General features: G+C 39.2%; 2 protein-coding genes across 6 annotated transcripts; one reads left to right on the top strand and one right to left on the bottom strand.

Moving 5' to 3' along the window:
• Nucleotides 1-5281: 5281 nt before the first annotated feature.
• Nucleotides 5282-40362, bottom strand: LOC140075257 (lecithin retinol acyltransferase-like). Of its 5 annotated transcripts, none has more exons than XM_072120901.1 (3): nt 17234-17531; nt 8537-8869; nt 5282-6840 (listed from the first exon to the last, which is right to left on the bottom strand). In XM_072120901.1, exons 1-3 carry the CDS (start codon nt 17429-17431, stop codon nt 6688-6690), a joined length of 684 nt encoding a protein of 227 aa, XP_071977002.1. In that variant the 5' UTR covers nt 17432-17531; the 3' UTR covers nt 5282-6687. The 5 variants fall into 5 exon arrangements, 3 of the variants coding, with proteins under 3 accessions (XP_071977002.1, XP_071976995.1, XP_071976989.1); XR_011849378.1 differs by lacking the exons at nt 8537-8869; nt 17234-17531 and adding exons at nt 17700-17725; nt 40305-40362 and having other exon boundaries at nt 6708-6840; XM_072120894.1 differs by lacking the exon at nt 8537-8869 and having other exon boundaries at nt 16901-17502.
• A 2109-nt stretch (nt 40363-42471) lies between these two features.
• On the top strand, nt 42472-56135 carry RBM46 (RNA binding motif protein 46). Its single transcript, XM_072120875.1, has 5 exons — nt 42472-42625; nt 46449-46613; nt 50358-50825; nt 51595-52374; nt 55184-56135. Exons 1-5 carry the CDS (start codon nt 42607-42609, stop codon nt 55354-55356), a joined length of 1605 nt encoding a protein of 534 aa, XP_071976976.1. The 5' UTR covers nt 42472-42606; the 3' UTR covers nt 55357-56135.
• The last annotated feature ends 9575 nt before the right edge of the window (nt 56136-65710 follow it).

Genomic DNA, 65710 nt, shown 5'->3' with positions numbered 1-65710 from the left:
ATATTTGATGATGATGCAGTAAGATTATCTCATTAATTCACTTGTTCACACTGTCCTATTTCGCATCTGCCCTCAAAAGGGCAATTGTAAAATTATTACAGCTCTTCTCTTTCTGGCACTGTCCCTCCAGATGCAGCCTGTCTTTTTCTCCCTCCTAGCAGTAAACCAGCTTTCCCGAAGTTGAATCCATACGTCTGGCTGAACTTTGGTTTCAGGGTTGTGGGTGCCAAATCCACCAGATCCATTGTACGGGTCGCTCAACAGTATTCATAACCAAAAACTCTTTTCTTTATTCAAAGTGTTCAAGTGAGATAAATAATGTGATAAACTTATAGCTGGGTCATTATGGACATGGCAAATATGTCATTTTTTATGGTTTCTAATCTCAGAAAATAAGTTATTTTCAATAATAAATTTTTATTGTATGTTTATTATATGTATATTATATGTATATTACTTTTCTTTAGTTCTTATTGATGAAGCAATCCTTTGATGACCTTTATAATATTATGTATACTATGGCTCTATAATTATCTCTAACATAATAGAAAGTTAAAATTGGCAGACCCAGGTCTTGGTGAGGGCCTTGAAAAACACATCAGTCCCCAAGGTATGACGCGATATAACCCTTAAGGGGTTAAATGGCTAAGGTCAGGGGTTAAATCACTGTCAACATTGTTGACAATCCCTCCCAGCCAGATAGTCTGTCAGACATAAAATCAAATAAATTATTCAAATGTTAAATACTCTATACAAAAATCAAAACCTTGTTGCATTTTGCATTTCAGGGATTGCTATAATATAAAGCGCTGAATCCTAACAGATGTGTTGACCTGTCTGTAATGGTGACAGACCTGCTCATCCTGGTGGGGTATACATTTCAAAGATCTTGCTGCCCTTTAGGGAATTGATCACAAGAAGTGGATGATGACAGCTTTCCTCCAAATTCTAGGAGTCAGCATTGATTAGGAAAAGACAGGGATTAGCTGACCCCGAGGTTAACTGCACTCAATGAGTAAAGAGCCTCCAAGGCATGTGGTATAAGTCCTTATGGCTGGAAAGGCCAAGTGAAAATGAAATCAGACAAATAGAGAAAGTGATCAGAAGACTTCAGGAATTATAGAACTTGGTTACAATAATCTGAGATTTAGATCCAGGACATGATTGTAAATGAACAAAACAAAATGCAAATATAAGCTGAGAGTGAGATTGGGTACATGACTGTAAGTGAATACTTGCGGTGACAGCTGACACAATACCTATTGAGCCGACGTTCAGATGGGGTTGAATGTTTATGGGTGGTCACAGTGAACAGGGTGCACTCACAAAACACGTATAGAAATCAGTATCTCTGCTGAAAGATGATGATTTGCTTAGTGAATGATGTCACCATGTGAATGTGCACGGCTGCCCTATAAATGTATAGCGGGGCTGAACCAGTAGCTAGAGAAAATGGTAGGTAGTAAAGTCAGGTAGTAAAGAAAATCAAGCATCATAATCCAGCATAATCCACTCATCTAACTCATAGATCCAGACACTGTGACTGGGGTAATCTTATATTTGTTATCCATGGACTCCTTCCTTTTAAAAGTATGCTAATGAGTGGGAAGGCACACAGTGGGAAGTGTTCCTCACAGTATAACAGCCTGTGAAGCTACATCACTGAGGGTTTCTGGTAACAACCTGGGATCATTAGCATAATTTTAAAGTTGATTGTAGAAGGAAGAAGATTATGTATAACAGCTATAAGACAATTTGCACAGTCAAAATTGAGTGCCTCTGGTTTATTACTCTTGATTTTGAGGCAGATTTCCTTTAATGTTTGTAACTCACACTTAGGGTCATGTTTTGGGGAGAAAAAACCCCCACTTTTTTTAAAACACTGGGTAACACTTAAAATGTTATTAAACTGAATACTAACAGCAAAACTCAGAACTACCTATGGTCTGCTTTCGGAGCGCATGTAGTGGACTTGAACTGCTAGAGCCACCTGCCAGGACAATAAAAAGTTCAATAGCTTTTGTAAACCCGAAAAGGGAAAACACAGTATGAGGCATTTCAGTTTCTCTGCACAAGACAACATTTGACTTTGACAAATAGTAGCCGCCATAATCAATTAAAACATAATCATTCTTCGGTGCATACACATAAATGCTTGAAGTTAAACTTTAACCAAACTTTTACTTAGAAAATCCCCGTCCTATAGATTTAAGAAGGACAATGTCCATATTCAGGCTGAAGGAATATAGAAAACAGATGTTTTTGCTTTACATTCCAGGATAAAAAAAATAAGTGAGACCACCTAATATGTTCAGGATTGCCTTGTTCTGTGCTACTCTCCATTCCAACAATGAGGTGACAGCGGAGGACTTGTTACCGTCACAGTAATCCAGAAGAAAGTGTTTCTTCTATATACTAATGTCCTAATGTAATATACAGATCATAACTAGTATAAACGACAACAAGTCAAAGGAAAGTTGGACAAAGGAAAATGTAAATGGCATTATGTTGGTACCTGCAGGAACCAAGTTAAATTTGAAATACGCAGGTTTCGGTGTTGGCTCTGTTTATAGTATGTAGCATAACTAGTCAGGCTGGTCATTAACAGTAAAGTTCATTTTAATGACCAGTGTGACTAGTTATGCTGCATACTATCAGCATAACCGCCACTAGAATCCACAATCTTTCTGTTGTAATTAGATTTTATTAAGTAGCATTCTACACATGTTATTCATCAGTGACTTGGGTTTCCATATTCTTTTGCCAAAAGATGCTTAATGTGATTACTTACATTATGGGGCATGTATCTATGTGCTGCTGATTTTTTGGGGGATTTTCTTCTGGGCAGATGTATCTTAGTAGTTTTTCACTATTGACACATCTGATGTTTGAGGAGTTAAGTTTTTTTTAGTGAATTTGCGACTTCTTTTTAACAAAAGTCACATTTCCTATTATATCCAGGCAAACACAGATTAACCAACTTTTTGAGATGGCTGTATATTTTTCCAATTGTATCAGGTTCTGTGCAGCTGACTTGTGATCACTCTCATGCTGCTGTTGTGCTGTCCATCAGCCATTGACTACTGTTCTGTAGAGAGGTCATGCCCCTGTCAGTAAGAGCAGTTGCTATAGATAAAGTAAAACTTTTTTTTGCTATTTTATAGATCTGACTATTTTATAGTCAAATGTATCACTTGCACATAGCTGATGCACATCTTTTTGCTAATATGTATGTAATTTATCAACTCTATGGATAGTTAATAAATGTTTTCACTTCAAACTTGCATTGTAAATGACCAGGATTCAATTATGACAAGAAGCCACATAGTTTTGGTTTTCTATAGGTAATGTAGGGGTCTCCTACTTTCCAAAAACAGACCAGAGCTTTGTAGGTCAAAATTGCCTTAGATTAGCCTGCAGAAAATCATGCACTTACCCTGCTCGGACAACCTTCAACAAAAAGTGCTGGTTTTAGATCTAGAGAATGTTAATCATGCTTTGGGTTCTAAAGGTAGAAAACTTGGGCAGCCCTCAGACGAACCCACAGGTGGTCGGTGGCCATAATTGTTTTAGTTCAGCACTGACTAGAACATGCTCTGCTTTTTACTTTCCAATTATTTAATTAAAGAACGCCAAAAATAAGCTGTACAATCCCCACAACTACAATATCCCCACGCAGAGGGTCAAATTTATATAGCTACACGGGATGTTGCATGCTCTGCTTTTTAATGGGTGTGTCGGATGCATCGGTGGCCACTGATCCATTAAAAGTACAGGCAGACCCTGGGTTACATACAAGATAGGTTCTGCAGTTTTGTTCTTGTGTCAATCAGCAATTGACCTTATAAACCACTACCAGAATATTGTCCAGCATTTTAACACCTTTTAGTTATTCTTTCATGGCCCTGTGTGGTGGCATCATACAGAAAATCATCTTTGAAGTGAGCTTTAAATTGGTTGTGTAAAGTCAAGGAGGAGGGGACTCAACAGTGAAGTCAAGGTGCGGAGTTCTGGATGCCTCCTCCTCTGTGACTGACATCATGCATCAGACTTCAGGAGATCTGGTTAGTGATGTCTCCGGATGCAGGACCATCAGTTACAGTGAATGGGGCTTTCTAAAGAAGAAAGAGCTTGACTTCAGTGTTAAAATCTCTGCCGCCTTGAATTTATACAACCAATTTACATCTCAAGGATTCCACCACACTGAGTCGTGAAAGAAACATGATCTAGAAGGCGTTCAGCTGCTTGACAACATACTGGTAGTGGTTTATTAGATCAATTTCTGCTGATAGGTTCCCTTTAAGTTGAATTTGTATGTAAGTCAGAACAGGTACAGTATATTTACTAAATGTAACCCCAGCCAAATAATTTTTTGGTCCCTTTGATAATAAGATTTAAAAAAATTTTGTGTTGACAAAGGAAGAAGGAATAAAACTCCAATACAGACATATTACAGCTAATCATTGCAGGCTTGGACTAAAGTTCAGTAACTATAATCATCCATAGAGATTCATCAGAGATCACAGTGGTCAGAGAGGTCTCTCTGTAACTAGGGGTTGTCTTTAAGTCAGGGATCACCTTTATTGAAAGAACATATCATAGGAAAATCCAAACATCACAAGATATTATAGTTGTTAGTCACTCATAGGCTTTTTATTTCACATTGTAGCAGATGCGATGTGATAAAACATTCACTGGATACGATTCAAGGTAAAAACATGTAACACTTGTAATAAATCTTACTGAGGGGAATTTTGGGTTTTCCACTCATATGAATTAAAACTAACAATTGTTTTGGTTGGTACTCTTAAATCTAGTCTAGTCCCCCATTTTTACTTTTTTGATCTCCTTCTTTAAAAATCCATGGGCTCTGTGTTTACAGCTCTCTCCAAATGACATGTCACTTTTGTTCTTGGAGTCAGTATGGTCATGGAGATATTAAATTGATGTAGGTTTTATTATGTTTTCATAAATACACTGTATAAAAAATGTAATCTTTTGTACAAATCGCTTCTTTAGTTTTTCCATATTCTGAGGCTTTTTCATACTTCAATGTAAATTATTCCTATGTAAAATTTTCCCTTGTAAACAGGTGAAAAAGTGGCAATTTGGACATTATTTTCTGTTCGAGGGTTCACTAACGGGAATTACCTTTTTATATTTTGAATGACTGGCCATTTTGGGAAGCAGAGACACTTAAGATGTTTATGCTTTATTATTTTTTTTATTTCTGATCAAGTCATAGGGTTGGGGGGGGGGGGGGTTAACTAATGGCAAACACCCGCTATCAGTGTCAGCAATGATGGTGGTTATCGGCGGTGGGTACATAATGCAGAAAACACCTGCTATGCATGAAGATGACTGAGCCCATGAGCCCTCATCATACATCCTTAATGGCATTATTACTGCTATTTCACTTGTGGTTAAAGGGTTGACATAAACAGTCTTTACTCTGTTTTACCTTCACTTGTAGGGTATTCACGGGCAAACACAACACATATGGAGCTGTGGAAACGATAGCCATGTGTATGATCCAATAAAAATGAATATGTCCATGTGCTATCCATTGAATCAGCACATATATAATAACAATGTTATGCATGAGAACTGTGTTACAATGTTAGAGACTATACATGACTGTGTGACTGTCCAACACAGTGTTAATTTGAATGACCTAGCTTTACAGCTATATTGATATTCCTTGATAACCCATTATAAGTTTATAGTAGAAATTTAGCATTTCCACAAATTAGTTATCCTAAATTAGTAGAAATATATACATATACATATATATATATGATTACAATTACAATAAAAAATTTACTTTATACACTTTTGTTATTGATTTCCATAGTTCAAGCAAAATTGTGTTCCTCTACCTAAAACAGTCCAGTTGGTAAAAATGTGATATAATTGTGGATGTACTTCAAATTCTTCATGTGTTATTTTTAGTGAACAGCAAAATAAATATATTGTAAATGAAAACTCAACAAATACGACTTGTACTCACAACTGCTTCCCAAATAATGTTTTAGATGTATAACCTACCCTTGAAGGCACCTCTGAGGATAGGATCTGTGTAGACCTCTCCATCAAGGCAATAACTAGAATATACAACTGCAAGATACTTCACGTACCACCCAGGTCAATAAACCAAAATTCTCTGCATTAGGCTACGTGGACACAGTCATGTGCAGTAACAGGATGCATACAGAGTAATGGTTGCGTTACATTTCAGCCAGGTAGAGATGGAAAAGGAATTGGGGGGGCCTGCTGTATCTTTTGCAGCACGGCCACCCGGCTCCTCTGCAGTGCAGAGCGCTAAAACCACAGTGATCATACAATAGATATCTGTATAGCCAGATCACAGCCCCATACACAGTTGTGGGTACAAGGCATAACCTTAATGGAACATATTGCTATCCCTTAAATATAATGGGGACATTTTGTCTCACTTTGTCATAAATGTTAACTCTATCTTTTGAAGAAAAATAATAATAGTAACAACTTGAACATTTTAGTCTTCCCCAAAGTATACTACAGTACTCAATAGCTAGTGATCAGCAGTGTTTTCACTTGCAGGTTCGGCTGATACTTCCCATTCCTATGAAAGTTACCCAAAGTGCATGCAGCACATTTTCAGGGCACATTGCAGATTTGGTCATTTGTTATCACACATGTCCCGGCTCAGCTAGCCATCCAGAGGGTGAAGGTAATGAGAAAACTTGGAAGAGTGGTAAATGGACCCACTCCCAAACAAAGTGTCAATGCCATTCCTATAGCAGCCGAGATCAGAAGACTTCTTTGATCCCGAATAATCTTCTTTATTGTGTCACAAAACTAAAACAAAAAAAGAAAAAGAATATTAATAATATTATAAGTAATACACTACAGCATCAATGTCATAATGATATATCTACAACATTTATGTTTGAAATGTATGAAAAAGTCTTTATGGGTCATTTATCTTTTTCTCTTATAGCTGTGATTTTTTGGGAACATTAACAGATTTTTCACGCAGCAAAGTTTGCCCCAAACAGTTTTTCCGTGTTGTGTCTAATTCATCTTTGAAATGAACATTTAAAAAAGTTGATAATATTTAAAGCATAAAAAAATCGTACTCCACTGCAGGAGTACTAAAAAGTTTAGAAGCAGATGCTCCATAACTTAAAAAGTTGCCAAAACAACAACAATAGAATCAGATTCCAGATTTATCACCCTCTAAAATAAAACAAGCCCAACCCTCAACCCCCCAAAAAAGACAGCAATAAAGTCCTGAGCTAAAGATAAGTGATTCCCATCGTGGTTTAACCTTCTCTATATGAAAAATTTTATATGGAACACCAATATTAACACATATACACAGGGCAATTAAACTATTCTGTGTGGCTTTTGTAGAGTAATTTACGCCAGCATTTACTAGACTTCTACTAATAGGGTAAATCATATTGTATACAATGTACGCAGGGATCAGACAGAATTTACTATTTCCAATGTGCCAGACGTGTCCAGAAAAAAGGATTCTCTAAGTGGATTCTGAACATATATCAAATTCATTAATGGAATGCACTAGTTTTTGGCACAAAAACTTAAGTTTTCCTAAAGTAGAGAAAGTATCTTAACTTCATGTAAGATGTAAGCCAAATCTATTGCACTGCATACACTACATCTACTATCAGTGATTGCGCTTTCTGAATGTGTTCTATACATGATGTATATTCAGTATACAAAGCTAAAACAATACCATAAAAGCTAATAACAAAAATATATCAAAAATTGTTATAGTTGTGAAAATATTAAACGAAAATGACTGAATAGATGTGTGATGTCTATTCCATGCAGGACATCTCACTGGTTATTCTATCAGTCCTGTGATAGACACAGCATAGGCATTTGTTCCACATAATAAAGCAAAGAAGAAAATCCCAGTAATCGTTTTATTGGACAATTATGTGGAAGTAACACCTTCACAGACTCCTAGCAGATAGAACAAGGCCCAGACAGGGTTTTATGTTTGCTGTTACTACAGGAACTATTTAACTATTAGTGAGGTTAAAGGTTATTAACAATTAAAGTGAATTGTTCCAGGCCCGTCTACAATACCAGGTATACGTCACCAAGCAATAAAGGGAATAAAATTCAGCTTTAAAAGAAGAAGTTACTTTGTACTTTATACTTCCACCCGTTTTATGTGTAAATGAAACTGCGGCACTGAAGGGGTTGTAATTACAGAGAGTAATTATACGGGACAAACACAGACATAAAAGCTCATAAAGAAGAAATGCTAACCATGAATGTACAAGAAAGGGTTACACACACAATTCTGTAACATATAAGCATCTTAATATTCTGTGCTATTTGATAGATTTCTTAGTTCAAAGAGCAAACAAAACAAATAACATTGTAGATTAAGTGATGAATACAGTAATACAAAGAAATGGAAATAAAATGATATTTCCATTGATAATATGAAACATCATCCACTTGTATAAAGCACAGACATTAGTGTGCATGAATCCTCTGAAGCTGAGGTTACCTTATCAGTCTGAGAGCTCACCGGAAACCCGTATCTGCAATAAGTGACAAAGTGCTCGCAGTTGTCCCACAGCAGGCTATATGATGTGGCCCCCACCAGTCTCTCAGCCCTCTGAGCCACGTCTTCATTAGAAAGAGGTTTAGTCTTGAAACTTTTGTCCATGTGATTAACTATTATTCTTCCACCATAGGCAAAGTCCTGCACAGTGTCCACCCTTATACTAGCCACTTTAGCCAAGACGCCCAGGATCAGTCTTTTGTTGGTGACAACTTTCCCAGTCAGATACTTGTCATCTGAAATAGCAGGAAGGATATCAGGCATCAGATGGGCAACCTTGTTATTTCCCAAGTAGATCCCAAAGTGAACAAACAGAGTCCTGGGGACCTCCAGTAAGTCTCCTCTCTTCAGTGTGCAAATCTTAATATCACTTCTTCCTCCGACTTTCCTCTTTGCCAGGTTAAACTTTTTCAAGTTAGCAAAAATGAAGATTTTCTCAAAGATGAAGACCAGCATTCCTACCAGAAGGGATTTCATGATGCTCACCTTGAGCTCTGCAAGGCATGTATCAACTGCACTGTTGTCTTTCATGCTAATCTGGGTTTTTTTGTTAGACACATGGGGGAGAATCTCTTGACATCACTAAGAAAAGTCTGAGAGCATTGGTCAAATTTAATGTGGGAGTCACCCTTCATGGCATTCATTAAACATGGTAAATGCAAGACAAAATACTATAAAATCATTTCAATAAATTGTTCATTTTTTGCTTTAGTGTTGGTTTAATTTTTGGAAATTAAAATGTTCATCATTGTATCCAATAGTGTATCCATTTACATGATGAAAATATATAAAATAACACAAAGTCACAATGGCAAAAAATGCTACTTACAGCATAAACCATACTGGGAAAGTGTAAACTGTGTTATTCCATAAACTATACTACACATAGTAAAATTACATATTTAGCATTCATTATAACAATACATTTCTTGCAATTTTATAAAAAGTTCTGAGCCAAATAAACAATTTTGCATAGTTTGTTTTGAAGAGCACCATAACAAATCACAAAATCATTGTACAAGTCCTTTTAGAGTAATATTCAGATTGATACAAAAATTTGTAAAATCTTCTAAAAGATTTCGAAATATAATTGTGATATTCAAACTATATGCAGTTACAGGTTTATAACTATAGTGTTATAAATTTATTTATATATATATATATATATATATATATATATATTTATGAGTTATATTTAGGATACATATATTGTATGTTATATACAAATATTAACATGCAATGTATAAATTTCATGGAAAACTAATATTCAGTACTATTTGGGGAGTTTTATGTAATATTTCCCCAGCAACGTCTGCTTTTCAAACATACAGTACTACAGTTGTGTATCTACTCCATTGTGAGAAAGCATCTAGTAAAACGGATGATCAGTGCGTTGAGTAGATGTGACTAGAATAAGATAGTAACACTTCAGCAGTGGCTGCCTTTGTCCTTGTATGGTAGTCTTCAATCTATCTCATATAGTGTCAGTCATTCTACTGACAGTATGCAATGCAGGTTCACTTACTTACCAGCATTGGTTTACACATATTTCTAATGCTTCTTACAAATCTTATGAGTAACTCAATGTGAAAAAACAATAGTACTGTTGAAGTATAAATGTAGAAAATATGAATGAAAAGCAATTACAGGTGATAGAGGACGTAGTATTGCAGATAACAATAAAACTTTATATAGAGTCATCATAATCCGTAGCGACGTACAGATCATGGGGCACATATACAAATAAAACAAGACATCACAGAGTAATAACATAATTAGATGAGTGGAGGGCCCTGCTCACCAAAGCTTACAGTCTACAGTAAATATCATTATTACAGAATAATGCTGGGCACTCGATTTACTTACACAAAAAGAAATTCCACAGAAGTATTGTAAGAATGCAAGCATTTTATTACTCCCTAGTAAAGATGTAACAATAGAAATGTTTGGGTTAAACAGGTAACTTTTATCACTACATTAAATCCTGAGCTAGGATTAGTGAGCAACTACAGTCGTAACATCTTCTTAAGTCCATGAAAAAAGGAAGCAGGGAAAAAAAAAATGGAGCAATCCCTTAAAGTGCATTTTGATACATGCTAATCCATTATGTAAATGAATAAACCCCAGGAACAAAGCTCACAAAGGGGCAGCTCTGTCTTGTCAACAAAGCTCCTTATTCGGTAGCTAATAACATCAGCAGCCAAGTAAATGCACTAGTAACCCACAGGGCTTCAACTTCCCAGAGAGCCTGCAAGTAATGATAGATGGGAAGACACATTCATCTTACCTGAAAAATGACTGAGCCATTGAGGCCTGGAGAAAAGAGAACTTGATCCTTTATCCTGTTGTATACAGACAGTTTTTCCCTTCGAGGCTGCCAGCACGCTGTCATCAGCCATTAGCCAGGCTTTTTTGTGCTATCTTAACAAGGCATCACAAAAGATTACCTTATAACGCCTACTTGGTAAGAATTTATTCCTACTCCCAGCGTAAAATGAAGCAGAACGCATACACCTTTTACACCACTCTGTGCTTTGTGAATCGACAAGTTTATGGCCCAATTTCCTGGTTTTCCAGGTTTCTTTTTGTGAAAGTATATAATTGTTCTTACTCATCAAAGAGAAACGACGTTTAACTAGATACTTCCTTCCAGGCTATCTGGCAAAGCAAGAGGTGCAACAGGTTTAGCTATCATGATGTCTCTGAAAAACGTCACGTAATAAAATCTTAAGAATGCTTAGCTAAGTCTAAACAAAGACATGCTCTGGATAGGATGCTCTGGATTGATTTTAAGGAAACAAAGTTAATACATATATCTCACTCACTAATAGCCGTTTTATAGGATAGAATAAAGTTGCAATTTTAACCATAGCAAATCTCCATCAGGAAAAAAAGGAAGCAACGAATAGCTGTAGCAAACTTATGATGGACCATGTTTGAACTTTTTCTCCAACGTTTGAATGAAAGGTCTTTTTCTGAAGGAATAATCCAAGTAAATTCTCAGAAAGAATGTTAATTCTTCGGTTTTAACTGGACAATCAGTGGAAGGCTGTGATGTACCTGCATAAGTCATTAAAAAGAAAAAAAGTGTATACTGTATCTCGGTAGAATAGAACTGGGAGCAACTATGTTTCCTACTGTACAGGTGTCTTATAGGAATAAAACTATTAAGTATCATTCCCAAGGAATCCGCTTTACCTCAGATCAGCTGATCTCAACATTTGCTAAATAGAAGATGAAACAGGAAGACCATTCTCTGTATAGTGGACAGGACAGATTATCCTATGCATATAAATGGGAGATAAGCTGTAGTCACTCAGTTCCATTTCTACATTGGGAACTCTCTGCTACATGTGTCAAATTCTGTTTATCAACTGCAGAGAACACAGTATGGGAAGTGCTGCTGCAATTATCTGACCCTCTGTCTTTGATAATTCTCCAGCAACACAGTAACATCAGCAACCAAAAGTCATGCTGTCGCACTGCTAGAGTCCATAACTCCTTTATTCCCAAATCAACTGAACTGTTCTAAGGAAAATGGACTCTAAGGAATAATTTCCTATTAGTAAAAGGTCAGGCAGCTAGGACCCCTACAATCATGAAAATAGGACTCTCTATTTATTTGGAAAAGGGGTATCCTGTTGTCACGAATGGAGTGGCACGCTGAGCACTTATACTGCCCTCCTTTCACATCTATGAGATCAACCGGAGATGACCGAGTCAGACCGAGTCAACCCCACTCAGATAATTGAATTCTACGGTAGAGCCCAAGATATAGGCATGTAGGCTAGGCCAGTTGCACATTATTCCGTGATCAGCATGTGATTACGGACGTGACTAGTGCCACAGACTGATCATTATGCTGGGGACTGAACTCTGTCCATATTATTGATATAATGCATGGAGTTCTTGTTTCCCCAATATGAAGCAATGGCGACAGTCGACTCTGCTAAATATTGGGGAAACAATTAATATTATAATAATATTATAATATGATGCACAGAGTTCAGTCCGCAGCATGGTGATCAGTCCGTGACACAGCACTTCTCACGGACTGAGAGCGGAATGATGCGAAGCCGGCCTTAATGTTCCCCCTCCAGCCTCCGAGCCGGACTCAAATCGTGAAAAAAATGACAATTTGTTTTTAACCTCAGAGGGCTGCTAGTTTAGTGGATTAAAAGTAGATTACTATGAAATTTATGTTTGTAGCGTTAATACTGGTAATATATATATATATACATATATATATATATATATATATATATATATATATATATATATATAACCATAGGATTTCCATTCTTTTTGTAAAATACTTCCTACAAGTGTCTACATGAAAAAAACATACACAACCTATTAAAGTCTGGGATCTGGGCTTTCCTGTTTTGAGATGTCCTCAATTCGTAGATTGACTGGAGCTATTATATGGACACAATTGTTCATAAATCAATGTTCTTCATGTGTCAAAGTGTAAAGATTAAAAATCAGGCGTGCCCACACTTTACAAAGAAAACTAGATCTATATATGGCTATACATTACGTAATGGAACAACAGGTATGTGAACAGTTTGCAAAGCATTTCACAATCTGGGTGATACATGTGTTATACCTGCTAAAGGGACTGAAATTTAGGTACATGAGAGATCATCATTCAGAATATGGGATGAGTCTCTGATCTAAAGGGGTATTAATGTTGACCTGAAAATTTGATATCTGATATTGAATGCTGCAATTTCACCAAAAGGAATATCACAGGATCAGATGCACACAACTAATAGATAAAAAGTATTGAAACATTAAGAAATTGCTCTGATTAATATTAAAAAAGGGACATTTTACAAAAGGCCATTATCATCTCCACATGATACTTATTAGATCAAAGATCAGATTAAAGGAGCTTTACTTGGTTCCTGGATGGCATCAGGAACCACAAAGTTGAAAGTAACTGAACTAACTGCGTTTATTAACTCACCAAAGATACTTTAAAAGGTACAAGAAATGGAAATTTATCATAGAGAAACAATCCGCTTTTATTGCTCCTTTATAATATGACTGTTTTGAGAATGTACTGTATATGCTACATAATGTAAATGATATTTCTTATACTTCTCCATAAATGTTTATTGGCTCTAAAAGATACAAGAAATGGAATGACTAAATTTTTCAGATTTTTGGATGTCACGGCCTTATGATTTTCTATAAAAGTGACATTTCATAATTGTAATTCAGTAAAAAGGTATAAAGGCATTTTTATTTTTCTAGTTTTATTTTACTAGTCCCGCATGTCATCATTTTTTTCAATTAGAATTGAACATGTATAAGAATGTCAAAATGAATAATGAGACCTGAATACAGTGCTGATATAGAAGGGGGTTCTTTTCAGTAAGAGCTTTATTATTAATGTCATAGGACATTTAGTAAGGTAGCTCAAGAGTTTTTGAATGTGTAACAAAAAATAGTTGTTGAATAGCATTTTGAAGATGGCTTTATGGTTCAGGGTTTTTTCAGATTCTCAGATTTTGGTTAAGAATGTTTCTCTAAAAATTAGAAAAAGTTGCATTCCCAAGGCAGGATAATAGACCAAACTGCATAGATGCCTATGGGTAGTGACTTAGTTATCAAGTATCTTAAGATCTATGATTGAGCTGGTTCAGTTTTTATCTTTAACTGGAAGGTTTCCAAGTGTGTAGTGTTCCTATTCACTGAGATAAACACATGCAGGATATTGTTCATTGAAGAGTGAAAACATATATAAGAACACAAAAACCAGAGGATATGTCTTGTCCCAAAATTCACCTTTAGGCCCCTCCAAATGAGGTTTAGTGCTTAAGCAGATTAATATAAGATTTTATATTAATATGTACTGGTTTCTACCAGTTTATAATGTGTTATTTTTGCTATAATGTGATCCAGTCGAAGCCACTGTACGGTTCAATCCCTGCCAGATAGACAGGCTGAACGTGGACATAAAAGTGACCACATCTGTCCTTAGGACAGATACTGAGAGAGTGTTGAAGAGACACGCAACAGCAAAGGTTCACCACAGACAACCCCATAACTCCAGAAAGCAGCGCACATATAAATATAGAGAAATATTTATCATCACAGCCTTATGGTGAGGGCACATAAACTAGCACACGGTCCCCTGGAGGTGCCCAGTATTGAGGGCAGAAAAGGGCCTAAACTGAAGAGACTTAAGAGAAGTGAGAGGGGCCACAGATATTGCAACCAGCAGGACCTAGAGCAGTGATGGTGAGCCTTTTAGAGGCCAAGTGCTCAAACTACAGCCAAAAACCCATATACTTATCACTAGGTTTCGACACTGCAATTCAATGAGCAACTTACTGATCCCTGTTCTGCCACAGTTTCAATCATATTGGCATCTTTCGGACACCAATACTATTGAAAGAAGGAGGAGAAGTTCAGATTATCATTATAGCTTCCCTCCAGGGTCCACTTGAACAGACAAAATTCCAATGATAATCCAGCCCTTTCCACACCTGCTTGCTCCTCCCCCAGTCCCAGAAAGCCTGGGCAAGTGTTACTTTAAAATATTGCTGAACACAGCACATCCTGGGCTATCCAAGTGTGCAGGAGGAGGCCTTCAGTCACTCAACCTGTTTGGGGTGACAGCCCACAGGCATGGCTTTGAGTGTTATCTCCCATGCCATAGGTGCACCACCACTGAGAGAAAAGATTGACAGGGCTTAGACCTACTGAAAACCTGACAGGACGTCGAGAATATACACAGCACACTTCCGCAGGAACAGTCTATATGTGTATTCCAAGTGTGGCAGCTTTGGGTTTGGAACTTGAAGGTCCAATAAGATTATGTGCCACCTTTTTATGGACAATTATAACAACAAAGCTTTAAGTACACTTAGACGTGAGCTTTCCTGTTTGATTGCTTCTCTAGCCTCCTGGTCCTTATTTCTATCAAGCACAGAAACCATATGGCCTTAGAGGCTGACAATGCCATGATCCATGTGGCATCCAAGTAGGGGATCCAATGACTAAAGTCCCTGCTACAATTGCTGGCTACAGATTCATGGTTTTGACAGCAAGGGGTTTCCTGAAGAAAAAGGTTATTTTAGAAGGGGTGTAACTTGAGGCGGTGCAGAGTGTGCAGTCGCAAAGGGGCCAAGAGACTTAGGGGGCCCATAATGTGTCACTTTCCCATATGAGAAGATTGGTGCAATAATCCATACATTTTGGCACAGGACTTTGCACCAGTTACTCCACTGTTTAGTTTACTAACGTAGTAACACCTGAAAAAATCTACAGAAATTCAGTATAGCTGTAATGTGCATCTTTTAATCCTCAAGGTGAACAGTTCAAAACTTTAATTCTTTTCTATCTACCAAAAATAGTTATTTAAAGTTAAACAATTATTAGTAGCAGAGAAGAAAAGCAGCAGTACTAGGGACTTCTAATGAAAACCATGTTTGCTGAAAAAAGAAGAACTGATCCATGGTGTGCTGCTGCTCCTTTTCTCTACAGAAAATTTTTTGGGTCCTGGCAACTTGGATCATCAGCTGCGAGCTCCCACAAATGTTAGCAGACCCTGAGTGGTCACACTGAGCGCTGTTAGTAAAGATTAAATGAGATATTATTATTATATTATTATGCACTACAGCCTGCAAAAAAGACAAGTTACGTTGACTAAAAAGAGCTGAGGCACTTAGTATGCAACAATATAAAAACACAAAAATTGGCTTGGTTACCAGTTGAAAGGGCCAGTCAGGAATGGGTTAAGCCTGGCATTTTCTTCTAGCCCCATTAGGCTTAATTTACTTAGCCACAATGTTTAGTCTTTTACCAGTGCTTGTTTAGGTGCGCTTTAGCCTGAGAGCTTTGAGTATAGTGATTGGAGAAGGAAATTAGAGAATGTTTACTTTTATCTACTATTGGATTATGCGGTCATCATTAGGAAATGCCATCAGAGAACAGGTCGGAGGAAACCCTGAGAAGCTCATTGACAAAACCCAAAAAGCTTACTCACATTACAGAAAGCATCTCTGTTCAGCCCCCTGCGGTGTATGTTAGCAATGCAAACAGCCGGTGAGAGCCTTTTATGTGCATACACCGTAAGGTCTCCTCCACACACACATTTTCTAATTTTTTCTACACTTTCGTAGTCAAGTGTTTTCTTACAAGAATTTCTGTTGTCTTTTCTTTTATATTGTAACATTAAGTGACATTATGCTGATGTGACAGACCTGTCAGCAAACCCTGGCTAGAAGATACAGAGGCGCTGCTCCCAATAAAGTCAACTACACAAATATTAAAGTTTTGTTAACTATTTACCTTGTCAGTCTGTAAGCTCACAGCGGTACCATATCTGCAGTAAGTCACAAAGTGCTCACAGTTGTCCCAGAGCAAGCTATAAGATGTGGTCCCCACAAGTTTCTCAGCCCTCTCAGCAACTTCTTCATTAGACAGAGGGTTATTTTGCATATGTCGGTCCATTTCGTTTACTAATATAATTGCGCCATAAGCGAAATCCTGCACATTGTCCACTCTCACACTAGCTATTTTAGCCAGCACTCCTGCTACCAATCTCTTGTTAGTCACAACTTTCTTTACACAAGTCTTTTTGCAGGTTAAAGCTGGAACAATGTCTGGAATCAAATGTGCCACCCGATTGTTTCCAAGGTAGATGCCAAAATGGACAAAGAGAGTGCGGGGAACTTCCAGAAGATCGCCTCTTTTATACAGTGATGTCTCGTACAAGTTACCATTTTTGTCAGTTTTAGAAGTGCTGCTTGGTTTAGGTTTAGCAAAGAATAAGATCTTGTCCAAAAGAAAAGACAGTAGAGCCAAGACTGGATTTTTCATCTTCAGTTGTTGCTTGCTGGTTTGCCAGTGACTTTAATGAACTCACATGCTTAGTAAATCCTGTATTTTATCATGGCATGTGGGTTGGGACCTGTGTTTCATACAGCTTAGTAGGATTGGCTGAAATACTGGCAGCTCTTACAAGCCTAACACTAAGTACTGCATATTTAATAATGTATTCATATACACCTGCCAAGCAGGACTAGCCTACAATTAACACTTAAATACTGTATTAATTACCAGTCTTGTAGTCCATTCTGATCCTTACCTGTAGAAAGAACAATATCTTCATACCTACAGAAAAAGCAAATTTTTCATCAATATCTGGTTTTACATGAGCTCGTCAGTATGATAATACACATGTCTACTGAAGTAAGTCATTTCATACAACTACTTACTTTGTGAAAAACTTTTCATCATTTAATAACATTATCGCATCGTCCTTCAGCTAAAAACATGTTGCACTTCTTGATAAATAGATTCGACATTGTAAGAAGTGTAACACCTGTTCATATATAATGTTATGGGAAGCAGTGCCATGGAAATACAAGTTATTACAGCGCTTTACATGGCGTCATATTCTATCTTACAGCAATACAAGAGACATCATCTCAAAGTCTTGTTATATGTTGAGTTGGATTAGTCACAATCCCCCATTATATGTATTATTGGAATGAATAACATTTGCGAAGAGGATGGTGAAGTGTATATTAGACAGCACAATAAAGCCTGGGAGCTATGATAGAAACAAACTACACCACTATATTTCTAGGCTATTTCCCCCCTGGGAATTTGAATAACTAATAATATGTTAGTAGATGAAGAAAACAGTAGGCTCTAACAGAAAATAAATCATAGTATGTATTATTGTAAAAGTAAAACTCTCTCCGGCACCCCATGACACATGACATCACAGGGGCCATGTTTTACAGCCCCAGAAAATTCTGTGGTTCCTTGCGTGGCACATCTGGACACTAAAGACACATCATATTACCACTGAGCTGGCTTTGCTTCTGACCACACGGCTCTTCTTTCTGAGCACAGATTGCCTGCAGCTAGTTTATAAAGAAATATTTTGCAGTGCAATAGTTGTACTTTGCTTCATACAATAAAGCCTATCTGATACCATCATATTACATTAGGGCTATCTGCATGCAGATTGTCAGCCACATTTTAACCATGTACTTGTCAGACTATTACTGTCAAGATAAAAAACAATTCACGCAATCCTTTCAAAATGCAATATATCTTATTTAGAGACTGACAGCTATCATACAAGGAAAACAATGGGGGTCATTTAGCTTTAGTCTAGGAATTTGCTCCTGTCTTTTGTGTTTTCTTTTTGGTTTCCGGCTTGTTTAATTTGTCTTAGAGGGTGTTATATTTGGTGTTTCAGTTTGTTAGGGTTTTTTTTGTTGCAGGTTTTTTCGAAAGAAGACGCACAAAAGTCCTGGAGAATTTTTACCATGATTGTGCAAAAATGGTCCACATATGGGATTTTATGGCGCCACATTGAAATAAAGGGTGTGGTGAACTCTGCTGTGCTGGTGAATAGTGGCACATTTTTGCACAAATATTCTAATGCAACAAAAAAGGTGCAAAAAATAAGAGAAAAAAAAAGATATATGTCGCCCTATGAATTTAGGATTTCACACTTGAGCACTAATTTAATTTAATCTCATTTCATTTAACAAATAAATGCTTTTGTTTGATCTCCTGTAAATATGAATGTGATCAGCTGATACTTCACTACACCATGCGACATACTTTGCATCTTGCAAAACGGGTTCTCAGAGTGCGTAATTTGTAAAGTCTTATTTTACACTGTAACTGTATTTTACAATGTCTTATTTTATTTGTATCTGTAAAGTGCGGCAAAAAGTGATGGTGCTATATAAATAAAGATATATTATTATTGTTAGCATACGACTGCCAACTGAAACTATGACAAAGCATAACCTTATGTTATTACGTCATATTAGTGGACTTTGTGTGGGTTCCAGATACATGAATACAATAAAAAAGCTCTGCCTATTCTTTATCAGTAAAGGGAAAGTGTTTAGGATAGGTTATCAGTGATCAGTAGGGTTAACAAATTAAGAAAATACATATGGAAGTGAACCAAAATGTGAAAACTTTGTCAGCTGAAAACATAAACCAAGTCACTTTCTGAACTAGAAGCCTATGCAAACTTCATGTCCCTCTCCATAAACAACTTCTCACTCAAAAATGGAAATTGCAATCCTCTTTCTCTAATAACCCACCTGACTATAATAAATCCAGTAACACCATAAACCCCTTAAAGGTTCATTGAGTTTTCTGATGAGGAATGGTACTTCTGCAACAACTTTAGGAATATTTTTCAGCTGATATTATGTACATAGTTAAAGGGGTATTCCCATCTCAGCAAATAAATACTGTTGTTTGTATAATGAAAAGTTATAGAATTTTCCAATATAAGGTCCTTTCTGTATCAGTTTCACACAGTTTTATAGATCTCTGCTTACTGTCCTGCTATAAAAAGTTCCTGTTTACTTCTAGTGAATAGGAATCTGTCCCTGGTCATGTGATGTCACACAGGCGCACAAATCGTTATAATGCACAGCTCTGATTACTCCCTGTGATACTACTGACTCGTGCACTTGTGCTGTTAATGGAGCTCATTTGGTTAATTTTATAGCCTTTTTTCCTAAAAACATGGACATAAGAAGCTAAAAAATGGGATCGGGAAGCGGATCCTGCCAAAGGGGACACACACCAGCATGAAAGAGTGCTTGCCTTGATCCTGTGGTAGATTTCCTATAATGTTAAAGGGAACTTGTCACCAAGAATTAAATTTTTAGCTGGTGACATTTGTTCCAATAGCCTATGTTATGCTGATTTTAGAAATGCCTTAGTCAGCATCCTGAATCTGAATGCAATACTTCATAAAACTTTATTTCACATGCATGAGGAGACACAGCTGCATCTGTACCCCTACACCCCCCCCCCCCTGTGACTCATTAAATGCTGGTAAAATGAAATGAAATTTTATAAAGTACTGAAATGATTCAGAATGCTGACAAGGGCATTTTTAAAATCAGTATAGCAAAGGGTTATTGGAACCTGTGTCCATTTATGGGTTCTACCATTTAGATAATAATAATAATCTTTATTTATATAGCGCCATTATTTTCTGCAGTGCTTAAAAAAATCATAGGGGACATATACAAGTTAAAAAAAAACATTATAGAGTACAAACAGTCATATGGAACAATAGGACTGAGGGTCCTGCTTACAAGAGCTTACAGTCTATGAGTGGGTAACACAAGAAGTATAAGAGCTTGTATAATGGTCCAGACATTCTTGATAAGGGAACAGAGTAAAATAATTTAATATGTAAAGATGCTGCTGCTTGAACCAGCCATCAGCAACCATCTTCTATACAAGGTCCAATATTTTGAACCACTGGTGTCAAACACAAGGCCCACTAGTGCACTGTCACTGTATTAGTGACTACAATGCCAGCAATGCGTGCTGAGCGCCCTTGCATTCACGTTCATGCATAAGTAAGCCATGCTGCGCTACTTACACATGAACGTCACAGCCACGCCTGGACATTCCTGTGCTTTGGCTGAGCGTCACATCTTCCTTTCAACTCGGAAGTTAACTCCAGAAACAGCTGCTTCAATAAATACAGGTAGCTGCCGTACCTGCTTTATGGTGTCATGGCTACCCCTGTGAGAGATGGCTACCCCTGTGAGAGATGGCTACCTGGGCTACTTCTGTGAGAGATGGCTATTAGGCTACCAGGGCTCCTCTCTGTGAGAGATAGCTACCTGGCCTCCCCTTTGAGAGATGGCTACCTGGGCTACCCCTGTAAGAGATGGATACCTGGGCTACCCCAGTGAGAGATGGCTACCTGGGCTACCCGTTAGAGATGGCTAACTGGGCTACCTCTTGTGAGAGATGGCTACCTGGGCTACCCCTGTGGAAGATGGCTACCAGGGCTACCCCTGTGAGAGATGGCTACTTGGACTACCCCTGTGAGAGATGGCTACTTGGGCTACCGCTGTGAGAGATGGCTACCTGGGCTGCCCCTATCCGAGATGGCTACCAGGGCTACCCCTGTGAGAGATGGCTACCCCTGTGAGAGATGGCTACCTGGGCTATCCCTGTGAGAGATGGCTACCTGGGCTACCCCTGTGAGAAATAGCTACCTGGGCTACCCCTGTGAGAAATGGCTACCTGGGCTACCCCTGTGAGAGATGGCTACCTGGGCTACCCCTGTGAGAGCTGTGCTGCATTACTTACACATGAACGTCACAGCCGCGCCTGGTCATTCCCGTGCTTTGGCTGAATTGCGCGTCTTCCTCTCACCTCCACTCTAATCGTCACTGTGCTGCATCGGAAGTTAACTGCTGTGGGAGATGGCTATCTGAGCTACCCCTGTGAGAGATGGCTACCTGGTTAATTTTAATATAGCTGAACTGTGCTTGTATTTTGATGGCTTCTCTGAATTTTTAAACAATAAGTTGAGCTTTCTAGTTGCTCTCATCTAGTTGGCTCATTGTGATGGTATTGCTGTATTAATGTATAAACTAAACAGCTTGCCTAACTGTTAAGAAGTATCTACATTTTTACAGTACTAAAATGACATTTGGCCCTTTTAAGACAACCATAAAGCTGATGTGGCCCCCGGTGAAAATGAGATTGACACCCCTGTTATAAACTGTATTCAGAAGGAGAAGAGAAACCAGTGCAGTGACTCGTACAGACTGGAGGCATCCGTGTAGTGTTTGGTCTGGAAAACAAGCCTGGCTGCTGAATTGAAAATATATTGAAGAGGAGAAAGTTTAGAGAGTGGAAGACCGATTAGTAGAGAGTTACAGTCAAGGCGAAATTGATTCATAGTGACGGTTAGCATTTTAGAGGTTTCAATTGCAAGAAATGGGTGAATTGTAGAGATGTTTCTGAGACAGGACATAATGTTAGAGAAGGTATTCTGAAGTAAGGCGGGGGTGATGTTACGTACAGACGTATATAGTTGGGTATCATCAGCATAGAGATGATACAGAAAACCAAACAGGGTTTAATGGAGTTAGTGGATTGTGAAATTATTTTCTGCTGAATACAGTAAATTTTAGCTTTAACTCCATAGCGCAATATGACGTACATGTACACCAGGAAATGCGGTCAGTTACCACATCCCGAGGTACATGTACCCGGGCTCAGTAGCAGAGCTCGTGCGATCACTGCAGGAGCTCCGCTGTACGTGACAGCCGGGCTCCTGCAGTAACAGCTGCGATTGCGATACTCGCTATCCCGGATGTTTAGCCCCATAGCGTCTATAGGGCAGAGCTGGGTACTCACCAAGCGGGTCGTTATCCTCTGTGCAAGACATGGAGGTGCCGACTGCTTTCATGGCAGCCCTGGGGTCTTTTGAAGGTCCCCAGGGCTACTGGCAGTATGTGTATTGCAGTATATTACATTGAACAATTGATTAAATGATCACTTTTTCATGTCCCACCCTAGGACAAAGTAAAACAATGATAAAAAAGTTTTTAAACAAATTGTAAAGAAAAAAAATATAAAATGAATGAAGATCCCTTAATGTCCCATCACACATAAAAATCTAATTTTACATAAAAAAGGGAAAATCACCACAAAACACACATTCAGTATCACCACATCTGTAACAACCCATAGAATAAAATGAAATTCATATTGAACACGTATGGTGAACACCGTAAAAAAATTTTTAAAAAAACCTGCAAAAATAATGATATTTTCATATCCAACCTCCTAAAAAAAGGATAAAAAGTCATCAAAAAATAACATTTACCCTGACATGATACCAATAAAACGTACAGCTTGTCCCGCAAAATACAAGCCCTAAAACAGCTCCATATATTAAAAAATAAAAATGTTATGCCTTTTAGAACATGGCAATGGAAAAACAAGCACATTTCTCAACAACTGAGTTTTATATTCTGAAAGAAGACAACCATAAGAAAGCTATATAAATTGGGTATCGCTTTAATTGTGGTGACCTACAGAGTAAAATTAACATATTATTTTTATGGTACATTGAATGGCCTAAAAACCCTAAACCAAAATTCATGATTGATTCAAGAGTTAATAAAATCACATTAATTAGTTATTGAATCCCCCCCCCCTAAGTGAAAAGCAGATCTCATACTGAAAATAATAACCCTCCATATGTCCACGTTACAAAAAAATTAAACATTTTATAGCCTGTAATATGTGGTAATGAAACTCTGCTCTGAATGGCGCCTCCTTCCCTTCTATGCCCGGATCTGCGCCCATACAGCAGTCTACCAACACATATGGGTATCGGTGTACTTAGGAGAAATTGTGTATCAAACTTTATGAAGCTTTTTGTCATTTAATCCATTGTGAAATTTTAAGTTTTGGCCAAAATAAATGTATTGTCCAAAAAAATTACAAATTGTAAATTTCACCTCCATTTTGTTTCTACCCCTGTAAAACACCTAAAGAGTCAACAAACTTGGAGTTTTGGAGATTTAAAAAAAAATGTGAAAAACTGCACCCATGCTTCTAAGTCCCATAACAACCTCACAAAATGAGAGGATGCATAAAAAGTCATGCCAACGTAAAGCGGACATTCGGGAAAAGTTATTTATAAAGTTATTTGGGTGCTATGACCATCTACTTGAAAATGAAGAAGTTTTATACATTTTTGACAAATTTCTATTTTTTTTCATAACTGAACGCAAAAGATATCATCCAAATATTTCCACTAATTTGAAGTACAATGTGTGATGGGAAAACAATCTCAAAATTACCTCTATTTGTTAAAATAGTGACACAGGGCAGATTTCAAAAAGTGGCTTGGTCCTTAAGGGGTAAAACTAGGTATAAACAAAATTGTAAAACTGAAAGGTATAGGCACAATTCATACAGACATTACCATCAGCCAGTCAATAATAATCACGGTAAGCTTGAACCAAAAAAGATGTGTCTCCAAATTACAGTTAATATCAATCTTTATTAATTCATAAACAAAATCTACAAAGTAGCAAATAGTGGAACAAAACCGGTTAAAAGGTGTATGTCCAAATTTTATCCAGCAAACAATGCCATAATTCCCCCAGAAGAAATCTCATAGTGAAACACATGTCAGGGTATTCAGTGTGTGCTGAAACGTTCTGTGTTGCAGTGAGATTCCATTAGGCAGAACTAAGGAGGGATTGCTGAATGAGCAGGAGAAAGGGTGAGAAAGTGTAACAACCTGTGAATCTGCAGAATGGAGGGGCTCTGGTAAAGCCCCCCAGAGCCCATCAAGTTCATTTGCATCATTTTAAAAGTCGATTTTAGAAGGAAGGAGGCCATGGATAAATATATAAATATAAGAAGTGCTTAGATCTATGAGTAAGTGTCCCTGCTATCATGCTCGATTTTGATGGTTTAATGACCAATGCAGCAATTTTATTTCAACACCTGAGACACACACCCCAACTAGATAAAACCTTATGAAATTACATTTAAAGCAAAAGCTTTTATGATGCTTCCATTACTCATAGATTAGATAATCATCTTCCCTCTCTAGCTGGTTGATTTGATGATATAGAAGTGTTAGCAAAAGATCACTTACACAATCCTGCTAATGATTCCTGAAGTCATTTCAGTCCCTCAAGTTCAAGGTTTTATGTTTTCAAGGGAACAATCTTAAAAGGTTCCCCAGAGTAGAAACAAGACTTCTGTTATTTCTTTCATCCCATATAAACACCTAATAAATAGATAACTGCACTGCTCCAACAGAGTTCACCACTTTTTTTGGTGCACCTTTAACTTAGGGAGTGCGACACATTTCTTTTGGACTTTGCATGTTAAATCTGATGCACATTCTGACTGAGCATTTTCTGCGCCCCCTTCAGTGTAGAAAATTGTGTTGCATGAAAACTAGAGCAGCTGGGCCCTAAAACAGTTGTGTGCGACACAAATGTAGCGCAGGCGCTTCTTAAATACCTGTGCAAGCAGTTTGTACCTAAAAGAATGTGCAAAGTCCGACAGAATACTGTCTCATGGCCCCATAGATGCTATGAACTCTTGCTACCACACCAACACATTAGCACTGTTATGATGCTGATCATTAACTAGCTAACTACTCAGCGTGACATAGTACAATGCAGTCAGAGAGAATAAAGGTGCCTATATGTACGGTCTAATACCTCTTCTATCTACTGGATGAACAACATGGGTTGAAACATCAGCTGTTGGGGGAGATTTAGCACACACCCATACACATAAGATAATCTGCATATCTACCTTGATTATCAATATGTACGGTAATTAAATACTATGATAACAAAATTGAATTACAACCCATTACACACTCATAAAACAATATAAGCAGAAAGACTAAAGCTCACTATCTGTAGTCTGGTATAGTGAATTGTTTTGATCAATATTTTTTTGATCAAAGGTTGCTCAATCCTAGTATGTAGAGTAACTTCTAGTATGTACAGTAACTCCTAGTATGTATAGTAACTTCTAGTATGTATAGTAACTCCTAGTATGTACAATAACTCCTAGTATGCACAGTAACTCCTAGTATGTATAGTAACTTCTACAATGTACAATAACTCCTAGTAAGTATAGTAACTTCTAGTATGTACAGTAACTCCTAGTATGTACAGTAACTTCTACAATGTACAATAACTCCTAGTAAGTATAGTAACTTCTAGTATGTACAATGACTCCAAGTATGTACAGTAACTCCTAGTATGTATAGTAACTCCTAGTATGTATAGTAACTTCTAGTATGTATAGTAACTCCTAGTATGTACAGTAACTCCTAGTATGTATAGTAACTCCTAGTATGTATAGTAACTTCTAGTATGTATAGTAACTCCTAGTATGTATACTAACTTCTAGTATGTATAGTAACTCCTAGTATCTATAGTAACTTCTAGTATGTACAGTAACTCCTAGTATGTATACTAACTTCTAGTATGTATAGTAACTCCTAGTATGTATAGTAACTCCTAGTATGTACAGTAACTCCTAGTATGTATAGTAACTCCTAGTATGTATAGTAACTTCTAGTATGTACAGTAACTCCTAGTATGTATAGTAACTTCTAATATGTATAGTAACTCCTAGTATGTATACTAACTTCTAGTATGTATAGTAACTCCTAGTATGTATAGTAACTTCTAGTATGTACAGTAACTCCTAGTATGTATAGTAACTCCTAGTATGTACAGTAACTCCTAGTATGTATAGTAACTCCTAGTATGTATAGTAACTTCTAGTATGTACAGTAACTCCTAGTATGTATAGTAACTTCTAGTATGTACAGTAACTCCTAGTATGTATAGTAACTTCTAGTATGTACAGTAACTCCTAGTATGTAAAGTTACTTCTACTATGTAAAGTAACTGCAAGTATGCATAGTAACTTCTAGTACATATAGTAACTCCGAGTATGTTACTTTTAGTATGTATAGAAACTTCCACTTTGTATAGTTAACCCTTGTATGTATAGCACCGGTCAAGCAGTTTATATACATAACGTTCAAATTAAGTCTGCTTAGACCCCAGTTCAATAAACTAAAATATATTTGGTCACTATGTTATTTTAAGTTACTATCTTACCTCTTATATTATTAGAACCAGTAGCAATTACTTCTGGTTTCTTTTATGCATTTCCATTAGTAAAATCTGAATACTTATGGTAAATGCTTACTTTCTACAATTTATAACAAAAAAACAGCAAAGCAGCCCTTGTGTTTTTGTCTCCATTGTAATCATGGAAACATGATAGGATAAACACTCCAATTCTACGGGAACTGATGGAAAAATAAAAGCTACCTTTCACCTGCGGAATTTGGTTTCCATCATTTGATGCTCTCCTTTTCCCAATTCCTTAAAGAAGCAGGAATCTTTTTTTCTCTGTCCTCTTTGCTGCAAATGTAGTAAGTGTCTTTGAAGCCGGCAGACACAATGGTGCACATTTACTAGGGGCCATGCGCCAGTTTTCTGTTGGACTTTGCACATTCTTTTAGGTGCAAACTGCTTGCCCAAACCGCCTATATTATATTTCACTACTGCCCCCCATATCCACCATCACAGTCATGCAGCTTCAGATAGAGAACATCAAGCAATTGTCCCTTCCCACAACAGTCAAACCAGTGAACTGTCTTCTTCAACTCAATTACTTCCTCCATTATCCCTCAGAAAGGCCTCATGCACACGACTGTAATGGTCGCCATGATCCGTCCGCACCTGATCATGGCCACCATTGTGGTTTTTGGCACCAGATCACTGTGAGCACACTGTCTCACCACAAATAAAGGGCATGTACGATCTTTTGCTGGATTTGCTGCTGCCCGGTTCATAAAGAGAGAGGAGGGGGGAGGAACACTCAGCCCTCCCCTCTTCTCCACCTGGTTGTGTGAGGTTAAGGTCTAAGGGCTTGATCACACAGTCCACATAAAACAAATCCTTTTTCAGTCCTTTTCATGTCAGCATTTTATCCACGTTTGTTTATTCCATATTGCATCCAATGATCCATTTTTACACATGCAAAAAAACACTGTTTCCTCATCATCACTCAAGAAAAGCTTATGGTCATCATCCATGAGCCCTAAATTTTTGTTTTGCAGACCGGTTGGCTTCTATTGAAGTTCATGGAAATTTTCTTTTACATATTAAAGGGTACATAAAGGTTCAGTATGCTGTGGGAATCACAGATAGCACACTGAAGAAAAATCTCATTGCCATTCTGTATTATAAGCTTCTATCCAGCAGATTACTACTCCCCAGTAGTCACATAAGTCGTCTCCCCCCCACAGTCATAGGAGCACATTGTCCTCTTCCTCCAGCTAAAGGTTGTAAAGGTACACCTTGATATTAAAGCGATATAAGAATGCTAGCTTGTATATAGAGTTGGAAGTGTGGGCACAGCTGAAATATAAACTGAAGCACTTAATGAAAGGAGTGCTGCTACAGATGTAAGATTGCAAATCCAATAATTTATGATGTATAACCAACTTTATTGAGTTCTTCAGGGCTTTTCCCCTATTGAAGCCCACTCTGTGGCCACAAACTATTGTTTGGTGCTGTGTCCCCTTGTGCATTGGTAAGACTTACATCATTGTTGTTCTTTATAATATGTCTGTGTTGGTTAAACTGCTGATTATTTTTGTATCTTACTTGCACTTCATATTTGTCTGTATACCACAAGACATTGTATGATTGAGCTGACCAGGAGATAATATACACCTGTATACAGGTACTACTAGGCTTTACCACCTCTATGGTCCCCAAGTTGACATTGTGCTTTATGTACAACATTTTTAATTGATCTGTAAAGTCCTTGTTTTTGTATCACCTAGTTAATTGACTGGGATTATATTTCTAAAATATTTTTGATGACTTAACTCAATGTGGGAGATGTAAGCAGACGTCTATGCCAGGATACTGGAGTAATTTGCACCTGAAATGCCATGCACCACATCAATTGAAGGTTTAAGATCTTCCTTATAGGGCAAATACTTTCTAGTCACAGTTGAACTAGTACACATAAAGGGGAGTAATCTATTGGCAGAGGGGCCCATTGAATCAGAAAGTGGTTGAGGCCAAACTTGTGCTACTGTGCGCCAATAAATATACCGGAGTTTACAAGTGAAAATCTCTCCAGTTCATAAATAGCAGGTGTAAAGTGAGACTAAACAGTCTTCAAGTGTTTTTCTTGGCTATACTATCCTTAGGGCTCTTTAACATTGCCTCACAAAGCCATTGATTTCTTTGGGTGTTTTCATAGTGGCTTGTATTTTCTCTGATCCGTCGTCCATTGAAAAAATTACGACACGTCCAACTGCGGATCACAAAAGGCAATAGAAGTCTATGGGTCCACAAATAAGGCTGATAAGGCTGAAAAACCATTTGTGATATTTTCAAAGCAATGTTAAGCCTTCAGTTTTTTTTTTGTTTTTTTTTGCGGACACAGCGATAAAACGTATGCATCACGGAGACAAAATGCAATGGATGTGCAACTGAAAATGAGCGACAACGCAAATGTGAAAGAGCCCATAGGATAGGTCATTAGTAGTTCATTAGTGGGGGTGCACCACCCAACAAATATTCAGATTACCGTATTTTTCGGTCTATAAGGCGCACAAAAAATCCTTTGATTTCCTCAGAAATCAAAGGTGCGCCTTATAGTCCAGTGCGCTTAAATATATATGAACCGTATTTACAGACAACAGCTGCCTTGAACTGTGCACAGGTCTGCCACCTGCTGGTCATTCATCCTTATAATCAGGTGCGCCTTATATATGAACCTAAACGTTTTATCAGGCATTTATTGATGGTGCGCCTTATAGTCCGAAAAATACTGTAGCTGTCGTACACCATGGATGTCCTTTATTATGGATAAGTCATTACTGGTATCAGAGACCAGAAAAGCCCTTTAACCCTTTCCTCACCGGTCAATGTAAAATTACGGTGACCAAGTGTTTATATAGAGGGTGTAGAGAGGGAGCTCCCTCTATACACATCGGACGTTAGCTGTATTACACCGCTGATACTTGCCAATAATTACTTTTAAGTCCCTATTCTTGTGTATTGTTCTGAAATGCGTCTCAATATGTGGACAATATTCAGCATACTATATAAAAATACCTATCACTGCGAGCAATTTGACTAGATCTATTCACCTGCTACATAGAGATTCTGGCCAGATTTATCAAGGCTTGTATTCCTGAAAACTGACTGCATACAAGCCCTGAAATATGCACAATTCCTGGTACATAGCCAAGAATTGTATGAACAGTTGTGGCACTAATAGAAGGAAGCTGAGGAGGATGCCCCGGCCTGCTAAATTTACTATAGAATGTGCTGAAATCTGCACTGGAATTATCAAGAAACACTAGAGGACAAATTGCTAAGGAACACACTGGGGGAATGTATTACTCTATCTATGCCAGAATACTGGAGTTATTTACATCTGAAACGGCGGGCATGGTCTCATAAGGAAATAGCCTGTGCACCAGAAAATTCAGTCTGTGCACCAAAACAATTCAATATTCAAATATTCAATATCCCCAAGCATCAGATGCAGGAATTGATCTGGTGCGACACATTAATACATCTCCCCATTGTGCCATTCTACTCGTGTATATATATATATTCTCCCCACTGTGTGTTGAGTAATGTGAAAAGCTGATGGTCATTTTACAGATAAGAAGGGGGTCCTGAGAAACCATGTTAGAAAGACTGGGGGGGGGGGGGGGTTATGTAGAGATGTGAGTCAGAATTACATGCATAGGACACATCAAGATGCTTAGATCACAAGAAATTGTGATTATTTCAGAGCTTCTACACCAGAAATTTGGCACAGAAGCACTGATAAATGTCCCCCTTGGAGTGTATCCTGTGCAGGTTTTTACATTTTGTACACTACAATTTTTGTGCACACATGCAACTTGTGGAGTGCTGCTGTCCCATACTCATGTAAAGGTAACCTTTAAACTTTTAAAGTGTCAGCTTTCCTCTAGTCCCCTTAGGTACGCAGCATTTACCAAATATCACAACAGTTGTGTATTTGACATTTTGACAATTCTGTGCAGCATGAAGCTATACAATATGCTGGAACCCTTGAATGTTGTCTTATTTTGTGAGTTAGTTTGTATTGTGTGTGACAAGTTAAGAAATTTGGTGTAAATTAATCCTGGATTTTGTAGAAATTGACAATTTGTGCAGATGGTAATCTGAAGCATGTAAATAAGCTTCAGTGGGAACAAACTGGATTCTCATGGAGTCAGTCCTGATATCAAAATGAAGGGTGTGGTTTTAGGCCTCATGACAGACTCTATATGGGATACCATCATTCCATGTACAGGCAGTCCCGGGTTACATACAAGGTAGGTTCTGTAGGTTCGTTCCTAAGTTGAATTTGTATGTAAGTCGGAACTGTATACTTTATTATTGTAACCCCAGCCAAAATTTTTTGGTCTCTGAAACAATTGGATTTAAAAATGTTGGATTGTCATAAGAAACAGGATTAACAATAAAGCTTCATTACAGACACCTGTGATAACTGTTACAGCTGTTTATTGTAGCCTGGGGCTCAAGTACAGTAAGTTACCAACATCCAGAGGTTAGTTTGTAACTCGGTGTCGTCTGTAAGTCGGGTGTTCATAAGTAGGGGACCGCCTGTACCAGTGGCACATCATTCGTGAAGTGACACCTGTAAAAATACAACTTCCATCTGAGGGTCATCAATTTTCAATTAGATGACTTAACAAATGCGGTCTTCTAGAAGGGTTGACAAATAGTTTGCAATTAAAACAACTTTGACTTCACAAAACAATTAGCATCTTAATTGGCCCCAAGCTGAGTTTTTCTCTGAAACCAAAACAAATGGTGAGCGGTATTTGCAAATAAACTCTTCCCCGGGTGAATAAGAAAAGGCCTGGAAAGAAACAGATCCATTACTCCCCTATTGTTAAATGCTAATCCATTATGCAAATATATAATCCCAGGAAAAAAAACTCCCAAAAGACTAATTTTCAAATCAACAAAGAATCCAATCTGAAGACTGATAATGGTGAACACACAGGGGATTGACTTCCCTGTCTTATGTATGTAGTGAGCTGTTTACTCTTCATTATGCTTTAAAAGATCATTGAGCCATTATTATGTCATTTCACTATTACAAGGGTCATCAAAGGTGAATAATAGGAAGCATTCACTATAAGCCACTTGTTATAGTAATGAGCTGATAAATTTAATGGAGGTAATGGGACATTTGTAGAAGGTATGCTGCTATTTACAGATACAGTAACTGGTAATGGAGTGTCCCAGGATCTACATATTAATGGCCTGACCCCTTGATAGGCATAGGCCAGGGACATCCCATTCAAGTGTATCAGATGGGGCCTCAATATCTTACATTACATTCAGTTGATCAGCAGGGCTCCGAGAGTGATATTAATTTACTATCCTTGGAAAAGGCCAAGCCCCATGAACCACACACGCTGTAATAGTATGTGCATCATTGTTAAACCTGTATAAAGAGGGATAACGTGTTAAGCCCTCCCAATATACAGCAGATGACTGCTGTATTATAGAGCAGAAACCCAAGGCTAAGGCGCGGTCATATGTTCATAACGCTAGCGCACAGGGGGCAGGCCCCGGCCCTATCGCATATGCGTTTCCAGAGAAACACATGCGATCGGGTTATCGAACAAATATGTTTCCCTGGAAACGCATATGCGATAGGGCCGGGGCCTTCCCCCTATGCGCTAGTGTCGTGTTATGATCGCAGCGCTAGCGGAACATGTGACTGCGGCCTAGCACACATGGCTTCCACAATTAGATTTAACCACTTAAAAGCCCAAGCTCATCTTCACCTTAAGGGTGCAGCCACAAGTTCAGTTTTTGCGATGCATTTGTGCTATTCCTCCTCCATTTTCACTCCACTCCTGGTTTTGACATCAAAAACTGCATCTGAAAAACTGAACGTGTGGACACACCCTTAGGATCCAGCATGGTTTTAGAAACCTTATCTGTGTCTATATATACGATTATAACTTTAGAGCGCTTTAACTTACCAGGGTGATTTTCAGATGGTTTTTTCAAGACATGTTGTGCTTTATGATTTTTTTTTTGTTATTTTATTTTATTAGGGTGTTAGGAGGCTTACAAATCAATCCCCAATTTTCCAAATTTAAGATTCAATTATTTTAGAGGTCTATTCATATTTAAAGGGGCATTGAACCCACAAATCGCATCCTTCAAAATGTTCTAATTTTGATAATAAAATGTTTATTTAGCCTCAAAATGTACCAGTTCATGCAGGATAAAATGAGAAAACACATCTCAGATTTTGTTGTTCAGTTTCTCTTGAGTATGGCAATACCCAACTTGTGGATGTAAACCAATTTATGTGGCCATAACAGGGTGCAGAAGGAAAGGAGCGCAATCAAGCTTCTGAAGGGCAAATTTTAAGGAAACAAATTTCAGGCAGGCTTTCTTGGCCGGAATGAAAAAAAATGAATCTACCTTATACCCGAGTATAAGCCGACCCAAATATAGGCCATGGCCCTTAGATTTACCACAAAAAACTGGGAAAACCTATTAACTAGAGTAAAAGCCTAGGGTGGGAAACGCATTGATCACAGCCTCCCCCCATTATATAGCCAACCAGACCCTAGCCCCAGTATATACAGTGCCTACAAGTAGTATTCAACCCCCTGCAGATTTAGCAGGTTTGATAAGAAGCAAATAAGTTAGAGCCTTCAAAGTTCAAACAAGAGCAGGATTTATTAACAGATGCATAAATCTTACAAACCAAAAAGTTATGTTGCTCAGTTAAATTTTAATAAATTTTAAACATAAAAGTATGGGTCAATAATTATTCAACCCCTCAAACCACCAGAATTCTGTTTGGTTCCCATAAAGTATTAAGAAGTAGTTCAGGCACAAAGAACAATGAGCTTCACATGTTTGGATTAATTATCTGTTTTTCCAGCCTTTTCTGACTATTTAAGACCTTCCCCAAACTTGTGAACAGCACTCATACATGGTCAACATGGGAAAGACAAAGGAGCATTCCAAGGCCATTACAGACAAGATCGTGGAGGGTCACAAGGCTGGCCAGGGGGTACAAAACCCTTTCCAAGGAGTTGGGCCTACCTGTCTCCACTGTTGGGAGCATCATCCGGAAGTGGATGGCTTATGGAACTACTGTTAGCCTTCCACGGCCTGGACAGCCTTTGAAAGTTTCCTCCCGTGCTGAGGCCAGGCTTGTCTGAAGAGTCAAGGCTAACCCAAGGACAACAAGGAAGGAGCTCCGGGAAGATCTCATGGTAGTGGGGACATTGTTTTCAGTCAATACCATAAGTAATGTACTCCACCGTAATGGTCTCCGTTCCAGACGAGCACGTAAGGTACCTTTACTTTCAAAGCGTCATGTCAAGGCTCGTTTACAGTTTGCTCATGATCATTTGGAGGACTCTGAGACAGACTGGTTCAAGGTTCTCTGGTCTGATGAGACCAAGATCGAGATCTTTGGTGCCAACCACACACGTGACGTTTGGAGACTGGATGGCACGGAATACGACCCCAAGAATCCCATCCCTACAGTCAAGCATGGTGGTGGCAGCATCATGCTGTGGGGCTGCTTCTCAGCCAAGGGGCCTGGCCATCTGGTCCGCATCCATGGGAAGATGGATAGCACGGCCTTCTTGGAGATTTTGGCCAAGAACCTCCACTCCTACGTCAAGGATCTTAAGATGCGTCGTCATTTCATCTTCCAACAAGACAACGACCCAAAGCACACAGACAAGAAAACTAAGGCCTGGTTCAAGAGGGAAAAAAACAAGGTGTTGCAGTGGCCTAGTCAGTCTCCTGACCTTAACCCAATTGAAAACTTGTGGAAGGAGCTCAAGATTAAAGTCCACATGAGCCACCCAAAGAACCTAGATAACTTGGAGAAGATCTGCATGGAGGAGTGGGCCAAGATAACTCCAGAGACCTGTGCCGGCCTGATCAGGTCTTATAAAAGACGATTATTAGCTGTAATTGCAAACAAGGGTTATTCCACAAAATGTTAAACCTAGGGGTTGAATAATAATTGACCCACACTTTTATGTTTAAAATGTATTAAAATATAACTAAGCAACATAACTTTTTGGTTTGTAAGATTTATGCATCTGTTAATAAATCCTGCTCTTGTTTGAAGTTTGAAGGCTCTAACTTATTTGCTTCTTATCAAACCTGCTAAATCTGCAGGGGGTTGAATACTACTTGTAGGCACTGTAGCTAGCCAGCCCCTTCTCCCCAGTAAAGTCAGCTAGCGCCCTGTATAAAGCCAGCCAGATTGCCCCCAGTACATAGCCAGTCAGCCTGCCCCAGTATATAGCCAGCCCCAGTATGCCCAGCACATAAAAAGAGAAAGTCCATACTCTCTTTTCCAATGCCTCCCACAGTCCCTCTTCTTACATCTGTCAGCGGCAATTCTGTGTCAACCACTGCCTTTACCATATTGTGTGTTCCGGCAGCCACTTAACACGCGGATGTCAGCGGCGGCTGATGTCTGTGCACTGCCACGTAGCACGGACCTCCTGCTGCCAGACGTAAGAAAAGGACCTGTGGGGTGTGGGGGGGATTTGGGGCGAGTGTATTGACTTGACTTAAGTACAGGATAGGTTCCATAGGTTTGCTGAAGTTGAATTTGTATGTAAGTCGAAACTGTATATTTTATAATTGTAGTCCCAGACAACATATTTTTTTTTCCCAGTGACAACTATAGTTTCAAATTTTTTTGCTGTAATGGGACCAAGGATGATCACATGATCATTGCAGACTGGGACTACAGTAAAGCATCCAGAGAGCTTCACCAGAGGTCACAGTGGGCAGAGGGGTTTGTCTTTAACTAGGGGTTGTCTGTAAGCTTGGTGTCCTTAAGTAGGGGACCGCCTGTATTGACATTTATTTTTTTACTTGAGTATAAGCCGAGTTTGTTTTTTTGTGCTGAGATACTCGAATATATACGGTTTTTTGATACTGATTTTTCACTTTTGTTTTATACATCATATAACATATTTATCTTGTTATTTGTGTTCTATGGGTCAGAATGATTATGGCGATATCCCATTTATTTAGCTTTTTAATTTTTGAATAATTGTGCAGAATAAAAACCCATTTTGAGAGAAAAATCACATGGTTTTGCATCGCCATCTTCTAAGTGGTGTAGTATTTAGATTTTTTTGTTGACTAACCTGTATTAGGGCTTATTGTTTGTGGAATGAGTTGTACTTTTTATTGGAATCATTGTGGTCTAAATGTGACTTTTTAATCACTATTTATTGCTTGTTTGGTTGGATGAGCAAAAAACTTAATTTTTGGCATGTTTTGTATTGTTTATTTTTTTTACAATATTTAAAGTACTGGTACAGTGATGATTTTATTTTATTGTATGGGTTGTTGTTGTTGGACACAGCAATATCATATTTGTGTGGACTGTGTGGTGATGTTCAATTTTTTATTATATGTGGGAGTTTTATTATATCTGGGGCATTTAGTGAACTTTTATAAATTTTTTTATTTAATTCTTTTATTTGTAAAGATTTTTATCACATTTTTTACTGTCTCACTCTTGTTTTTTAAATGTAGGAGTTTGGTCATTTATGGGGCATTTAGGGGACTTTTACTACTTTTTATTTGTCCCATTCTGGGGCTGAGCAAAAGTAATACACTGGACCTGAGTATCAAAGTAATGCACTGCCATACTGAAATATGGCAGTGTATTACAGTAGTCAGCCTATGCAGGTGCATAGGCGAACATGCACACTGTCAGATCCTTCTGAAGGTAGCTCTGGGGTTTTTGTCCGGATCCAAGGTCTACAACTGTCAAACCGGCGTGGGGTGGGAATCAAGGCAGGGACATACTTAGAAGCCCTATAGACGCTGCGGTCAAACATTTTTGACAGCGGTGCGTAAAGGGTTTAATGACTGGAATTGCGATCCTAGCTGTTACCACTGGAGCCTGACTGTCGTATTCATCTGGGCTCCCGCACTGCTGTCACTGTTGACAGAGAATAATGATAAAATATTACTTTTATGTTATGGTGAATGGGCGAAAAAAGGGTTCAAAATACAAAACAAACTTAATGATTTTTGTCCACCTTGAAATAGTTAATAAAATCTCATGAATAAGCTATAGACCCCCAAAATGGATTAACTATGAAGTGCTTTTCATCCTGAAAATAATAAGCCCTCACATGTTTGCATTACCAAAAAAATAAACATTCTATAGCCTGTACAATGTGACAATACAAATCTCTGCTTTTATTCTATGCCCCGGCCATGTGCCCATAAAGCAGTTTATCACCACATATGGGCTATTAGTGCACTCGGGAAAAATTGGGTATCAAACTTTGCAGAGCATTTCATCATTTAATTCACTGAGAAAGTGTCATTTTTGGCTTAAATTAATGTATTTTCCTCCAAAAATTCTAAAGTTTCTAAATCGCACATCCATATTGTTTTAACCCCTGTGAAACACGTAAAAGGGTTAACAGACTTCACAAGGGTTGCTTTATACATGTTAAGGGGTGTAGTTTCTATGTGTATAGTATATTTAGGCCTCTCAATTTCACTTGGAAGCTGAGTTGTCCCTCAAAATGTGTGTCTTGGCAATTTTCATGAAAATTAGAGAAATCGCACCTAAATTTCTAAGCCTCATAACATCCTAGAAAAATTAAAAGGACGCATTAAAAACATGTCATCAGACAAGCAAACAATCCAGAAAAGTTTGTTATCAAGCTATTTGGGTGGTCTAACTGAATTGAAATATTTAAAACTTTGAAATTGCGAATTTTTCGGAATTTTTTCAAAATCTTCAATTTTTTCCTAACAAAATGCAAAACGTATCACTGAACTTGTTCGACTAACATGAAGTACAATGTATCACAAGAAAACTATTTCAAAATCACATGGATATGTTAAAGCGTTCCGAAGTTATAACCAATTTTCGTGACACATGGCAGATTCTAAAAATCGAGTCTGGTCATTAAGCTGAAAACAAGCGTCAGAGATAAGGGGTTAAACCCTGTGCAGTTTTCTTTGTGTTCTTAGGTAACCTGCCAACAGAATATTTACTCAGTTACAGGAGTTGTCTACAAATAAATGTTTATTGCTAATCTTCCGTAAACATACAGAATCAATATTGAAGTATTAGTTGAGTAGTTGCCAGGTGCTGTAGCTGCAGGCAGGGCTAAGGGTACATTCAGCCATCTGTGCGGATGTATACACGTCCCCATAGACGGCAATGGCGGCCCAGCGGCAGTATGGTGCCACACATGTTCCGCACTGTACACGGGGAAAAGATAGAGAATGTTCTATTTTCCTCATGTGTGCAGCCGTGCGCCGCTTTTCTCTATGGAGGGGTCACTACCCCCTCCTCTACAGCGCACAGTGATATGCCCGCCCAGCATACGGCTGTGTAAATGTACCCTAAGGCTGACTGTACACAAACCGTGCAGACTGTGGAAATGGACCAGTTTCCACTGACCGAACGCATTGCAACTGTAACAGTTCCCACAGAATCGGTACTATAGTTGAATTGACAGACAAGGAGTCCTGTCTGCATGATGCAAAGACTCCCATCCTGTGTAATGTGTACAGTCTGAGGGATAGGACCAAACATGGGTCAGTTTTCGTGACGTGCACCATACCATTCTGTAGACGGGGAAAGGATAGAACATGTCCTATCTTTCCCCATGTGCAGGGCCGTGCGCATTGCATCTCTATGGATAAGCAAGGGGTCACCCCTCCTCCTCTACAACACGCCAGGCTAATGGAGTGAAGGGGGGGGGGCATATAAAATAACTAATGGTGGGAGGGGGGGCATATAAAATAACTAATGGTGGGAGGGGGGGCATATAAAATAACTAATAGTGGGAGGGGGGGCATATAAAATAACTAATGGTGGGAGGGGGGGCATATAAAATAACTAATGGTGGGAGGGGGGGCACATAAAATAACTAATGGTGGGTGGGGGGCATATAAAATAACTAATAGTGGGTGGGGGCACATAAAATAACTAATGGTGGGTGGGGGGCATATAAAATAACTAATGGTGGGTGGGGGTCATATAAAATAACTAATGGTGGGTGGGGGGCACATGAAATAACTAATGGTGGGTGGGGGGCATATAAAATAACTAATGGTGGGTGGGGGGGCCATATAAAATAACTAACGGTGGGTGGGCGGGCACATAAAATAACCAATGGTGGGTGGGGGGCATATAAAATAACTAATGGTGGGTGGGGGGCATATAAAATAACTAATGGTGGGTGGGCGGGCACATAAAATAACTAATGGTGGAAGGGCAGCATAGGAAATAATAAATGGTGGAGGGGCAGCATATTTAATAATTAAATTCATTAGGCCAATATATAAAATAGTTCACAAGGGGGTGCAGCATATTAAATAATTATTTTGGGAGGGGGGGCAGTGTATTACAGATGCGGTCACATGTACCGCTTTTTATCCGGCCCTCCCCTATGTAAAAAGTTTGGGGACCCCTGATCTAGACTTTTTCTCTAGTAGTGACAATAGGATTTTCATAATTTTGTGCTGTCATGGGAACAGGAATTATCAATAAAACCTAATTACAGACACCTTACAGCTGATCATTACAGCCTGGGACTAAAGCATCCAGAGAGCTTCACCAGTGGTCACAGTGGGTAGAGAGGTCTGAGTTAAGATCTTTTATAACTGTTAGAAGGGTTTTTTTTTAGCAGGCACATAGGTAAAAACTAACGGGCGATTTGGGACACTAAATGACCGGTCCTGTGGGTGGTTTAGTGTCCCAAATCGCATTGACAGGTTCCCTTTTATTTTCAATGATTATGTTTTACTATGTTTTATTCCCAACGTACATTAGTAAACAAAACGTACACACCTCATTTTTTACATAAGGGTAGATTAGAACATTGTTGGTATGTGCAAACAGAGAAGGGTGGAGTCACTGCTTCAGTTGATCATGTGTTACGGTTACTTACGATTGGAAATAATTGTCCTTTCTTATTTTTACTCTTGTAAATTCCCAGCAGTTTAATCTGCTTTGGAAGTGAAAAAATCATGGCGTTCCTAATTTGTTTCACTTACAACACTGTTGCTATTGTTCCATTTTGACAATCTTTCTTCTCATTCCCATCTCAAATATGTACAAAATGAATCTTGTACTTTTAAATCTCTAAGGAGGATTATCAGAGGGCAGGAAGTATGGAAAAACTGTGATTATTAGTAAAAGTCTTTCAAGTTAAAGCCTACATAAATTTCCTATAATTATGCTGCATGGGGAATGGGAATGGGAACATATGATTCACCTTGTTTTCTTGATGATATTCCTTTCCTAATAACCGCCATGAATTATTATGACTGGATAAAGAGTCTATTTGGATCTTTCATAAAATCAGGTTGGCTAGTTTATATCTGTTACCAATTTGACAGAGGAATAAAAATATTAATTGTCTCATGCACACATTGGGGCACATTTACTTACCCGTCCCATCATGATCCCCGAGGTGCGTTGTCTGACGAGGATTCGGAGCTGCTGCGATTCACTAAGATCGTGCGTCCAATTTACTGCATGTGTCGCATCCCGTCTCAGGTCCCCCGGAGTTCACATTCTTCTTCCTGGTGTATGTGAGTGCTGATCTTCTTGCGACACAAATTTCCAATCAGTCGGGTTGTCTGACGGCCATGCCCCCCGATTTGTGTCACAAGAAAGCCGCAGCCGATGCGCCAAACTCCGATCGCATGCGCCAAAAATTCAGGGCAATTCAGTAAAAATTGTAAATATTCGGAAAACCTGACAAAAATGTGTCCAACGGACCCTTAGTAAATGTGCCCCATTGTCTTAAGACAGTCTACCACTTCCACTGAGTCTTATCACCTGCTGGCAGCATGTTGTAGAGAAATGCTCTGTGATTTTCAACACTACTTTTTTAGTCCATTATACCATTTCAATCCATATGCTAATGAGGCAGTTGGTGCACCAAGGTCGTGTCCTTAGCACTTGGAGCACTGCTATTTCTGCCTGGACCCCCCCCCCTACTATCTGTCAGATCAGGTGTTATAGATGGGATAAGCAGTGCCCCAGGTGCTGAGGGCATATCCAGGGTGCACCAACTGTCTCAATAGAATATGGATTAAACTGAGAATATCTTGGAAATTGCCTATTACTCGTAAGTAATAAAGGTTTGCTGGAAATCACAGGCTAATTATCTATAACATGATGTCAACAGGTTATAATTTTAATAATAATGAATATTTGTCTGGCCTGGGGTCTGTATAATTTATTTTCTGGTCAGAGATTTGGATTATTATTATTGTCTGGTCTTAGGTTTGCATTATTTTTATTTTTCTCTTCTGGGATATGCATCATTGTATTATTGTCGGACTGCAACTTTTGGTGTTTATGGGGTTATATTTGGTGCTGCACTGTGGTATTTGTATTTTCTTTGGTAGTTTTCAAGGTACCTAGTGTGACAATGTGGCCCTGGGACCAAATAAAGTTGTGCTTTCGTGCTCTAAAACATGTCAGCATATCTCAAAAGGATCATCTGGTGATTGACAAAGCTGCAAATAAAGAGTGTTACCATGTGACCCCACTCGTACATAAGGACATTGGCTTATTTGTAGGGTATTTAGCCATTAGCACTACTACTCTTCAACTCCTGCCATCAACTATTCAAGTAAAATAAAAACCAGCTAAAGATACTCATCTGCGCTCCTCTTCATCTTGATCCTGGCACTTGTCTTTGTTAGTCTTGACATTATAATTAGCAGCACGGAGCACGGGAATAAGATGTCCTGCACTACGGCCTGCTAATTATGCACTATACTAAATTTGTGGGCAACCCCTTTAAGGAGAACCAAACATAGCGCAACAGTCTATCATACAAGGATGATCTGTCATTGTAGACCTTCATGCCTGCTTAGTATTTGAGGATTTGAGAATTTGTGATCATTTTAACCCCCGGCCCATCTGTGGTGGAGCGTTAGTATTTTGGACATATAGGTCTGTGTCCTTAAAGGGGTTGCAAATATGATGTCCTAATATATTATACTTGCAGGGCATGGGGCATCACAAGAAATCCTGATACCCACAAAACCCTATCAAGGTAAGTATAACATGGTGACACTAATAGGGTACATATACTAGCCTTTACAAGTTTCCTTTAATTGGCCAACCCCTTTTATTTTACAGAGCAGGGGCGCCATGATACAGGAGTCTGCTCCCTGTCTTCCAGGTGCAGGAGTATTGGGGGAGTCCATGCTATGGAGCTGTCCTGTTCTCTCTCCTGCATTGCTCCATGGAATTCTATGGAATTGTACATCATTTAAATTTTCCTTTAGAAATAAATCCTGGACCCGCACCACAAAGTAACATTACCTGCCCGCATAGCTACAAGGTCCCTCGCTCTGTGATTGGTGGGATTCTCTCCCACGTCACTTTTAGATGGCCGCGCTGCATGCTGGGTCTGTGGCCTGCGGAGGGAAGCGGCGAGGGGGCGGAGTCACGACTGCTTGTTACTGCGCACTTTTTTTTCTTTTTTCAGTCTAAACCGCTCGGGCCGGACGTGTCCGCCATTACCGTGTGTGCGCGGAGCCGGGGCAGACGTCATGCAGAGACACACTCTAGGTCAGTGGACACTTTCCCCGGCACCACGACCTGGATATTGGTGGCGTCTTCTTCTGACCCTCTGCTTTATCCTGCAGTAGTGTAGGAGGCCCAGCTGTGAGGATGCCATAGCATGGCAGTGACCACAGCTCACCACAGTCTCCACCAGCTTTTCTATGTCTTCCTCAGCAGGAACTGTACATAATTTCTTTACCGTCCTGAATTGGTTCTTGGGGAAAGGGAAAAGTGTTCACTAGAAATATTACCCCCAATCAGGATTATACCCCCCATATAAATATTAATATAAATACCTATACTACACATCACTGTGTACCTGAGGTCTGTAGCTGCCCACCCACAGCGCACTCCTCTATATGAATTATAGATGTTATGCTAATTACATCTATGTTCCCCGAGCACCTCAGGGAGCCTTGTATTTGAATTTATACCCTGTAGTGCTAGTGGTCCGCTCTGCCCCCCACAGTGCATAGGTAGGTGATGGGTGGGACCACTAGCGCTATGGGGGGAGTGCATACATTAAAATACAAGGCTCCCTGAAGGTCTAAACCTATAACACTATATTTCTGAGATCACAGGACATAGAGTTAAAATAAAAGAAGTCCTGAGGAACTACAATTCTACCACATTGTAGTATATTGTAAATTTTCTGGATCTGTAAAAGGGTCCTCGTTAAAGGTGTTTTTGTAATGTGTGTGTCAGCCCATCCTGCTTGGGAAGGGGGAGGGCTTGGGCCCTGGAAGAGATGTCAGACCCAGCCTGTTCTGGATTGTCTGGGACCCATGTCAGCTCAAACCCTGTCTTATTACTATTACCATCTCAATTGGCTACTTAAAGAAGACCTGTCACCTGAATTTTACCACACTGACTAACAATGCCTGCTGATAAAGGGTTAAAAGTACTCCTCGTATCAACTAAACTTAGCTGCCAGTGGGGCACTGTACCTTAATTACTGTAAAGGTCACAGGACCTCTGATGACATCACCCTGGTCACATGACATGAACTGCTAAATGGTGTGGAGGCATAAGGCATGGGGAGGAGCTGGCCAAATAAGACACGCCCCTACTCATTCCAGGTAATATAAGATAAAGTTGATTTATGGGGATGTAAGGTAAACAGTTTTTAGCTAAATGAAGGGTATCAGTTAGTTAATAGAGCTCTATAGAAACCCGTCACTATCTGTATATGTGAAAATGTTGTGACGGGTTCCCTTTAAACACAGAAAACAGGGCCTGTAACGATTTTCTTGTATAAATAGACATCTATTTACACTCATTATGTCTAGGAATTATATATTTGTATTACTGAAAATTTCATACTCCACATCAGCTAAAAATACTCCTCAAAGACGTTTAGAGGAGTATTTGGGGTGCTAGTTACTGGTAAGGTCCCTGGGAGAAGAAAAGGAGCAAGGAAAGAAGAGGATTTATTTTTCTTGCTCTGGGTCTCCAGTATTTGCCTGCTCTGGGGGACAACATTATTAGTAGTTTTATGCTATGGGGGTCTCCAGTATTGTTATCTGCTATGTGGTCTCCAGTATTATTTGTCTGCTGTGGGAGTCTTCAGTATTATTGTCTGTTAATGCAGGTCTCCAGTTTTAGTTTTTGTCTGCTCTCAGGTTCTCCAGTATTGTTTATCTGCCCTGGGAGTTTTCAATATTATCTGCTCTGGGGGCTCCAGTATCTGTCTTCTTTGGGGGTTTTCAGTATTAGTAGTTTTATACTCTGTGAGTCTCCAGTATTATCTGCTCTGGGGGCTCCAGTATTTGTCTTCTTTGGGGGTTTTCAGTATTAGTAGTTTTATACTCTGTGAGTCTCCAGTATTATCTGCTCTGGGGGCTCCAGTATTTGTCTTCTTTGGGTGTTTTCAGTATTAGTAGTTTTATACTCTGTGAGTCTCCAGTACTATCTGCTCTGGGGGCTCCAGTATTTGTCTTCTTTGGGTGTTTTCAGTATTAGTAGTTTTATACTCTGTGAGTCTCCAGTATTATCTGCTCTGGGGGCTCCAGTATTTGTCTTCTTTGGGGGTTTTCAGTATTAGTAGTTTTATACTCTGTGAGTCTCCAGTACTATCTGCTCTGGGGGCTCCAGTATTTGTCTTCTTTGGATGTTTTCAGTATTAGTAGTTTTATACTCTGTGAGTCTCCAGTATTATCTGCTCTGGGGGCTCCAGTATTTGTCTTCTTTGGGGGTTTTCAGTATTAGTAGTTTTATACTCTGTGAGTCTCCAGTACTATCTGCTCTGGGGGCTCCAGTATTTGTCTTCTTTGGGGGTTTTCAGTATTAGTAGTTTTATGCTCTGTGAGTCTCCAGTACTATCTGCTCTGGGGGCTCCAGTATCTGTCTTCTTTGGGGGTATTCAGTATTAGTAGTTTTATACTCTGTGAGTCTCCAGTATTATCTGCTCTGGGGGCTCCAGTATTTGTCTTCTTTGGGTGTTTTCAGTATTAGTAGTTTTATACTCTGTGAGTCTCCAGTATTATCTGCTCTGGGGGCTCCAGTATTTGTCTTCTTTGGGGGTTTTCAGTATTAGTAGTTTTATACTCTGTGAGTCTCCAGTACTATCTGCTCTGGGGGCTCCAGTATTTGTCTTCTTTGGGGGTTTTCAGTATTAGTAGTTTTATGCTCTGTGAGTCTCCAGTACTATCTGCTCTGGGGGCTCCAGTATCTGTCTTCTTTGGGGGTTTTCAGTATTAGTAGTTTTATGCTCTGTGAGTCTCCAGTACTATCTGCTCTGGGGGCTCCAGTATTTGTCTTCTTTGGGGGTTTTCAGTATTAGTAGTTTTATGCTCTGTGAGTCTCCAGTACTATCTGCTCTGGGGGCTCCAGTATCTGTCTTCTTTGGGGGTATTCAGTATTAGGAGTTTTATGCTCTGGGAGTTTTCAATATTATCTGCTCTGGGGGCTCCAGTATCTGTCTTCTTTGGGGGTTTTCAGTATTAGGAGTTTTAGTAGCTCTGGGAGTCTCTCTTATTATTATTTGCTATGGGGTCTCCGGTATTATTATTCTCTACTTTGGGGACCTCTCTATTATTATTGTTGACTGCTCTTAAGGGTTCCAGTATTATTGTCTGCTCTGAATGCAGTATTTGGTGTCTGAGTTTGGTTTTTGGTGCATCTGGGGTGCTGGTTACTCGTGAGGTTCCTTAAAGTTAAACAGTACGACAATGGGGCCCTTTGACCACTAAATGTTGCTCACCCCTAGCCTAAATCCTTAGATCAGGAATGGAATACACATCAAAAAGAAATTAAATCATTTTTATAATTTATTTTATGTGGAGAATAGATTAATCATCAGATTAATCATCCAGCATCAGTGTGGCACAGTTACTGAAAACTGTACTATGTGCAGTAGTGTGTAGTCTGCAGGGGGCGCCAGATTCATGATTTGTGGAACATGTTCTTTATGAATCTGGCACCCCCTGCACAGCTCCGACAGAGTGCACTAACTTTTTTTGGTGCACCTTTAACATAGGGCGTACAACACATTTCTGTCAGACTTTTCATGTTAAATGTGGTGCACAGTCCTAATGAGCACCGGAACGCCCTTTGCAGAAATTTGTGTTGCATGAAGAATAGTGCAGCCGTGCCACACAAATGTAGCGCAGGCACTTTTTAAATACCTGTGAAAGCAGTTTGGACTGCAAAGAATGTGCAAAGAAAACTGCCGCAAGTGATTAATCTGTGGCAGCAGAAAACTGTCTAGTTCTACTCCGTACTGGTCTAATGTGCGACACATTGATAATTCTTTCACACCATGTCAGAATAAAAAAATTCTATACATAAGAATAAAAAAACAATGTAGTAATAGTTTTATCTTTCCTAGATGACTTTGCAGCCATGAGTGAAGAATGTACAGACATTTTGAATGGAAGTGACATATCTAACACTAGGACTCAAAATGAAGCTGCTTTGATTGCCTTAATGGAAAAGACTGGATACAATATGGTACAAGAGAATGGACAGCGCAAGTTTGGTGGTCCTCCTCCAGGTATAGATGTCTATTATGTACATTAAAACTATACATATACATAAGGGGTTGTCCACTAGTGATATGTCCCATCAGTGAGACCTCCACCAATAAGCAAGTTAGGCTGATATGCCTTTATCTCCTGACTTATTATCAGGAATCCTCGCTTTAATATGATCTGTATTGTGTTTGGATGCTTCACAGAACCAGAGATATCCACTCTTAAAGATAATCATGCAAATGAACCCTCCTAAAATAAAGGCTTCATTTAAAACTATGATTAAAAAGAATTGCTCTTATCCCTAAATCATTCATTTCCATGGCTGCAAAAAAAGCCAAGTGAGTCCTGCATAGTAAATTTTACCTGCATTGCCCTTTCTCCTTGTTCCTGATTGACTGGATATGATATTCTGCTTTATGGAGAACTCTATTACATCATTGGGCACTTAAAATCATGTGACCAGAATGACATCATTAAAGGTCCTGTTATATCTGCAATGTCTAACCCATGTATTTATCTGATCACAAGGAATCACAGCAGCCTCCATGGAGGATGGGAAGGATAAGAAGTCCATGCAGATATGATGGGATTTCATGTGATCAAATGCATACATGATGTACAGGCTAAGAAACCTGTGATGTCACCATGGTCACGTGACCGGCTTCTATCATTTTTAGGTGTTTGCATAAGTTAAAGGGGTTCTCAGGAGGTGGAAAAACATGGCTGCAGTCTTCCAAAAACAGCACCACACCTGACCATGGTTACTGCCAGTACTGCAGCTCAGCTGTATAGAAATGAATGGAGCTTAGTTGCAATACCACACACTACCTATGGTCAGGTGAGGCGCTGTTTTTGGAAGACTGCAGCCATGTTTTTCCACCTCCAGAGAACCCCTTTAACCCCTAGGCGCACCAGGACGTTATAGTACGTCCCCGGGGCTAGATGCTTAGCGCACGGGGACGTTCTATAACGTCCTGCTTCTGGCACCGGCTCACGAACGGAGCCGGTACCAGAAGCAGCGGCTGTCAGCTGTCTAGTACAGCTGACAGCCTGCGCTAACACCCGCGATCGGAGCCGGCTCCGATCGCGGGTGTTAACCCCTTACACGCCGCGGTCAAACATGACCGCGGCGTGTAAGGGTGTTTGCGCTGTGGATCGGATCCCCCGTGCCGCTTACCGGGGGATCCGATCCACTTCTGGGCAGCTCCGAGGACTGGCATGTGCCCCGGAGCTGCCCGGTCTCCATGGCAGCCAGACCCCTTCCGGGTCTGGCTGTAAACTGTCTGAGCATGCGCAAGCTTGCTCAGACAGTTTACACTGCTCTACAATAAAATAGTATTGTAGAGCAGTATATTGAACTTAAACCAGTGATCAGAGCATCACTGGTTTAAGTTCAAGTATGTAGAAGTAAAATTATGCAAAAACAGTTAACACTACACATTATAATAAATAAAAAATAAATACATAAAAATATAAGCCCCTAAAATGTCACTTTCCCATAAAAACACTTAATAAAGTATAAAAAACACAAAAACACAAAAAACCCTGCATATTTGGTATTGCCGCGTCCGTAACAATCTGTATAATAAAACAGAATCGTTACTGGACCCGCACGGTACACGCCGTAGAAAAAAAACGCAAAAACGTTCAGAAAAAATAATTTTTAATTATACCCTATCAAAAAATGCTCTAAAAAGTAATTAAAAAAATGTTATGCACTCCAAAATAAGCCGACTAAAAAGAACAACTCTTCTCGCAAAAAATAAGCCCCTAACCAGATTTGTCAGCCGAAAAATAAAAAAGTTATGCATATGAAAAGATGGTGATGCTAAAATGAACAAGATTTTCTCCAAATTGGTTTTTATTTAGTACAATTGAATAAAATACACAAAACCCCACATATTTGGTATCCCTGCGTCCGTAACAATCTGCATAATAAAACAGAATCGTTATTAGATCCGCAAAGTGAACCCCGTAAAAAACAAAACAAAAAAAAGCTCCAGAAAAAAGATCATTTTCAATTAATACCCTATAAAAATGCTCTAAAAAGGGATTTAAAAAATGTTATGCACTCTAAAATAAGACCACTAAAAAGAACAATCCTTCTCGCAAAAAATAAGCCCTTAAACAGATTTGTGAGGCAAAAAATAAAAAAGTTATGCATATGAAAGACGGTGATGCTAAAATTAACAACATTTTTGCCAAATTACTTTTTATGCAGTAAAAATGGGAAAAAAATAAAAAATCTATATAAATGAGGTCTTTTTGTAATCGTGGCGACCCATAGAATAAAAATAATATACTATTTTCATGGTATGGTAAACGGGCAAAAAAAAAAACCCATAAAAATCTTCCTGAAAAGTGATGATTTTCATTTCCTCCAAATAAAATCTCACCAATTAGCCTATAGATTCCCCCAAATTACGTACCAGAAAAGTGCATCTCATGTGGCAAAAGAAATAAGCCCCTATAGGTCCACATTAAAAAAAAGAAAAAAATTATAGCCTGTACAATGTGACATAGAAAATCTGCTCTGGATGGCGCCTCCTTCCCTTCTATGCCCGGCCGTGCGCCCATACAGCAGGTCACCACCACATATAGAGTATCCGTTTACTCGGGAGAAATTGGGTAACAAACTTTGTGGAGCCTTTATTCATTTAATCCATTGTAAATGTTTAATTTTCCACCCAAAATGGGTGTATTGTGAAAAAATATTACAATTTGCAGACTGCACCTCCATTTTGTTTTAACCCCTATAAAACACGTAAAGCGTTAACAAACTTCTTAAAAGTGGTTTTTCATACGTTGAGGTGTGTAGTTTCCACAATGGGGTAATTTACGAGTCTCACTATTATTTAGGCCTCTCAGTGTCAATTAGAAGTTGAGCAGGTCCATCTAAATACGGGTTTTGGTGATTTTACAAAAAATGTGAAAAATGATACCTAAATTCTGAGCCTCATAACATTCTAGTAAAATATGTGGAATCTTAAAAAACCATGCCAACATAAAGCAGACATTTGGGAAATGTAAGTTATGAATTTATTTGGGAGCTATGACTATCTGCCTCAAAAGTAGAGAATTTAGAACGTTGAAAATAAAGAATTTTTCCAAATTTTTTCCAAATTTTGTTTTTTTTTCATAACTAAACACAAAAGATATCATCCAAATTTTTAAACTAATTTGAAGTACAATGTGTCACGAGAAAACAATCTAAAAATCCCCTGGATATCTCATAGCGTTCCAAAACTATAACCACTTATAGTGACACAGGCCAGATTTGAAGAATGGGGCCGCGTCCTTAAGGCCAAAATAGGCTGTGTCCCCTAGGGGTTAAGGTGTTTAGGATGAACTGGTAAAAAAACAAACCTAGTGACACTTCTCTGTTTTGATCACCAGGGGGTGCTAGATAACACATTGTACTTTGGAAGGGAAAAACTCCTCTGGAAAAACTGACCAATACTTTAAAAATGATAGCAGCACTAACAAAAATTTCTGCTGCACAAACGTTTGACACCAATTTTGTTTGATTTGAACAAGGTGGGGGGGTCAACTTCACTCAGGTATGCTGTACATACGTAGAACATATTTGGGCTCCAGGTATAGATATTTTAATCTTTTTATTCATTTTCAAAACAGCAACAAGTACAAACAAATCAAATACAATAAATAGTTGACAACATCTTCCACATTCCAAAACTGCAAAAGGAAGAGTTTACACGCTGATTCTCCCTGATTTACTCCCTCCCTTATTATTAATCTTTTAGGTTGGGAAGGTCCACCACCACCACGTGGCTGTGAAGTATTTGTTGGAAAAATTCCCCGTGACATGTATGAAGATGAACTTGTCCCAGTATTTGAACAAGCTGGACGAATCTATGAGTTTAGATTGATGATGGAATTTAGTGGTGAGAATAGAGGTTATGCTTTTGTTATGTATACCAACAAAGATGATGCCTTGCTTGCTATTCGAATGCTAAATAATTATGAAATCCGTCCTGGCAAGTTTATTGGAGTCTGTGTGAGTTTAGACAACTGTCGACTCTTTATTGGTGCCATTCCAAAGGAGAAGAAGAAAGAGGAAATTTTGGATGAAATGAAGAAAGTGACAGAAGGAGTAGTGGATGTCATTGTGTACCCGAGCGCAACTGACAAAACTAAAAACCGAGGCTTTGCCTTTGTAGAATTTGAATCTCACAGAGCGGCTGCAATGGCAAGAAGGAAACTCATTCCAGGTGAATACTTTCTTCCATAGTGATGTCAAACTCTATTTCAGGTTTCTCATTAACCGACTGTGTACAGTCCCTGCGATGGTAGCTGTACTTGCTGGAAATGGAAAATACAGTTGTCACATTTAACCAGGGCAAACATTGCTGTGATTTAGAAAAGAAGGAGTAGCTGTACTTGCTCGCCCTGTATGATTCACACTTGGTTTTGTAATAAGAACTGCATCAAAAACATTATGCAAAAACACTTCTGGGATAGTTAGACTAGGGTCTAATAATCAGGAGAAAACAAATGTAAAAGCTGCTGGGCGGAGGGGAACATTATTTGGCTCAAACCACATTAGAAAATTCTGGTTCCCTGCAAGTGTAATCACACTATTATATGAGTAATTGTTACCTTTTAGCAATATAATCACGTGAAGAAACAGTCAGAATATGAAGATACTAAAAACATCGACATTTCTCAAAAGTCATTAAAATGTAACCAAAACATTACAATAGTACTCCATGATGTATTGACACAAGCATAATACACTTGACCATAGACATCCATTGTTCACGGTCATGGTGCCACAAATGATAGAGCAGGTCCTATTGCTGCCAGGATTTGCTACAAGTCAGAATTAAGATCTTCATTCGTGTTCGAATAGATTTCATCAATAGCCTTATATATTAGAGAAAATCTGGCTAGTCAAGGTGTCCCCTCTTTGGCCCATCTTATGCCCCACCCTGATTTGCCCACTTTTATTTGTAAACTTTATGTAAACTTTTTTTCCAGGTACTTTCCAGTTATGGGGTCATACGATTCAGGTTGACTGGGCAGATCCAGAGAAAGAAGTTGATGAAGAAACAATGCAAAGAGTGAAAGTGTTGTATGTAAGGAATTTGATGATATCCACAACGGAAGAAACTATTAAAGCAGAATTTAACAAATTCAAGCCTGGAACTGTGGACCGTGTAAAGAAATTGCGGGACTATGCATTTGTACATTTTTTCTCTAGAGATGATGCTATTACAGCAATGTCTGTAATGAATGGCAGATGTATTGATGGGGCCAGTATTGAGGTCACCTTGGCTAAACCTGTGAATAAGGAAGCTAACTTCAAACAACATTTGAGTGGTCATATGGGCAATGGTGAGAGCATGCTAACTTTAATGAATAATGAAGATGGGGGCCGGAGATCTGTTGGAAGATGTACAAGTTCTCCTGTAGTTCTTAGTGATCAACACAGTCCAACCTACTCAGAGCCAGAAAGATACACATACCCTTTCTATCCTGGAACAAAGCTCACGCCGACAAATATGAATTCTTTGAAGCCTCATCAGTTCCGCTCCGCTGTCATGCACTTGGAGTATTATTGCTACAAAAATAATATGGCATTTCCAGAATACCATTTGTATTCAACTAACAGCCAGGATGGAAACTTTCTTCTCATATATAAGGTTGTTCTTCCATCTCTTGCTAATAACACCAGCAGTTACTTCATGCCAGACAAATTGTGCGTGTCTTTGGAAGATGCCAAGGAATTGGCAGCACAATTTACATTGATGCATTTAGGTAAGTGGAAAATAACTCCTCCTCCAAATATATTTCCAGCAATTTTGACAATAGTTGAAAGGATTTCTTTTGTGTGATGATCAGATTGCAGCAGAGGTCGCAATAAAGCCTGTACAAGACAGTTTTAGGCTTTTTATAAATTTGCATGACTACAGTTCTGTGCTCTTGTGTGCGGTGAATAGTACAGGCAGTTGTAGAGACTAAAGAGCTTTGCTTATACTACTGAAACCTGTGCTCTTTTATTTTATGCTCTTTTTGCTATTCAATTATTTTTGTTGTTACTCAGCACTCCATTGAAGGGAACCTGTGCTTACATTAGCTTTCAGTTTTACATTATATCTGCAGTGGAAAGAGACCAGGTCAGGTAAGTTAGCAAATAATATGGTCCTGCAGCCTAGGGGACTGGGAGAAGAGGGCTAAGAGGAGCACTGAGGCAGAAGAAAAAAACAGGCCTGAAGAGTTGGCCTCAAGTGGTAAGAGGTCGGGCGGTAAGTCTCCAGGAAAGGGATACCATGACCTCAAGTAAATTGTTGATGTTGTTTTTTTTTGTTACAAAAACTGGTGGTGTAGACATCTTATATTCATTGTGTATACTAAATTATATATTATGTATTCACAATGTATATAACAAGTGTAATATTGTACTAATCAAATAATTTATGGGACCTCCCGTGTCATGTTACTCGGAAGGTGCGGTACCAGAGGTTGCATTAACGCCTGCTAGAGTGTCATATATGCTTGTACAGGCAGTTTTACTCACTGAAAAAACCTTTAGGCATATAAACATGCATAAATCCTGTGCTTGCCATATGAACGGCTCAACAGATTGATGCTGTGAGGGGAGAGGTGCGTTGTTGGCAGGAGGCTGCAGTCGGGCAGCCTTTCATCCTCACTGTCTGTGCTCCAGGCAGTGGTTAGGGTTTGAAAGAAAGACTGGAAGGTTTTTCATATGTCTTCAGACTGTAGTGCTAAAAGGCTGGGTCTGTCTCAGAGTGAGCTGTGGCCCTATAATCCCTGGAATCTAGGCGGATGGAGTAAGCTTCTATGGGCATTGAGGTGGCTGCAGGAGACATGGAGATGGCTGCACGGATCATGAGTGCGGCTCCTGGGGACAGCTTCTGGTGGCATAAGAACAGCTCCTGGGGGCCAAGGGGTGGAGTTACATAATTGTGAGAGGCTGTGGAGCTAGCAGGGTTACCTATTTAAATGCATGCTCTTTGGAGGTTTTTACTCCTCTACTATATAAGGGGCTCAGCCAATGGGACATAGCGCCTGGAATCTGTGCCAGCAAAATATGCCAATAGAAGCTCCTTCCCTTCCAAGCCCCGCAGTGCGCCCATACAGCAGTCTGTGATCACATGTGGAATATTACTGCATTCAGGAGAAACTGGGTATCACACTATGGGGTGCGTTTACTTCTTTAACCACCTTCTAAAAATAAAAATTTAGTGACCATAGCAAGGTTTTTTGGAAAAAGATTTTCACTTACACAAACCAATGTAAATACTCGCTATAAAATATCTGTGGTGGTAAAAAGTTCAATATAAACCTTGATAAATTCTCTGGGTGGAGTAGTTTCCAAAATGGGATTATTTATAGGGAAGGGTTACTGTTCTTTTAGGAACTTTTCAAATATATAATGGTACCTGAAAACAACGTCATCAAAATCTTCCCTCTAAAAGCTCAATGCCTCCTTCTGTTCTGCGCTCTGCTGTGGGCTCCTAAAGTAGTTTACATTGACATGTGGGGTATTGCTCTAATAAAATAAAATATTGAATATCTAATAAAGTATTGAATCTGAAATTTACTTTAATTTGGAAAATTGCTGTTCAAACTATAAGCCTCCTAACACCCCAATAAAATAAATGAACATATAAAAACTTATGTCGGCATAGAGCAGACGTATAGTTGATGTTTATTAGCAACTAATTTGGGCGGTAAGATTAACTGTATGGTGAGTGTAATATTTATAAAATAATCATAGAAATAGGAATTTTTTTTTATAAATTCATATCTTGACACAGGCAGATTTGAAAAATTGGGCTGTGTCCTAAGGGGGAAAATGAGCTTACTCCTTAAGGGGTTAAACTTGGGAGTGTGCTTATGACAATGATGACTCGGTCCCAGATACTTGTCTCTACACTGCTCTCTCCGTCTCTTTGCTCTTCACAACAAGCGTATTATTGCAGGAGCGAGACTAATGTCAGAAGCATGTGACTGATCATATATTTCCTGCATCACTGCCATGTCCTAAAACCCTTTCATACTGCCAATAAAAGGTTACAACGGAGCCAGGGGATGGGGCCAGAAAAGAAGTTGGGACTGGGTGTGGTGAAGAATTATATGTGTGTGAGTGAATGCATATAGCACTACAAGTGCTACTCTAGTGCAACTATTCTATGGGTCATTGATTACGGCGCTACCCCATTTATTTAGCTTTTTTATGGTTAACTTGTTTTGCAGAATATGGAACTCATATTGTGAGAAATTTGCTTCACCATATATTAATGGGCATAACATTTATATTTTTTGGTTTACAGAGCTGTTTTAGAGCTTACTTTTTGTGGGACAAGGTGTACTTTTGCTTGGTATCATGTTGGGGTAAATGTTACCTTTTGATCACTTTTTATGCGCCTTTTATGAAGTCAGATGTGAAAATTGTATACCTTTTGTGAGGTTTTAGGGGGCAGGATAATAGGTAACTTACCAATATACATCTATTAATAGTCCTGCTGTATCTCGAACATTTCGTGTAGAAGCCATATTGTTAATATTGCAGTCATTACTTTCTTAACTTTTTTTATTTCAGGTTACAGCTATCATCGCAGTTCTCCGACGTCCATCAGTGGCACGCAGTCACCTTTATCTGCAAGTGTGTTGCCTTTCACATCCCGATCGTATTCATACCCAAGTTACTCATTGTCACCGACATCGTCTGTTGCTAATGGAAATTACATGGAACAAAGACTCTTTTTTCCCTAATCATCCTTCTGATTTGCACGTCTCTCTTAATGTCATTTATTTTTGGTGTTTTTAACATAGTTTTAGCTTTAAATGATTATACTTACGCTAAATGCACATGAATGTTCTTATAGCGGTGTGTGAGCCCACTGCCCAAGCTGCAGATTATAGAGCATACCATCTTGGCCCATTTGCTTAGGCAGTCCTTTTCCACTGTTATCGGCAGTAGTGACACACGAGCTGCAAATAACGGACCATGGGTGTGTTTGCAGCCCACAATTGCCCATATTCGTGTGCAAGTAGCCTTACACTGTTGTATTCAAAACTGAAGCATGTTTATGGTGAAGTCCTCCTACTTTGCAAGTTATTAGGCTCTGTTCACACTGGTATCATGGATTCTTTTAAAGGATACCTGATGGAAAAGATAATTCAGTTTTTTAGGAAATTTTAATAGATTCAGTTGACTAAGGGTATATTCACATAAATGTAAGCACACATCAGAGAACTGCTCGCCCCTCCCCTCTCCATAGAGGAGTGCAGGGACAGCACCGTAACACTGCGAAATATAGGACATGTCCTATATTCTGCCAGTCACGGTGTGGCAAGTTGTTTGCTCGCGCAACGTAACCAAGTGCCATAAGCATCAATGGGGACAGATATCCAGACGAAAATGATCCCCATTACGTTTGTGGGAATGAACACACCTTGTTTTTTTTACAAGGTAAAAGAGCATAATTTTGATCACTAGTTTAGCTTTTAATCAATCTAGATAAAATGAAGAGATGCACTCATATACATATAGAACAATAAAGATACAGCCCATCAAGCAAATTATACCACTGACCTAAGACTGAGAACTGGGTATCAGCCAGAAAATGAGAAATAAACAAAGAGAGACGGGTAAAAGGACCAAGGGACACAGGGGTATAGAGATGTAGAAAAAAGGTTCATCAAGGGAAATATATAGCCCAGAATGCCACTGCTACTGCAATAATTGCGGCGTCAATATGTCTCATTCACACGGCCGTTGGGGGACGTATATACGTCAGCACTGTACCGTTCCGTAGCCGCAAAAAGATAGAACATGTCCTATCTTTTATCGCCATATGGCGCCGTGCACCATCTCCTCCTCCTCTCCCCAGCACGGGCACACGTGTGTGTGCATGTAGCCTTACCTTAAAAAATGCCTAGAAATGTCTGATGGGTGCTTGAAGACATTGGTAAGCATAAGAGGTTCCGTACATAGATGAAAGGGAACAACAGATCCCAAAGAGGGATTTAAATATCGAAAGGGAACTTTTGCCCAGATAGCCGCTGCTACTCAAATGATCATGGTGTGAATTTGTTTTACGTTAAAATTAAATTCCAAGAAATGGCTGACGGGTGCTTGTAGACATTGGTAAGCATAAGAGGTTCCCTGCATAGATGAAGGGGAACATGAAGGTCAAGTCAGTCCACTGACATAAAACATAACAAAACGCAATCGTTCGAGTAGCAGTGCCGCTCTGGTCGTATATTGCCCCTGATAAGCCTGTTTTTACAGGTGAAACATGCCATGTTGGGACACATGCGCCTTTTGGCTTATGCACTCAGAATTTTTACACTGGACGCACTGTTCCATTTCTCACTAATCCTAGAATCTGGGGATTTAGATGACTAGGGACAGTGTGCCCTTTTAGAGACAGTTTCCAGGAGGGTGGGGAGGTGGTGGTGGTGATCATCATTTAGGATTGCCACTGCGAGTTGAGGCCTTTAGGGTGTAATAGGGCACATTTCATACCACAGGGTCTAGTTATTTAAAAATATGATATTCCTATTGAGTTACCTGGTATAACTATCTCTATACCCCTATGTCCCTTGGTCCTTTTACCTGTCTTTTTTATTTTGTTTAGTTTTCATATTCTGTCCTTCTGCCTCTTTATTTCAATACCTTACCGGGCATATCCAAAATCTCTCTAGAAGATTTTCTGGATCATCATAAATGGGCATTAGGAGGTATGAGGCTGCATTTTTATACCTTGTCTATTAAAACTGTCTTAGGTCAGTGGTATAATTTGCTTGCTGGGCTATATCTTTATTGTTGTATATGTATATGGGGGCGTCTCCTCATTTTATTTAGATTAATTAAAAGTTATGTTAAGTGGTATCTCCACAATTGCATTGTTGTTATGAATCCCTAGTGGAGTAACCATTTCACCTGGCTTTTTTGTGTACTTTGTAATTTTGATCACCAGTGTGAATAAAGCCTGAGATATTTAAAGTCTGGGGGAAAATATTAAAATGAAAGCACTTAGTTGGACATTGAGAGACGTATGCGCTCATTCTTCTGTTGTGGTTTACAGTGTTTTGATTGCAGGGGTGAAAAGTTGTATGCAAATTACATTGTTGTTGCTCTCGGGTTGTTCTAAGCCTGGCAACACTTTCCCTTTGACCTCAACTGGAGGTAACATCACTGTATGCTGTAATGAAATTGGATGCCAACTATTGCAGCAAAAAAGATGCACAGTGGAATATTATACTTGACCAAGGCAAAGGGGAAGGACCGGCATTAATAACAAAAGCCAGAGCTGATGTTTGGCTTCAGACCAACCTCAGGGATCTGGATGCACTAATAGAAAAGGCATGAAAAGTTCCAATCCCATGAAACATCCCGAGATAAATGGAAGGTGCATTTCCACTTAAATAGATATTAAATTATATTCTCACTCAGAAGTGCTTACAATCAATTGATCATTATTCCTGAAAAGTGATTATCTGTCTGCAGCATAACACATACATGAAATACTTGCAGTTTTGGCATTTTAGAAATCTAGGGATCATTAGAACTTATGTCACCCTAAAAAAAGAACTTATTTTATGTATCTAATCATTTGTCAACACTGAAATTACAGATATATACGGGGACCCAAAAATCAGCTTATTGCTGCCCCTCCATGAGTAATTGCATTACTAATGTTTTAAGTGGAACTGTGCTATTATGTATTTTTGTTCTGTGAGAACTTATTGAAGTCCTTGTATTTTAACATGAGATAAAATTTAAATTCTTGAGAAAGCATACACGACTAAGTGTTCATTGTTTCATTAGGACACTTATTGATAACAAAATTTTATGCAGCAACATCAGAACACCAGGGGTTATACTTATACAAAGAAATTGCAGCTTTGCAGAGTCTCTAGGTACTAGTTCGGTAAAAACTCCTAATAAGTGAAACAAAAACCCTCAAAGGGGTGGAGTAAAAGTTCTTATTTGTTCACAATTATGACATTTCAGAGCCCAACTATTACTACTGGAGACCCACAATCTGTATGTTGTTAGACAAGCTCTCCCTGGTATAGCCATAGAGGGTCCCAGAATAGAAGAGACGTAGACTTAATTTATGTCTTGAAGCACAGATTATTCCACAAATGAATTTAAGTCACATTGGTAGTGCCTTTAAGGGTATCTGCACATGTTGTAGATTTTCATGTGAGAAATTTTCATTTTAGAAATTTACATCAAATGAGCACCTCTTTTATGTGGATTTGTGTTTTATGTGTTATGTGCATTTATCTACAAATGTATTAAAAATTAACTAAAACTAAAATTTTGCATGGACAAATTGGATTTTGAGATCCTTTGCTTTGAAATGTAAAATTTGGATTTCTCTTGAACAAATTTATCTATGCCTTTATTGTCGATCAATGACAATGATCAATTCAGCCATGATTTGGAAGGACACACCAGCCAAGGACGTTATGGGGTACCAACTACAAATTAACACTCTCAGCAGCAGATTTCAAAAGGCTTAGATCATGCACATTGTGATGTCACAGTACATGGATAATACATAGTTATGATACAACAGAGGGGTAATGTCACAGAACCAGAATGCTACACGGTGATGCCACAGTTCAGGGCTAAAACACACAGTGAGGCACATGTATCATAGTTTGGTCTCTCTGAGGGGAATTTTAGAGACTTTTGGCGGCTAGTTTTTGCACCTTACGTATGATCCTGCCTTTTTAGTTGTGATACATGTTCCGTTTTTCCTATCCTGGCAGGTGCAAATTTTGGCTTCTTTTTGAGGCTTTTTGCTGCAAATGTCTCATATCCACATGGACATTAGCCACATAAGAGGGTTATATGCAGGAGTGGACATTACTTTTAACATTTGAATTTACAAAACGCATAAACGGAATGTTAAGACATGCGTTAATGTAGCGTTTATATTGCTTTTTGTAAACACAAATGTTAACAGTAATGAAATAAGGCAAATCACCTCTCCGTAATTTAGTTTCAAAATGCATAAAAACACAATTAAACCGCTACTTGTGACCTCACCCTTAGAAGTAACCAATAAAAATAATTTTAAAAAGGCAAATATTTAAGAATTTTGACAAAAGAGGTTACTGTGCAAAATGTTATACATTTAAAGCATGTGAAATAATTCCAATTTACATGTTGAAATCGGGTCCATGAAAAAAACTTCCTTTGCACTTGCCCTGGACCAGATGCAGATTTGCACCTAAAAAGTCGCAAAAAAGGAGCTAAAAAGTGAAACCTAAGTGAAAATTTGCACGGAACATCTGGAAAACAAAGATACATAAGGCACACTGCAAAAAGGTGCAGACAAGGCGTACTTGAAAAAAAACGGAGTTAAAAGACGCAAATATGGCAAAAGTCGTTAAAATTAGATACATGTGCCCCAGTGATGTCATTGTAAGGCATAATGCACACAGTGATGTCACATTATAGGGATATAATAAACCGTGATATCATTGTACATGCATAATCATAGTGATGTCACCAGACTGGATAATAACCAATGTTGTAGTCACAGGTTCTTCTGCGACCTATGTCTCCGGGCGCACCCGGGTGCCTCTGTGTGAAGGTGCAGCGGTGCGGGGTGTGCAGGCAGACTTACCCGTTCTCACTCCAGGCAGACTTACCGGTCCTTGAGCGCCGGCTTTCCATTTAAAGCAGTGGTTCTCAACCTTTCTAATGCTGTGACCCCACAATACAGTTCCTCATGCTGTGGTGACCCCCAAACCATGCAACTCGCATTAAAAACACAGTAAAATTGCGTCTCTGATGGCTTTAGGCGACCCCCGGTTTTGGTCGTTCGACCCCCACTGGGGTCCCGACCCACAGGTTGAGAACCACTGATTTAAAGGAACAAAGTGCCTCTAATAGGGCTGGGTGGCTGCTGCCTTCCTATATACCTCTACCACTTCCTTTGACCCCTTCCGGATCTTTGTGCCTTGATGCCTGAGAGAAAGCTTGTTCTGAGACTCTTGCGATTATCTGTTGTGACCTCTGCTTCCGTTCCTGAACTTGGTTCTCTGCCACTTGTCTTGACCTTTTGCTATGTCCCCGACTCCGAACCTGTGCTGCCTGTCCTGACCTCCTGCCTTATTTCTACTCTGATTCTGCCTGCCGTTTTGTACCTCGCCTTGGCCACTACTGCGAGCAAATAGCGCCTGTAGAGCAACCTGGTGGTATCCCACCACAGCAAGTCCAAATCGCTTTGCGGCGGGCTCTGGTGAATACCGTGTGCCACTTAGACTCTGCTCCCAGGTATCGGCTTACGTCATCATCTGCGGTGGTCCAGTGGGTCCACTACCCCTGACCCTGAGTTATCTAAGTAACCAAGTAATGTTACAATGCAGAATTTATACATTTCATACGGTCAGTCACACCACAGGGACAATGTGGTTTGGTACAACCAGAATTCTACACCTAGTTGCCTCACTCAACTAAGTAATCAATTAAAGATTGATTTGACCTATAACTGAAGCATAATTTTTAAAGCATTTAAGTGACCCATAGTCTGAGAAACAAGATTGTCTGACTAGATGAAACCAAGAATAAACTTTATGTTGTTAATTCTAAGCTTCATGTCTGAAGAAGGCATTGCTCATCACATACTGTACCAAATGCAACTCCTATATGGTGGCAGCATCATGCTGATATTCAGCAACTGAGACAAAGAAACTGATCAGGACAGAGTAAAAGCCGGATGGAGCAAACTACAGAGATATTATTAATGATAACCTGATCCAGAGTGCTCTAGGCCAAAGGTTTACCTTCCAATAATTTGATTACCTAACAGGAGTGACTTGGGAACATCCGTGTGAATGGCCTTGAGTGGCTTGAGAGTCAGAAACCTGAAAATGGAACTCCAACGATAGTTCTCATTCAACCTCACAGAGCTCGAGCATATCTATTGTGGATTTAGGGAATGTGATGTGATGTGTGATGTGATATGTATTATGTGTTACAATAAAACAACAATGATCAATGAAAATAAAAATTAATATTTAACGATCTGGATTTTGAGATCAAATTTCAGTGGAAATGATTCAAGATAACCAATTGAGGCTCAGTAGTGTGTTTGTCCTCCCAGTCCCTCTATGACCTCCCTACAACTCCTCGGGATCTTCTTGTTAAGACGACGGATGTTCTCCTAAGGATCTCCAGACCTGTAGTAAGCATCAATCAATCCTGGATATTTCTGGTTCAACATAGCATTGCTGGATATAACAAGACATGTGCCAGAAGCATCAATATCTTCATCATACAGGAACTTCTGAAACACTACAGCCACATGACGCCTATTATTGTCATGCATCAGAAGCTAGGGCCCACTGCACCTGCATATGGTCTCACAATGGGTCTGAGGATCTCATCCAGGTGCCTATTGGCAGTCAGGGCTTTGTGGCCCTCAAAAGATATACCTCTTCACACTATTACTGACCCACTACTAAACCGGTCATGCTGAAGGATGTTGGAGGCAGTTATAGAAGCGATCCTCGACTTAAGGATACCCGACTTATGGATGACCTCTAGTGACAGATGGGCCTCTCCTCCCACTTTGACCTCTAGTGAAGCTCTCTGGATGCTTTACTTTAGTCCCAGGCTGCAAAAATCAGCTGTGATGTGTCTATAATGAAGTTTTATTGATAATCCTTGTTCCCATGGCAGCACAAAATTTTGAAAGTCCAATTGTCACAGGGAAAAAAAAATTGTCTGGAGTTGCTACTATAAAATATACCAATTCTGACTTGCATACAAATTCAACTTAAGAACAAACCTAAAGAACCTATCTTATACGTAACTCGAGGACTGCCTGTACACGGCATCTCCAGACTCCCTTGTGTCTTTCCCATGTGCTCTGTGTGAACCTGTTCTCATCTGTGAAGAGCACAGGGTGCCAGTGTCGAACCTGCTACTGTTAAGGTCTCTAACAGTCTCTTGCAAAGTGTCCAGGCTGCTTGCACTTCCACCATCTGTGAGATCCGATCATGTAATTTCTGGCCCTACGGGTAAGGCCTCCACTGCTTCTGCTAGCCCTTTTCAGTTTGACGATCTCCTTAGAATGCTCTTTAAACAAGTCTATTACCGTATATACTCGAGTATAAGCCGAACCGAGTATAAGCCGAGACCCCTGATTTTACCACCAAAAACTGGGAAAATATATTGACTCGAGTATAAGCCGAGGGTGGGAAATGCATTGGTCACAGACCCCCCCAGTATATAGCCAACCAGCCCCCTATAGTATACAGCCAGTCCAGCCTGCCCCCAGTAGTGTACAGCCAGTTCAGCCTGCCCCCAGTAGTATACAGCACTGCCCCCAGTAGTATACAGCACTGCCCCAGTAGTATGCAGCACTGCCGCCAGTAGTATACAGCCTGCCCCCAGTAGTATACAAACTGCCCCCAGTAGTATACAGCACTGCCCCCTGTAGTATACAGCACTGCCCCCAGTAGTATACAGCACTGCCCCCAGTAGTATACAGCACTGCCCCCAGTAGTATACAGCACCCTAGCCTGCCCTGTGTGGTATACAGCCTGCCCCCAGTAGTATACAGCTCAGCCTTCCCCCGGTAGTATACGCCTGCCCCCAGTAGTATACAGCTTGCTCCAGCATTAAAAAAAATAATAAACGTATATACTCACCCTCCGGTGGCCCCGATGTGCAGCGCTGCTCCCCAGATGTCCGCGCGTCTCGTCTTCAGGCTTCCGTGCCCGTCTTCTTTCTTCTGCCGGGCGCCGCCATTGCTCTCTCTCTCGGCCGGCGCCTAGTATGACGCGCCGCTGCTGAAGAACAATGGCGGCGCCCTGCAGAAGAAAGAAGACGGGCGCGGAAGCCTGAAGACGAGCCGTGCAGACATCGGGGGAGCAGCGCTGCACATCGGGGCTACCGGAGGGTGAGTATATACGTTTATTATTTTTTAAGTATTTTTAACTTCCTATATGACTCGTGTATAAGCCGAGGGGACGTTTTTCAACACATTTTTTGTGCTGAAAAACTCGGCTTATACACGAGTATATACGGTATATCTATTACAATCTCCTGAAACATTGTCATAGGGGCAGTTTCTGTGTATGTGAACTGGTCGGACTGCGCCATTCAGACTCATCCTGTTCGTGACGCCAAATGTACCAAAGAGAGATGAGGAACACAAAATCAAACACTCCTTTTTCTCCTCAGATAAGTACTTTATTTTACAGGTCTACAATCGGTATTTACCCAAAAATGAATTCTTATTACTTCAGCAGTCCGGACTCAATCTCCTCAGGCCTAAGTCACTGCTTCTGACAGGAAACAAGTTTTAGTCAGGAGACACTTAGAGCTTGTGATCTCTTATCATACTTATAAGATGAGGTCAGTTCTGGACATAGATGAACTCAGGCATCTACTGTAGCTCCTGCAACTAATAATGTCTCCTCACAGGTCTAAACTATCCGTCTTCATGGAAACTGTACCTCATCTCTCCCAGCCAATCAGAGGTGAACACCAATCTCTTTAAGGTCTGCTGGGTACTAATGCCTGGGTGATAAACTACAAAATATACATATACCTTTCTATATTATATGAATTGGCAGTGTCACTTACACTGTCTCATGTCACCTCTAGGGGTGAGAGTAATGTAAAAGAGAAAAACTGACCACAAAATCAGCCAATAAGGATGAGAACAGGGAAATGCTCTGTGGTCACCATCTACAACTTCTTTATTGGGTAACTGGACAGGTTAATTCATTAAAAGTGTGATGTAGTTATGTTGCGTTGTTTAAGTGTTCATTTTATTTTTTAGAGCAGTGTATTTCTTTACTTTCTTTTGTTACCTAAAATATATACTGTTATCCCATGGTATACAACTGGCGTTATATGTTTCATTAAATTCATATAAAACACTAGAAATATATATATATTTTTTTATTTTGTACATTTTTTAGTTTTTCAGTGTCTAAGAGCTCTAAAGGTGAAACATACTCATTATAATGTACTACTTGGTGAGTATGTGTTCCTCAGATTCATAGAGGAGACTGCAAAATGTTTTTTTCTTTTATCCGAACTGTTTACTACATTGCTTGATGTCTCAGAGATCAAATAAGAGAAAATTTGCCTCTATAATTAATACCACTTTTCTAAAACGCAAATATAGTTTGCTTTTAACCATAATTGTTTCAGGTAAATGCATGGATGTTTTATTACTGTAAGAACTGATATAAAATGTATCTTGACCTTCAAACTATAGTCCACAGCTTTCTTGTTCATAAATTGAAATGAGTCCAAAATAGAATAACAAGTCAAGAGGTCAACTAAGCACTACAGTACATTAGAATTGTCCTTCAGTCACCAGATATGTAATTTTTGTAGAAATGCATTTTGATTAAAATACACATTATAAAAAATACACACATATTTTAAGTTTATTGAATTTAAAGAGAACCTGTCACCAGGAATGTCATTTTAGCTGGTGACTGATTCCAATAGCTTATGCTGATTTGAAAAATGCCTTTGTCAGCATTTTGAATAATTTCAGTACTTTATATATCTTGATTTTACATTACCTGGCTACCTGCCAGCAGCATGTTGTGAGTACTGGGGGAAGGTTGCAGCCTGTATCTTAGTCTCTTCTCCACACTCATTCAGCTCCCTCTATCCTACCCACTTCCTGTTAAGTGTATTGAACAGTCAGGGGGATGGGGATGGTGTGGAGGAGAGAAAGAATGCATGAGGAGACTAAGAAACAGGCACACATCCCCAGGATGTACCACAGGTAATGTGAAATAAAGTTTTATAAAGTACTTAAAAACCTGCCAAAAATTATGATTTTTACTTATTTCATTGCACATAAAATGCAATAAAAAGGGATAAACAAGCCATCAACCAGCTCCATAGTAAAAAAATAAATAAAAGTGTTATGCCAATTGGAGAACAGCAATACAAAAATGATAGGTTTTATTTTGAGAAATTTAGTAAAACGTAACAAAATATATCAATGTATCTCTGTAATCGTATTATCCCATAGAATAAAATCATTATAAAATTACATAACTGATGCTTTTCTACTCCTCCATGCCCCAAAAAAGGAAATATGTTTTAAAC

This window comes from Engystomops pustulosus, chromosome 1, assembly GCF_040894005.1.
Source record: "Engystomops pustulosus chromosome 1, aEngPut4.maternal, whole genome shotgun sequence".
Classification (NCBI taxonomy): Eukaryota; Metazoa; Chordata; class Amphibia; order Anura; family Leptodactylidae; genus Engystomops; species Engystomops pustulosus.
This window is presented reverse-complemented; position numbering and strand designations above follow the sequence as displayed.

Coding starts and splice junctions, on each gene's coding strand:
- LOC140075257 (XM_072120888.1), bottom strand. CDS start 9,124: ATGAAAGACAACAGTGCAGTTGATACATGCCTTGCAGAGCTCAAGGTG. Junction 6,841..8,536: donor TGAGCTCTCAGACTGATAAG/GTAACCTCAGCT, acceptor TTTTTGTTTTAG/TTTTGTGACACAATAAAGAA.
- RBM46 (XM_072120875.1), top strand. Junction 46,614..50,357: donor GTTTGGTGGTCCTCCTCCAG/GTATAGATGTCT, acceptor TTAATCTTTTAG/GTTGGGAAGGTCCACCACCA. Junction 52,375..55,183: donor ATTTACATTGATGCATTTAG/GTAAGTGGAAAA, acceptor TTTTTATTTCAG/GTTACAGCTATCATCGCAGT.